The following is a 57,245-nucleotide window of genomic DNA, read 5'->3' as shown; positions in this document are numbered from 1 at the left end:
GCTAGTAAAGTCCTTAGTGAAATGACTGGTATTTTAACACTCCCTCTTCTTCAGGCCCAGTGGCATACTTGGTGGTAGATCATTATTATTATGTACTTTCTTTTGTAAGAAAAATATTTAGCCTTAAGAGAAATACTAAAGTAATAAAGGGACATTTTCTAAGATAGTGTTGCTTTTGCATGTTTATACTAAGCTATAGGAAATGAATGAATCCTCCAGATACTTACTGAACACGTGCCACGTTAATATTTTATAGGGCAAGTAAATTCAGTACATGGTCAGTAAACACCCCACAAGTCTTCCCTCACTCACGCTTTCTTCACAAAGTCAGATGAACTATGTGAAGTGAAGACCCACTGGCTGTTCAGTGGTTCCCACTGCTCTTTGGGAGGTGAAATGTGAGGTTCTTGGCAGGCTTTGCTGAAGCAGCTTCAGAGTAGGCGTAGCTCACCTGAAGCTCATTTTGTGACTTCTCCCCCCATACATACTGAGCTTCAGGTCACTTCCAGGAGCATAAGTCTCTGTCCAACTAATAAATTAATTAGTTACCTTGTCTCGTGGTTTTGACATCTTGACTATGGTATTATTCATGGAGAGCTTCATCACAGGGCATGGAAAGGTTCTTCACTGATCATGTTTATTCGCAGTTATAAAGTTATAAGTTTGTGAATTTATGTCCTGCTGTAATTCTATTGGCTACATGGATGATGCTCTTATTGTTTAACACAGTGCCAACTTCTTTTCACATGAAATATTTGATTAAGACTCTTGCTCTCTGGAAGGGACCAGCTAAGAGCAAACAGGGCCCTAAGATCAGTGGAGCAGTTGGGATGGAAATCTTCCTGGCTGCTATTTGTACCAGGGAGCCTGGAGACTCCACAGCCTTCTGTGCACAGCTGCCCAGGAGAGAGTGATCTCCCAGCAGGCTTTCACTTCTTAGCTCAGAGGTGAGATCTCCCACTTCTCTCTGGAGGGAATCTGCTAGGAGCACACAGGGCATAATATTAGTGGAGCAGCTGGGACAGAAATTTTCCCACTTCCATTGGCACCAGGAAGCAGGGAGACTCCAAAGCCTTCTGTGATCAGTGGAGCAGCTGGGAGGAAAGTCTTCCTGTCTCCATTTGCACCAAGGATCTGGGAAACTCCACAGCCTTCTGTGAACAGCCTGCCAGGAGAGAGAGAGATATCTTCCAACAGTGCTTTCACTTTTGAGCTCAGAGAAATAAGGACACAGGCTTACAGGCCTACAAGAGGAACAAACTCCAGCCAGAGACAACAATACCAACTAGCACCAGAGATAACCAGATGGCGAAAGGCAAGCAAAAGAACCCTACCAACAGAAACCAAGACCGCAAGGCAACATCAGAACCCAGTTCTCCCACCACAGCAAGTTCCAGATACCCCAACACACTGGAAAAGCAACAGTTGGATTTAAAATTGTATCTCATTGTGCTGATAGACGGCTTCAAGAAAGACTTAAATGAAATGACTCCCTTAAAGAAATACAGGAGAACATCAGTCAACAGGTAAAAGTCCTTAAAGAGGAAATACAAAAATCCCTTAAAGAAATACAGAAGATCATGGGTCAACAGGCAGAAACCCTTAAAGAAGAAACACAAAAATCCTTTAAAGAATTACAAGAAAACACAATCAAGTGAAGGAACTAAACAAAACCATCCAGGATCTAAAAGTGGAAGTAGAAACAATAAAGAAATCACAAAGTGAGACGTCTCTGGAGATAGAAAACCTTGGAAAGAATTCAGGAGTCATAGATGCAAGCATCAACAACAGAATACAAGAGATAGATGAAAGAAATTCAGGTGCTCAAGATACCATAGAAAACATTGACTCAACAGTCAAAGAAAATGCAAAATGCATAAAGCTGGTAAACCAAAACATGCAGGACCTCCAGGACACAATAAGAAGACCAAACCTAGGGATTATAGGTATAGAGGAGAGCGAGGATTTACATCTTGAAGGGCCAGTAAATATTTTCAATGAAATTGTAGAAGAAAACTTCCCTAACCTAGAGAAAGAGATACCCATGAACATACAAGAAGCCTTCAGAACTCCAAACAGACTGGACCAGAACAGAAAGTCATCCCAGCACATAATAATCAAAACACCAAATTCACTAAACAAAGAAAGAATATTAAAAGCAGTAAGGGAAAACAGGAAAGCAACTTATAAAGGCAGACCTATCAGAATCAGTTCGTTTCTTATATTTCCATTGTTATTTTTGGAGAATCTCAAAATTCTTGATGAGGTTTTTTTCTTGCTTTTGATTTTTTTTCCAAATTACCAATCACTTAACATGCTCTGGCTTAATTTTTTTTTTTACTTTTTTTATTAGATATTTTCTTTATTTACATTTCAAATGTTATTTCATTTCCATGTTTCCCTTCTGAAAACCCCCTATCCCCTGTCCCACTGTTCACTAACACTCCTGCTTCCATGCCCTGGCATCCCCCTACACTAGTGCAATGATCCTTCACAGGTCCAAGGACCTATCTTCTCAGTGATGTCCAACCAGGCCATCCTCTGTGACCCAGGCAGCTGGAGCCATGGATCACTCCATGTGTACTCTTTGGTTGGTGGTTACGACCGTGGATGCTCTGGGGGTACTGGTTGGTTCACATCATTTTTCCCCTATGGGGCTGCAAACCCCTTCAGCTCCTTGGGTCCTTTCTCTAGCTCCTCCATTTGGGACCTTGTGCTTAGTCCGCCTCTGAATTTGTCAGGCAATGGCAGAACCTCTCAGTAAAGAGCTATATCAGGGCCCTGTCAGCAAGCACTTGTTGGCATCCACAACAGTGTCTGGGTTTGGTATATGGGATGGATTCCCAGGTGGAGCAGTCTCTGCACGGCCTTTTTTTCAGTCTCTGCTCCACATTTTGTCTCTGTATCTCCTCCCATGTATGCTTAGTTCCCCCTTCTACGAAGGGCCTAAGTATCCACACTTGGGTCTTCCTTCTTCTTGAGCTTCCTGTGGTCTGTGAATTATAACTTGTTTATTTTGAGCTTTTGGGCTAATATCCACTTATCAGTGAATGCATACCATGTGAGTTCTTTTGTGTTTGGTTTACCTCACTCAGGATGATATTTCCTAGCTACATCCATTTTCCTACGAATTCCATGAATTCATTGTGTTTAATAACTGAGTTGTACTCCACTGTATAAATGTACCACATTTTCCGTATCCATTCCTCTGTTGAGGGACATCTGGATTCTTTCCAGCTTCTGGCTATTATAAATAAGGCTGCTATGAATATAGTGGCATGTGTGTCCTTATTACATGTTGGAACATCTTCTGAGTATATGCACAGGAGTATATGCACAGGTATAGTTGGGTCCTCAGATAGTACTATGCCCACTTTTCTGAGGAACCCACAAACTGACAAACTGATTTCCAGAGTTGTGTTACCAGGAAATCCCACAAGCAAGGGAGGAATGTTCCTATTTTTCTACATCCTCACCAGCATCCTCATCTGCTGTCACCTGAGTTTTTGATCTTAGCCATTCTGACTAGTGTGAGGTGGAATCTCAAGATTGTTTTCTCTGCTTAGTTATTTACCAGCATCTTGAACAGACTCCCTTCTTTTATCCTCACCGTTGAGTTCTCTCCATGATCACTGTCTCTTTAAAAAGTCATGGGTCCAAGCACTTGTCAGCATTGCTGTGACATCATCTTTTGATATCTCTGATATTTTAGGGTTAAAAAGTGGCTAGCTTCTGGGAGTACAATCAGAAATTTTTGTCTCCTAAGTGTTGTGTTTTGTTACATTTTCTGTTCACATGTTCTTTGGGGATGTACATGTTCTCCCTCTGGCTTTGCGTGTCTCTTCTACTTTCAATGAACCATCTTGCTATTTTGTCATTTGGATCTAGTTGCTAGTCCTGCTTATATGTGTGCTGTGAAACTGTTCCTGGGGAAGTATGACTAAGTGTCTACTCATCCCAGATAGAGAACTCATCATCTAGCCAAGTAAGGATACCATCAAAGCCTAATTTAGTGAACCAAAGATATTTATTCTGATTACTTAGAAAAATATAGGCGAGGGGTTACTTACAGAAGCAGAAATGACTAGAACATAGCTTCATCACCAAAGCCCACCAGAGACCATGAAAACTGAAAATTTGCAGTGAACTGCATAGGCTACAGGCAACCCAATGCAAATAATTATTTGACAGAGTTCCCAGAATTAACATACAGGAGAAGGCATTTGTATACTTTACCAGTGATTCCATTAAGGTTTAGAAAATGTTACAGGCATCTTAGAACAAAAGGAATGGCAAGTGATGAAATGAAAGGGAGTGAAATGTAGATGAAAAGAAAATATCTGAGTCATGAACTAAAGTGTGGAGTGGATGGTGAAAACACCACTGCAGCATCCAACTTAGAAAAGACAGAAGCCTAAACTCAAATTAAGAATTAAAGAACAGAACAAAAGAAAAGTATAGATGTATGTTAAAAATCAATAAAATGATGGCACATACTATAACCTGTAGTCAGTGTTTCTTCCCTGACTAGGTGTGGTGGTTTCTTTTCCTCCTGGATTGTCTTTTGTAGCAATCTCAGTACAGTTATGGAGGAAGCTGTTGTTCTCAGTAACTGAAGCATGTTAAGTCATTGTGTCCTTCTCGACAGAATTGTGTTAGAAGTCCTCTTGCTCCTAGAATTTCTGAACCTGAGCACCACCCTATGCCTACCAATTAAAGTTTTATCTTCTCTGTTTGTAGATTCTTTTTATAAATGAGTCTTTCTGTCATGGACACACAATATGGGTATGAAAGAGACAATGGTCAGGGCAGTGCCTCTTACTGTATTACATCCAGCACTCTTGTCTTAGTAACTTTTTTACTGCTATAATTGAACACCATGAGCAAAAGCCACTGGTGGAGAAGAAGGTTTAATTTATCCTTTTTTAAATGTTCTTTAATCTTTTTCTTTACCCTACCAATTTTTCACCCTTCTCAGACCACCCTCTGACTATTCCCCATCCCATACCTCCTCCCTACCTCTACAACCCCCTTCCCTGTCCCCGTGAGGATGTCCCCACCCTCCCATTCCCTAAGCCAACATACTTCCCCACTCCTTGGGGCTTTCAGGGTCTTGAGGGTTAGGTGCATCTTCTCTGACTAAACCCAAACCTGGCAGTCCTCTTCTTTATATGTGTTGAGGGCCTCTTATCAAATGATATATGCTGCCTGGTTGGTGGCCCAGTGTCTGAGAGATCTCAAGGTTCTAGGATAGTAGAGACGGCTGGTCCTCCTACAGGGGTCGCCCTCCTCCTGAGCTTCTTCCAGCCTTTCCCTAATTTCATGATAGAGGGCAGCAACTTCTGTCCATTGTTTGGGTGTAAATATCTGCATCTGACCCTTTTAGTTGTTTGTTGGGTCTTTCAGATGGTAGTCATGGTAGTGACTTTTTGTGAGTGCTCCATTGCCTCAGAGCAAGCAGCTTCCCTGTCACACACCCTTGTCGTGATGCTCGGCAACAATTCAAAAGCAGTGAGGTGGACTATGACGATTAAACCTGAAGAACTGCAGGCAGAACTGTGAGCAAATCAGCCTTTCTCCTGCGATGTCACTACTTTAGTACTCAGTTATAGTCACAGAGGCCTAACTAATCTGGGATAGAAGGGAGAGTATATCTTATTTCCACTCAGCTAGAAGCAGAAACTTCTTCTTTATTTTACCTTTAGATACCTCCTTTTTTCATTCATATGTATACATTGCCTAAAATTATAAGATGTTAAATAGGCACTCCAACTAAAGCTATGAAAAATCCCACTTTATAAATCCTTCAGTCACATCCGTTCAGCTGTGCTCATATGTTTTTTATTGGCATTGTTCTTCCTGCACCTCCAAATTCATATCAGGAATAATGTTACCTGAAAATAATTCTCAGCTAGATTCATTTTCTGTATTTCAGATAGAATTTGCTTCTGGTGGATTATATCTGATATTGTACATGTGTAAATGTGCATTTATTTTGCCCTTATTTTTACCATATACCTTTGATCGCATTAATTAAAAATAATGTAGAAAATACAATTCCATGGTCTAATGTAATATTCTCCTTGGTGAGAAATAACAGGACAGCAGCTCTGCTACCACTTTAAAGACTCGTCCCCATGCTACATTCTTCTTTTGCTGTTGCTGCACAATCAACTGCTGAGCTAACGACTGGTTCTTTGAGCTTCTCTGTGGTTACTCTAAGTGTTTTCTTCTCTTTGGTTTCATCAGTATTGCTGTCTTTCCTTTATCATGTTGTCTTTATAACTGGATTTCTACTGCTTCAAGGTTATAAAACTTCTTGAGTCTGAATCTGTCCCTCTGCATTTGACTCTGCTCCATGTCTCTGGTCCCTCTGGGACCCCAGCATGTGTAATGGATCACATCACTGATGCCAGTCTCATCCATCCCGTCTTACCTGTTTTTAACTGTTCTTTCCATGATTTACTCTGGAAAGTTTCTTCCACCCTAATCAACTCATCTTGTCTGCCCTTACCCATGTACTATTTGTTACAAAGATTGATTCACTTAGTTCTTGACATAGATCATTAGGTTCAGAAAATAGCCCCTTGCTGGGGTGAGCTTTGTTTGTTTGTTTGTTTGTTGTTTGGCTTTGTTTGTTTTAATTACCATGTATCTTCTCAAAATTGCTCCTCAACTCTTTAAACATGGATATTTGATGATTGTACATGATACTACCTAATTTTGTCTATAAAAAGATTTCAAAGGTATATTGACAATGAGGCAAAGATAAAATGCATGGACCTGGGTGCTTTTTATAGTTTTACCTATGTGAGTCAAGCAAATGAGACTTGCCCCAGTACCTTTTTTTTTTAAAGAAATCATAGAGATGTCAAATAAATAATTTGATGGTTAATATTAAGGTATTGGAAAATACATGAAAAATATCAAAATCAGTAGATGGAGAAAAATTATAAAGACAGGGGCAGAAATTAATAAAATAAAAATGAAAAAAAGACAAAAATTGAACTAAATGAAGAGTTAGTTTTTTGAAAATAAAATAAGATTAGTAAATCTTTGGTCGCAGATTTCTAATGTGTACCTCGGTCCAGTCCCTGTAGTGTCACAAGGTTTTGAGGGGAGATTTACTAGTTATCCTCACTCTCAAAGAGTATCTATGAATTTGCCTTTCATAATTTATTGGAGTGCTAAACAGTCTCAGAATGTATGCTTGAAAAATGCACTTAGCACTTTGGGTCCTCAACTGTGTATAATGTGAAGGAGTGTGGTGCTGCAGCCTTAGAGCCATTTTTATTCCTGTGAAGGACTCTGGCACACAGGATGCAATCCCCCAAGACCCATGAGCAATGCGCAGTTCCAGTCATTAAAGTTATGCAGTATGTGTGATCTTTTCCTACATTAAAAACTTATGAAGTAGAATTTTTAATTCTCAAATAGAAATTCTATAAGATAGTAAGATGTGTGAATGAAATCTAGAAATGAATTGTCATGAACTATTGCTGCTGCTTGTTCTTTTCCAAGCCATTCCAACAAGGAAGGATTTGGAATACTCTTAAAATGAGCTGTTCCCCATAAGAAGTGTCTGTCAGCTTAGACATTGATTGCACTTGCACCTAACATTGCCAAGCCAGGAAAACACCCCTTTGCTAGCCCCTCAGTGCCTATCTCTGTATTTGTGGTATGGAGAGAATTCCCAGGCTCAAAACATTGGATTTCTTTACTTACAACTAATATATCCTTTTGCTGTTCAAATAAATTTATGAGAAACTTAAAAAAAAACAAAAATAAATAAATTAATTAATTAACCAAAAGAAAGAGAAACAAAGATCCTTTAGGATTTTAATGCTTTGATCTGATTCCATGACCAAGGCAACTCTTTTTTTTTTCTTTTGCAGATTTTTATTAGATATATTCTTTATTTATGTTTCAAATGATTTCTCATTTTCTGTCCCCCCAAAGTCCATTAAGCCATCTCCCCTTCCCTGTTCCATAATCAACCCTCTCCCACCTTCCTGCCCTGGTATTCCCCTACACTGCTGCATCTAGCCTTTCTAGCACCAGGGGCCTCTCTTCTCTTTGATGTCCAACAAGGTCAACCTCTTCTGCCTATGTATCTGGAGCCATGGGTAACACCATGTATACTATCTGGTTAATTTTTCTGTCCCTGGGAGCTCTGGGATTACTGGGTGGATCATATCGTTGTTACTATTTAAAACAACAGCAACAACAAAACATTTAATTGGGGCTGGGGATGACTTACAGGTTCAGAGGTTGGGTGCAGTATCATCAAGGTAAGAACATGGCAGTGTTCTGGCAGACATAGTGCAGGAACTGAGAGGCCTACATCTTCATCTGAAGGCTGATAGGAGAAGACTGACTTTCAGGCAGCTAGGATGAGGGTCTTAAAGCCCATGCCTACAGTGACACACCTACTCCAACAGGGCCACACCTCCAAATAGTGCCACTCCTTGGGCCAAGTATATTCAAACCACCCAGGCACTAATTAATAAAATTAGATGTGAACAGAGACAATGCAATGCACACTGAGAAAATTCAAATAATCAGATGAGATACTTGAAAAATATATACTCAATTAAATTAAAAAATCTAAAAGAAATGAATGAAGCTAAGTCACATATGACGTACAAAATTTAAACTGAGATGAAGAAACAAATTAGTTAGGTTCTGTGGGTATTCTATACTTTTTGATTAATATTTATTTAACAGTGAGTTCATACCATGCATGTCCTTTTGGGTCTGGGTTACTCAGGATATTTTTTAGTTCCATCCATTTGCCTGCAAAATTCATGATGTCCTCATTTTTAATAGCTAAATAGTATTCTGTTGTGTAAGTGAACCACATTTTCTGTATTCTTCCTTCAGTTGAGGGACATCTGGGTTGCTTCCACTTTTTTGCCTATCATGAAGAAGGCTGATATGAACATAGTGAAGCACATATGCTTGTGATATGGTGGAGCATCTTTTGGGTACATGCCCAGGAATTGTATAGCTGAGACTTCAGGAAGGAATATTTCTAATTTTCTGAAGAACTGTCAGACTGATTTCCAGAGTGGGTGTACCAGTTTGAAATCCTACCTGCAATGGAGGAGTGTTCCTCTTTCTCCATATCCTTGTGAGCATGTGCTGTCACTTACGTGTTTGATCTAAGTCATTCTCATAGATGTAAGGTAGAATCTCAGGATCATTTTAATTTGTATTCTCCTGATGACTAAAGATGTTGAACAATTCTTTTAGGGCTTCTCAGTCATTCAAGATTCCTCTGTTAAGAGTTCTCTTTGGATAGGAGCCTGATATAGCTGTCTCCTGAGGGGACCTGCCAGTCCCTGACAAATACAGAGGGGATGCTCTCAGCCAACCATTGAACTAAGCACAGGGTCCCCAATGGGGGAGCTAGAGAAAGGACCCAAGGAGCTGAAGGGGTTTGCACTGCCATAGGAGGAACAACAATATGAACCACCCAGTACCCCCAGAGCTACCAGGGACTTAACCACCAACCAAAGAGTACACATGGAAGGACCCATAGCCCAAGCCTCATGGATCCAGAGGATGGCCTGGTCAGACATCAGTGAGAGGAGAGATCCTTAGACCTGTAAATGCTCATTGCCCCAGTGTAGGGAATACCAGGACAGGGAAGCAGGTGTGGGAGGGTTAGTGAGCAGGGGGGGGGGGATGATGGGATAGGGGGGGTTGTGGAAAGGAAACATGGAAAGAGGATAACATTTGAAATGTAAACAAAAAATATCTAATTAAAAAAAGAAAAAATAAGAGATGAAGAGGCAGATATTGAATGTTACTAAAACTATTAAGTGTTATTATTAATTTTAATAACAATTTCTTATTGTAAGTGTTCCTCTAACATTTATTTTCTTTGGCTAAGCAAAAGTATTATGAGCAATATGGAAAAATTTGATTCCCTAAGTGATAGCTGTTGGATTCATCCATGGTGCCCTGCCTCCACAGACAACTGTCAATCAAATTGGCTGACTAATCACCCATATGCAACATGTGTGTGTGTGTGTATGTGCGTGCGCGCACGTGTGTGTGTCTGTGTGTGTGTGTCTGTGTGTGTATCTGTGTGTATGTGTGTTTATGTGTATGTGTGTGTGTGTCTCTGTGTGTGTCTATGTATGTATATGTGCTTGTGTCTGTGTATCTGTGTGTGTCTGTGAGTTTGTGTCTGTCTGTGTGTGTCACTGTGTGTCTGTGTGTGTATCTCTGTGTGTGTCTGTGTGGTTATTTATGTGTATGTCTGTGTGTGTATCTCTGTGTGTGCCAGTGTTTCCATGTGTCTGTGTCTGTGTGTGTAAAGAGGGGGAGAGAAAGAGAGCGAGACACAGAAAGACATGGAGATGGAGATGGAGACAGAGACAGAGATGAGACAGAGCTAAAGAGACAAACATGTTTTCTGGAGTTTTCTGTACTTATAAAACAACAAAATTTAAAGAAAGTAGCAAAAACTGTTTATGTTTTTTATTACATTATACTCTTTCTGTGCTGTTCAAATACAAGTTATTGATTATGAAACATGTCACATATAAAATTTGAACACAAGCTGATTTCCCTCTTGGCCATATATATTAAAATAGTTTGGATGATTAAAAAGGGTTATGTTTAGCTCTGTACCCTATTTTTTGATTGGGTTATTTGGTTGGATAGAATCTAACTCCTTGAGTTGAGATTTCTTTATATATTTTAGATATTAGCCCTCAAATATATGTAGGATTAGTGAAGATCATTTCCCAAACTGTAGTTTGCAGTTTTGTCTTGACAGTGTCCTTTGCCTTACAGAAGTTTTTCAGTTTCTAGAGGTACCATTTATCAATTGGTGATCTTAGAGTCTGAGTCATTGGGGTTCTGTTCAGGAAATTTTCTTCTGCACCAATGCATTTAAGGTTATTTCCCACTTTCTCTTCTATTAGATTTAGTGTATCTGGTTTGATACTGAGGTCCTTGATCCACTTGGACTTGATATTTGTGCAGGGTCAAAAAAGGTATCAATTTGCATTTTTCTACATGTAGACAACCACCATTTATTGAAGATGCTTTTTTTTTTCTATGTATGGTTTTGGCTTCTTTGCCAAAGATCAAGTATCCATAGGTATATACTTACTCTGTTTATTTCCGAGTCTCTGGTTTAATTCCATTGATCAATGTGGCTATTTTTGTACCAATACCATAAGGTTTTTATCACTATTGCTCTTTAGTACCGTTTGAGGACAGAGACGGTGATTCATCCAGAAGTTCTTTTATTGTTGAGAATTCTTTTTGCTATCCTGAGTTTTTTGTTTTTCGATGTGAAGTTGAGAACTGCTCTTCCCATGTCTGTAAAGAATTTTGTGGGAATTTTAATTGGAAGTGTGTAGAATCTGTAGATTGTTTTTGGTAAGATGACTATTTTCATGGGAGCCAGAGAGAGGGAGGGATCGGGGTGGGCAAGGAGACTGGAGAGGAAAAGGTAGCAGGATCAGGTATGTGGGAGAGACAGGAGAGAAATTTAGTGGGCCAAAAGAGTAAATAGAAACAATCAACTGCCTGGGGTTCTGGATTGGTGCACCTCTAGAAAGTCCCAGAGACCTGGGATGGGGAGGCTCCCAGGAATTAATACACCTGGAATTGGCTGAAATACAATAAGTGTAGGTGCAAAGAGAGGACCTACAATAGTGGGACAGGGCACTCTAGTGGAAGAATGGGGACAGCACACCTTCAAACTTTCTGAACCGAAATTGTTCCTGTTTAAAAGAAATTCAGTTTTTAATCTTAGCCATTCTGACTGGTGTGAGGTGAAATCTCAGGGTTGTTTTGATTTGCATTTCCCTAATGACTAATGATGCTGAACATTTCTTTTTTTAATATTTTATTTTCTATATTCTTTATTTACATTCCAAATGATTTCCCCTTTCCCGGGTCCCCCCTCCCCATATGTCCCATAAACCTTCTTCTCTCCATCCATTCTCCAATCACCTCCCTCCTTTTACTCTGTCCTTATATTCCCTTCCACTGCTAGATCAATCTTTTCTAGGATCAGGACCCTCTCCATACTTCTTCATGGGAGTCATTTATTATGCGATTTGTGCCTTGGGTATTCAGGGCTTCTGGGCTAATTAATATCCACTTATCAGAGATTGCATTCCATATGTATTCTTTTGTGATTGGGTTACCTCACTTAGGATGATATTTTCCAGATCAAACCATTTGCCTAAAAATTTTGTGAATTCATTGTTTCTAATTGCTGAGTAGTATTCTATTGTGTAAATATACCACATTTTCTGTATCCATTCCTCCTTTGAGGGGCATCTGGGTTCTTTCCAGCTACTGGCTATTATAAATAAGGCTGCTATGAACAATTGGGAAAGGATATTCACCAACCCCACATCTGATAGAGGGCTAATATCCAATATATACAAAGAACTCAAGAAGTTAGACCCAAGGGAACCAAATAACCCTATTAAAAATGGGGTACAGATCTAAACAAAGAATTTTCACCTGAAGAAATTCAGATGGTCGAGAGGCACCTTAAGAAGTGCTCAACATCATTAGTCATTAGGGAAATGCAGATCAAAACAACCCTGAGATTTCACCTTACACCAGTCAGAATGGCTAAGGTCAAAAACTCAGGAGACAGCAGGTGTTGGCAAGGATGTGAAGAAAGAGGAACTCTCCTCCACTGCTGGTGGGGCTGTAAGATGGTACAACCACTGTGGAAATCAGTCTGGAGGTTCCTCAGAAAACTGGACATGAGACTTCCAGAGGACCCTACTATACCTCTCCTGGGCATATACCCAAAGGATACCCTGGCATGAACATTTCTTAAGGTGCTTCTCAGCCATTCGAATTTCTTCAGGTGAAATCTTTGTTTAGTTCTGTACACCATTTTTAATAGGGTTATTTGGTTCTCTGGAGTCTAACTTCTTGAGTTCTTTGTATATATTGGATATTAACCCTCTGTTAGATGTAGGGTTGCTGAAGATCTTCTCCCAATTTGTTGGTTGCTGTTTTGTCCTTTTGACAGTGTCCTTTGCCTTACAGAAATGTAATTTTATGAGGTCCCATTTGTCAATTCTTGATCTTAGAGAGTAAGCTATTGGTGTTCTTTTCAGGAACTTTTCCCCTGTGCCCATGAGCTCAAGCCTCTTCCCCAGTTTCTTTTCTATTAGTTTCAGTGTGTCTGGTTTTATGTGGAGGTCCTTGATCCACTTGGAGTTGAGCTTAGTACAAGGAGATAAGAATGGATCAATTTGCATTCTTCTACATGCTGACCTCCAGTTGAACCAGCGCCATTTGTTGAAAAGGCTATCTTTTTTCCACTGGATCCTTTTAGATCAAGTGACCATAGATGTGTGGGTTCATTTGTGGGTCTTCAATCCTATTCCATTGATCCGCCTGCCTGTAACTGTACCAATACCATGCAGTTATTAACACTATTGATCTGTAGTACTGCTTGAGGTCCAGGATACTGATTCCCCTAGAAGTTCTTTAACAGTTGAGAATAGTTTTAGCTATCCTGGGGTTTTTGTTATTCCTGATGAATTTGAGAATTGCTCTTTCTAACTCTATGAAGAACTGAGTTGTGATTTTGATTGGGATTGCATTGAATGTGTATATTGCTCTTGGCAAGATGGCTATTTTAATTATATTAATCCTGCCCATCCATGAGCATGGAAGATTTTACCATTTTTCTGAGGTCTTCTTTGACAGCAGGTGTTGGCAAAGATGTGGAGAAAGAGGAACACTCTTCCACTGCAGATGGGAATGCAAGTTGGTACAACCACTCTGGAAATCAGAAAACTGGTCAGGACACTTCCAGAGGACCTTGCTATACCACTACTAGGCATATACCCAGAGGATTCCCCAGCATGCAATAAGGACACATGCTCCACTATGTTCGTAGCAGCCTTATTTATAATAGCCAGAAGCTGGAAAGAACCCAGTTGTCACTCAATGAAGGAATGGATACAGAAAATGTGGTATATTTAAACAATGAACTACTACTCAGCAATTAAAAACAATGAAATCATGAAATTCTTAGGCAAATGGTTGGAACTGGAAAATATTATCCTAAGTGAGGTAACTCATTCACAAAAGAACGCATATGGAATGCAGTCACTGAGAAGTGGATATTAGCCCAGAAGATCTGAATATCCATGACACAACTCACATATCAAATGATTCTCAAGATGCAGGAAGGAGCGGGCCCTGGTTCTGGAAAGGCTTGCTGTAGCATTGTAGGGAATTACCAGGACAGAGAAGTGGGAGGGGGTTGATTAGGGAATGGACAGAGGGAAGGGGGCTTATGGGACTTATGGGGAGGGGAGAACAGGAAAAAGGAAAATCATTTGGAATGTAAACAAAGAAAATAGACAATAAAAAAAATAAATAATTTTTTTTAAAAATGAAATTCAGGATAAAAATGAAGTAGATGCTAAATAAATGACTTACCAGTGACCAGCCCAATTTGGGAACAATCACATGGGTACTTATCAAACCCTGATACCATTACTGATGTTATGTTTTCCTTACAGACAGGAGCCTAGAAAAGTGGTCCTCTGAGAGGACCTACCAGTAGCTGATTGATATAGATACAGATACTTACAGTCAAACATTAGACTGAGGACAGGGGCCCTTATGAATGATTTACAAGAATGATTGAGGGAACTTAAAGGGATGGCAACCCCATAGGAAGACTAACCTGGACCCCAGGGAGATCCCAGAGACTGAGCCACCAGCCAAAGTCCATACACTGGTCTGAAGCACCTAGCACATATATAGCAGAGGACTTTGGGCCACAGGTTCAGGTGTTATGAGGAGGGCCAACTACAATTAAGGAATACGGATGTTTGAAAAACCATATGAAACCTTCAGTTTTACAGCATCATATGTATATGTGGGTCAGGACTGGGATACCCTCTTCAAGTTGTTGATCAGGGAGGGAGTCTCAAAGAATCCTCAAACAAAACAAGATATAGCCATTTCTCTGGTTGCCCATCAGAATCCCAATTTACTGCTGAAGACAATGCACACTTCAATCACAGGAAGTTGAGGAATCAAGCTGGTACTGACTTAGAAGTTTTCTTTCTGCTGTCTACCTTTCAAAGAAATAGAAGGTGCTATGGACATTATTTGGGAGAAATGTCATCCCAATTCCTATCCAGCTTTGAACCATGTGCTCTAATACAAGCTAAGAGGATGAGTATCAAACTTCCTCCAAAGACTTATACCCTTGCACATAAATCAGTGCTTACCCAAGTCCTCTTTAGGGATGTTTCCCCTTCAGAGAATGACAATTGATAGAAAGATTCACAACTGGCCAATGTGCAGAGGATAAATCTCCACAGAATGCTTAGCCATAAATGGGGCTTGTGTAGTAACATCCCCTCTCCCCAAGGCCCAGGGAACATAATGGAAAAGGGGTAGAAATATTGTAATGGCCAGAAGTCAAAGAAGACTGCTACAAAATAGTGCTTTCTAAATATGACAGGTTCATTGTACTCATGAACTCATGGTGGTTGTGGTTGACTACACAAGACCAGTACAAGGAAAAGACAGTCAACAGTATAGCATGAATGGAGGAAGAGCACACGAGCCTTCATCCTAAGTGGATCTATTAGCTGGTGATGACGGCCAGCAGAGGGAAAGTCAGTTTTATGCAGAGGTATGGCTCCTGATAGATTAATAACGCCCCAGTGAATGGCTCCACACTCATGTGCATGTGGGTGGCATTACTGGATTCCGTGTGTCACAAGAAATGTAAAAGTACATGAAACTGGGGTGTGGATGTGCATGGATGCAGATCTGGGTGGAGTCAGAGGGGAGAGTGGGGTTGTATATGATCACAATACATTGCACACATATATGACACTTCTCAAGGAGTACACATTTTAAAAATTCAAGCTGAACAAAATCATGTGAGATTGCCTTTATTAAGCTTTGCATTCTAATTACAGGTAGGCACGTCAGTTGACAAGCAGTCACGGCATTCTAGAAAATAGTTCACAACACTCAGAGGAATAACTCCGAGGAAGAGAGCAGCTGGCTTTTCAGTTGTCCTGCATGGTGAGTAGTTGAAGGAATCAGTGAGGAAAAGGGGCTTAAATCACGACTGGCCCTCCTCACCAAATGAGTACTCTAGACAAGTAGCTGCACTGGAAAGCACCTGATCATGAGAGTTACAGAGAGCTTGAACCTACATGTATCCTTTTGATCTGGGATGTGAACTGGGTTCACAGATTGAAAGGTGAATGAATCTGTCAGATTAAGCTGCATCTTTTCCATGAGTAACAGTAATACAGATGAAGTAATCAACAGAAGAAATTATAGTAAAACACCACTCTGCTGCTGACTATAGAAGATGTGTAGCCGATCCTGAGAGTTTCTCTTCTCTGCTGGCTTCTTTAGGAGTTCTTCTGAGATATTTTCATTACAACTGTCTTGAGCTCAGTGTATTCATAAACACCATGTTCACCCCTAGAGAGGGAAGAAAATTGCCAATAAATATGATTGTGTAGTGCAGTGTAAGTCTGTAAGTCAATATGATCCCTGGTTATTTGATGCTAGGTTTTTCTTGCTTATCTGACTAGGGATGGTGTAAAATATTTACTGAATACACAGTAGTTCATATTGTTCCTAGCTGACCATTAGCATTATGACCAAGAAAAATATTATTAAACTTGTGTCTTATTTTAAATTATGAGGTACTTGTCTTATTTTCTTTTTTTCTTTCTTTTTTTATTGATATATTTTTTATTTACATTTCAAATGATTTCCCCTTTTCTGGGTCCCCACTCCCCGCAAGTCCGATAAGCCCTCTTTCCTCCGCCTGTTCCTCCATCTACCCCTTCCCACTTCCCTGTTCTGGAATTCCCCTATAATCTTGCACTGAGTCTTTCCAGAACCAGGGGCCACTCCTCCATTCTTTTTGGACATCATTTAAATTGTGGATTATGTCTTGGGTATTCAAAGTTTCTAGGTTAATACCCACTTATCAGTGAGTTCATACCATGATTGATCTTTTGAGACTGGGTTACCTCACTTAGTATGATGTTCTCCAGCTCCATCCATTTGTCTATATATACTACATTTTTTGTATCCATTCCTCCATTGAAGGACACCTAGGTTCTTTCCAGCTTCTGGCTACTACAAATAGGGCTGCTACGAACATAGTGGAGCATATGTCCTTATTGCATGCTGAAGAATCCTCTGGATATATGCCCAGGAGTGGTATAACAGGGTCCTCAGGAAGTGTCATGCCCAGTTTTCTGAGGAACTGCCAGACTGATTTCCAAAGTGGTTGCACCATCTTGCAACCCCACCAGCAGTGGAGGAGTGTTCCTCTTTCTCCACATCCTCACCAACACCTGCTGTCTCCTGAGTTTTGATCTTAGCCATTCTGACTGGTGTGAGGTGAAATCTCAGGGTTGTTTTGATTTGCATTTCCCTAATGATTAATGATGTTGAACATTTCTTAAGGTGTTTTTCAGCTCTCCGAAGTTCTTCATGTGAAAATTCTTTGTTTAGCTCCATACCCCACTTTTTAATGGGGTTATTTGGTTCTCTGGGTTCTACTTTCTTGAGTTCTTTGTATATATTAGATATTAGCCCTCTGTGGGATTTAGGGTTGGTGAAGATCCTTTTGTCCTTTTGACAGTGTCCTTTGCCTTACAGAAACTTTGTAGTTTTATGAGGTCCCATTTGTCAATTCTTGATCTTAGAGAAGATCAAGATATCTATTGTTTATACTAGTCTACTTGACTATGCATCTACGAGTACATAATGCAAACTGATCATATTTTATCAGACCAATAACTAAGGGAGGTGAAGTTCATCTTGCACTTTTTGGTCACTGAAGAGCAGCAGAATAAATCACAGGCTGCACTGGAGCCTGCATTTCCCCATCTGCCTGGTTTAGTGATGAGCAGGTAGAGAATGACCAAAATTCACTTTCATTCAAGGTGCTCTGTTCTTCTAATGCTGTAGTTTCAACAGTGTCTTCTGGACTGGAGAGATGACTCAGCAGTTAAGAGCACTGACTGCTCTTCTGAAGGGCCTGTGCTCAAATCCCAGCAGCCACATGGTGGCTCACAACCATCTGTAATGATATCTGATGCCCTCTTCTGGTGTGTCTGAAGACAGTGACAGTGTACTCATCAATAATAAATAAACAAGTTTTAAAAATTTTTTAAAAATATTATAAAAAAAAGTGTCTTCTAATTCTGGGAAACACAGACACTTAATCTTTGTTGGACTATTTTTTTTTCTTGTATTTCCCTTTAAGAAGGAATAAAACTGAAGATTGGCCTGATTCAGCCTTTTCAGATTTCAGGTCTCTATTACTAAACATTCCACAATACACTTATAAAATTTTCAAGCCAACTCCAGCTGAACAGAAACTGAGTCAAGTCTATCTTGACTTACCACAGTAACTTAGTAGGGCTTTACCTGAAACCAATTTTGGAAATATGATTTGTATCCCACCTGGTGGGTGATTTAGTTGGAAGGATTGCACTCAGTTATGTTTTACATTACTTAGAAATGAAGATTGAATTGCACGTATACAGGACTATTCTCAGGATCATAAAACCTATACATGCATAGTATTGCAAAGGAGCTTCATTGTGATTCTTCCCTGCCAACTTTTCTCCTGATTCAACCATATATATCAAATATGTCTTATTCTCCTGAGCAATTAGTAATTCATATATTGATTGTATTTTGTGTATAATTTAAACTTCTTAAAGTATCCCTTGAAAAATCTCAATAGCATGCTTTCAACCTAATTGAGGAGTTTGAACTAAAATGTAGTGTTTATTAAATAGTTTATGTCCAAGAGGCAGACAAATTAGCCTATAACTTTGACCAACTTGCTTTCCATTGTATTTAGGGTTATTAAGGCACTGGGCTTTCTCAGTAGACTTATAAGTGTATTGTCACATTGAGGCTGACCTGAGCCCTCTTCCTCAGAAGTACTGTACATTTACTATTTTAATGCAGACCACAGAAGCATCAATCTGCTTACATTTCTCCCAGGCTAAGGAAACTCTACATGCTACTAGCTCTGGCTTCGAAATCTTTTGTACACAAATCACCTGGGCTAGTCTTCAACTATTGATTGTAATTCAGTGTATCTAGATGAGATCAAAATTGCATTTCTAGTAAACCTGCACACAGCAGCTGAGCTTCTCATGACAGCCCACATGATGTGTGTGAGGCTAAGCTATGTCTGCTTCTGCTCAGTGCCAAGAAATAAGCCTTAATGAAGGTTCAGACAAAGGTTTGCTAAACTGATTTGACCAATATAGTCAAGAAAATAAAAATTCATCCGAGTTCACTATAGGAGGAAACCATGCTTCCATATGTTTTAATTCTGTTTGTCTGCCTTTCAGAATGAATCATCTTCGAACTCTTGGAAGGAGTCATTAGTGGTAATCATCTCAATAATTCTCTATATTTGCAGCAAATAACTTATTTAACAGATACATCATTGCTTTAGGTAGCTGTCACCAGAAGCATGTTGGTTTGAGGTCAGGCAACCCTCATTTATTTAGGATGTATATTTGAATACCTACATTGCTTCAATATTTAATTACATGCATCTCAAAATCATGTTTGCCCTTTTACCTCCTTTCTTAAAATGTTTCCCAAATAGCTTCTACTCACATATATCATAGGCCATTCTAAAAGCAGGCAGCAATTTAGTTATCAAGTAGGGGTATACTTAACGAAGTACACCCACAGCTCTTTATGGTTGTAGGAGCTTAATGAATTATATTGCTTTTCTGCACTTACAAAATTTAAAATAGTGTTGGGTACTAAATATGGATGGAATTTATCTAAGGTAGTGAAAATAGATCAGTTTCCTGGGAGTGGTACTCCTTTTCACAAACTTAGATATTTATTGTAATATAACATTTAACTTACAGTTCTCGCCCATTTCCAGACATCTTGAATCCACCGAATGGGCACTGGAGAGGGAGAGCCAAATAGCAGTTCACCCTGGAAAAGAAAAGGGAAACCTACTATAGAAAATAATTAACTAATGCTATAATTTCTAAACTGAAATTTTAAATATTCAGAGATCACCTTAAGAATTCCTTTGTTTCAACCTAATATGATGACTGAGATAAAAACGCAGTGCTATAATTTATAATGTGGAAAGCATCCGCATATTACCTAGAAATGAATAACTATAGGTATGAATAGTAACTTTTTAAAAAGTTAGTTTGAATCATCACAGAGGGAACAATCAATGCACCATGAATGGAAGTGTCTGAGGCCAGAATTGAATGATGTTCTTTAATGCCCTCCATGTAGGAAGCTTTGTGATGATCTTAAAGTTTATACACTTAGCAGTCTAAGATCGACTCTCTTTAACAGTTAAAATATTTGTCAATATTTATTTCATTTGTTTCATTCATTGATCCATAGATGGTTTATACAGAAGTAATGACAGGAATTGGAACTTATTATTATAAATATTTTTGAAGATATTTCTTCAGAAAAAAATAGTATAAAATGGGTATAGAATTAAAGAGAAGACTAAAAATAGACCAAGGTAATGTGGAGGAGTGGTGACAGGGTGCAATTTTGCAGGCCAGGACCAATTATTTTAATGCTAATGTAGAAAGGGTGATGTTTTATAATTTATAATACTCCTGTTGACCTCTGTCAGATGATTTATAAAAATACATTGTACACAGAGAGTTTTTAGTAAATGTACAATATGAATATGTGTGAGTTAGTCACACTGAATTAACTAGTACTTTTATCATAGGGGAAAATATCTGTTGATCATTAGTTATGCTAACTAAATGAGAATTTTATTTATTTCCTTTAAGAAACTTGAGAAGAAATGCCAGTATAAAAAAGAAAACAAGATTTTGAGCTATAGTGCCTAATGCTAATTGTATATTAACATTATACAGCAGTTTTGAAAAGTTTCATTGAATAAAAGACCTATGCAAGAGTAAATCACAGAGACATACTATGATTGAGATGTTTGAGTTACAACCTTGTCCCTCATTTGCTTGCTTATATAAATTTCATTTATTGTGTGTGTATGTGTATGTGTGTGTGTGCATGTTATGTGTATGTGTTATATATATATATATATATGTGTGTGGGGGGGTGGGTGGGTGGGTAGGTGTGTGTGTATGTGTGGATGTTGTATGTGTGTTATGTGTGTGTATGTTCATGCAATGCACATGCATACAAGAAACTAAAAAGAGGCTAGAGGTAAAGTGTTTGTTTTGTTTTAGCTTTTCACTGTCTCTCTATTTTACCTTTAGACTACATCTCCCACAGAGCCTGGAGCTCACCAATTTAGCTAAATTGCCTGACCAATAAACTCGAGGCATGCTTCTATCTGCAGCTATGGCCACAGTGACAGACTCAGAAGCACAGGCCAGCATGTCTGACTTTCCACGGAGAATGAAACTCATTTCTTACGCTTGCACACCAAGCACTTTCTTTGCTGAATCATCTTATGCTCAGCCCCACATTATATATGTTGAAGCTCTCAGATGAGTATTGCTTCTCTGAAATGCATGGGACCACAAGTGTTTCAGTTTGGGGAGTTTTTCAGACTATGAACTACTCACATAGATTTTACTGGTTGAAAATCAATATTTGAAAATACCAAATTTGAAATGATCCAAAACACAAGCATTTCAGTCCCATATTTCAGAGCATTTTAGATATAGCATTTTAATGCATGGTGGTTAAACTTATACATGGCAAACATTAAGAAGGATTTTCTAGAGTGCTGAAGGTCAGCCTCCCACCACTACTATTATTGTATGAACTTGATAAGTTACTTAATCTCAAAAGTCTCCTGGGTTTGTTTTTGGGGTTTTTTGTTTGTTTGTTTGTTTGTTTGTTTTGGTTTTTGGTTTTGGGGGTTTTTTGTTGTTTTTTTTTTTTTCAAAAAGTGCTTACTTTAATAAGAAATTTCTTCACATAAATTGTTTTGTTTTTATAACAGATAAAGTTTGGAATAGCCAATAGTGAGTTGTTAGGTAAGATAAAATGATGAATAAACACATTGCAACTGTGAACCAATAGTTGCTGAATGGTGACTCTCAGTTTGCTAGGAGGAAAAGATTCTTCAGGCTATCAAGAGGACCAAGAACTGCCTGGCTGTGTCCTTTAGAATGCTTTTCTGTGCCTGCTTTTCCTTAACTGGACTAGGTGGGAGAATGAAAATACCTTGTGCTGTAGCTAGGTCTGAGGGGAGGCTTGGTGAGACAGGGAAACTGAGGAGAGAGACCAGAAGTGGACCACAGCCTTTGACAGGCACAACCTGAGAATGTGTATTAAAGTTAAATTATAAAATTCAATTAACAAGTGCTGGAGAATTGGCTCAGTGGTTAAGAGCACTGGTTGCTCTTTCAGAGGTCCTGAATTTAATTCCCAGCAACCACTTGGTGGCTCACAACCATTTGGAATGTGATCTGATGCCCTCTTCTGGTGTTCATGATGATAGCTTAGTCATACTAATAAACATTAAATAAATAAATCTTAATTTTTAAAAAAAAATCAAAGAACAAACTAAGTCAAGAGTTAAAGAAAAGGGTGGAAAGATGACCTAGAGTTAACAGTACTTGCTGCTCTTTGAAGGGCTTGAGTCGGTTCCCAGTACCAATATTCTTGTGGCTTACAATGGTCTATGACCCCAATTCCAGCTGGTCTGATGTTTTTTTCTGACTACTGCATGCCCCAAGAACTCACATGGTATACAGAAACACATGCAAGCCAAACACCCATATACATAAATTCCTTTCTATAAAGAATAGCATCATACCTAGACCAGCTACTCAGGAGTTTGATGCAAAAGGGTAAGAAATCCAACACTAGAATGGGCCACATAGTGAATTCAAGGCCAGATTAAGCAACAGAGTGAGCTCCTGTCTCATATTAAAAAGCATAAAAGAGACCAGGATAGAGTATGCACTCCGATAATGTAACACCTTAGGCTTTATTTTAAGTATGGAAACTTGATAAAATAACTTTTATAAAGTACCAATATAAACTGCCTAATGTAAGGTTGACTATGACAGAATTTTTCTTTCATCTCGTATATTCATAGCAGAGTGCCAATTGCCCTGAAATTATCTAACAATGTGTGTATATATATATATATATATATATATATATATATATATATATATATTATAAATCAAACAGCCATGAAATGGTCAATGTTCTACATAAGTAATTTGAAAACCTGGATGATGATAATGTCTTTTGTTTTTACTTACAGAAACTACCATTATAACAGATCAGATAAGTTCTATGAAAGTTCAAGTCTAGAGGAATCCAAGTCAGTCTGCCTACATGGCTGATACATTAAGGACACACTTCAGTTGCACTTACCACACCATCCCAGCCTGCAGAGCAGAAGACATGGTGACGGCCCTATCCAGGTCTTTCGTGAAGACTCCTGCTGCTAGGCCATAGGGTGTATTGTTTGCTCTCTTGATCACATCATCTATAGATTTAAACTTCATGATTTGTTGTACTGGTCCAAATATCTACCAAAGAATGACAGAAAAATAGGTTATCAGTATAGAGACCACATATGATTTAAACACAGTATATGTGCTTGCCCAGAAACCATTCTACATTGGCCGAGGTGCTGTCTTTCATCTAAGACCTATGTGTGAGAATTAGAATAGGTGGCCATGGGCAGTGGACATAAAAAGAGGTTGTGACTGTGTGTGACATTCTATGTGTACCAGATACCAACTGTTACAACAGCATTTATTCTTACATCATGTGACAGAGCTGCCCAAAATGGAAGAACTGAACATCAACTCACTAACTGCATCATTTTCTTATAAACATCTTAAAACTTAACTCCAGTTTCCTTCATTGTTTAAGTTACTACACAAGATAACAAGACTAAGAAAGAAATGCTTTGCTTGAATAATAACAAATAAACAATGACTGAGAACAATGTTTATGTGCTCCTAGGAGTCCCTCATTTCCCTTAAAAAGACAGTCCACTCTGTCTCTCTGAGGTTAGGTTGACTTTTTTATATTCTTATAAGGGATATCAGTCAATACTTGTCCTTCTGTGCCTGGAAATATAACTTAATATGTGTATAGTTGTTCCTATTTTTACAAATGATAGCATCATTTCCCATTCCTTTAAGGCTGTGAATGAAGCACTTAGGGAGCTGATGTGACTTATTATACATTTGATAATTCATTGCAGGCCTACTGGATTCCTCTCTGTTCAATCTTGTTCACAATATTTTTAAGACTTTGTCAATCATTTCTGGAAAATGATATTCAAGAAGCTGAGCTTTCAGAGGGACACATAGCTTATACACAGAGAGAACATGGCAAACACAGCAACAGAACCATGTGGGAACATCACCTCCTCTTTGGCAATGCGCATCTCATCGGTCACATTGGAGAAAACTGTGGGCTGGACAAAGAAGCCTTTGTTCCCCCAGCGTCCTCCACCACACTCCAGTTTGGCTCCTTCTTTCTTCCCACTCTCAATGAGATCAAGTATTTTATTATGTTGTTCCTTGTCAATCTAGTTGAAAGAAATCACAGACAGAGGAACGATGATAAATATAACATGCTATGAATGAAGGCTTCAAAAATGCCAGGATATTTCTACTAAATCTGATCATTCGAAACATACATGAAGGTGACATACATTCATCTCATTTTACAGTATGTTTTCTTTCTAATCAATTTTCAGGAAAGAACACTAGAATGTATTTAATTTTAATTGCAGTTAGGAAAGAATAGAAATTAGCAACATGAGAATACACGAAACTTTCATACAACTGGCTTTTGTTCACATTGGAAGAAAAAATTTGCTAATGATTGAATACATTGGTTTGGGATCTTAGTCCTGAGTGGGAAAAAGATCTTTGACTCAGGTCCAATGGGTATGCCACTTGAGAAGCAGATACATTTGATGATCAGAGATCCATTTCCTTCAGAGATAGAGCCAGTGCACCCCTAAGCCATGCATGACCTAGCATCTCTAGGTACCATAATTTGGGATCATCTTTAGCAGGTTGCATTCCAACAGCTAACGTGTTCTATTTATCTTCTTTGTACTTCAACAGATGAACTATATCTAAACATATGGCTGTTACCATGAATGTGCAACATTTTTGTTGGATATATTTTTATTTACATTTCAAATGTTATCCCCTTTCCCTGTTTCCCCTCCAAAAACACCCTATCCTATACCACCTCCCCCTGCTTCTGTGAGGGTGCTCCCCCACCTACCCACCCATTCCCACTTCACTGCCCTAGCATTCCCCTACACTGGGGCATCAAACTTTCACAGGACCAAGGGTTTCCCCTCCCATCAATCCAATATTTTAACTAATATTTTACATAAGAAAGAATGAAAAGGAGGTCAGAGTTCTGATTTGATGGTATCAGAATAATCCCACTCTCCCCACACTGCATCGGAATATGAGATCTTCCCCTTACCTCAGCCCTCATGGAAGGGGTAAATGATTATCTCTTAGATATGACATTATTTGTGAAAACAGGCTATCTGAGGTAAGAGAGTGCAGGGAGGGAGTATGCAAAAAAAAAAAAAAAAAAAAAAAAAAAAAAAAAACAGAAACACTAAGAAGAGGGTGAGGTTTTTGCCTATTCAACTTGTCTCTTGTTCTGACTTGAAAATGGCATTCTTTGTATTTTTGGGCTCTGCAAATTTAAGCCCAAATCTAAGCCTTGCAAGGATCAGAAGAGATTCCATGCATGTTCTCTAGGAGCCAGGAAGCTTATAATAGCCATACTATTATCAAATGACAGGGAAGCATAATGTCTGCTGTGAGTGTCTTCTATATATGACTTGGAAGCTGTACCCATGAAATCTCCAAGTTGAGCTTAGCCAAACAAGACTCATGCAATGACAAAAATCATCTGACAAGCTGACATGGATGGAGAAAATCTCTCAAGAGCCTACACCACAGGAAATTAATAGCACATGTAAGAGGAAATCAGTTTTACCAAAGAAGGACTGTTGATAGGTTATCCAGTCCCAAGCAGTAAACTTTGAACACATACAAGCTACACCTAATGCACTCAGAGGCTATATACATAATATTTAGATATGTGCAGCAATAATTAAAGAAGATACCATTCAGGTGGAGTGAGGGAAGAGACAAGGGAAGAGATGGAGGGGAGAAAAGAGAAAATAGAAGAAATGCTTCACAGGAAAGTCTCAAATTCTTTAAATTTAAAAGATTGTTATTTTTAAAAATCCTTATTATATCTAAGATGTGAAGTTGATTGTTACCATGCTCAAAAGGATTTAGTTGTTATTTATTTAATAGGGATTTGTGAATATGTGCAAAATAAGCATATTGTTAGATGTATCAACATATGACCTTGTCACATTTCAGAATGTAATGAATCTTCAATGTTAATATTACTATTTCCTCATTATTGGCAAATAAACTGAGTAGGAAAAATGGTCAAATTACTTTTTCAAATGAAACTACTCATTCCATATATAAAGTATATGTGTGTGAATGAAGTCAAATAGAAAAATTTTTCAGTATCCATACCATCTTATATTCACAGCCAACAAGATATAGGCTGCAGAGACTCGTGCCCACACACACATGCTTCACTTTCCATTTTTAAAATGTCTATTAGTGCGATTTCACTAAAGGTGATCATGTTTTTTATTTACCTTTTTCCTGGTTGATAATGTTGAGCATCCTTTCATAGATTTTCTAGTCACCTTGTTAGAGAAGTATCTATTTAGATCATTTTAACATTTTGAAATGTGTATTTGATAATTTCACAGAAGATTATATTCACCCTGAAACTTCTCCAGCCTCGCCTTTAGCTATTTAATTGGTCTATGTCACATATCCTATGCTAAATCCTTATAAGACATATACTTAGAAAATGCTCTTTGTCTTCTCATATGGGAATTTTCATATGTTTAATAATACCCTTTGATGAAGTCTAACTTACCTACTTTTCTCCTTAGCTGCTCATGCTTCTTGGTGTCATAGCTAAGACTCAACTGCAAAATCAAAGATCATATGGTTTGTCCCTATTTTTCTCCCTAATTGTTTCATGGTGTTAACTCACATTTAGATTGTTGGTTCATTTTGAACGAATTTTTTTTATATGTTTTGAACAATAAACCAAGTTTTAGTCTTTTGCATATATAAATTCAGCAACATTTGCTGAGAAAACAATTCTCTCCCCTCAGTGGTTATAACATTCTTTTAAAAAAAAAAAATAGCCATTTCCCTGGAAAGATGGTTCAGCTGTTAGGAGCACAGATGCTCTTACAGAGGACTTACATTTGGTTCTCAGCACATGCATGGCAGCTCATAGCAGTCTGTAATTCCAGGTGATGGGGAGCAGTCACTATTGTCGAACTTTGGCAGGCTATGCACGCACATGGTATACAAACATACATGCAGGCCAAACATTCAAACACATAAACTAAAATAAAATCTTTTTTAAAAATTAAACTAGCCATACAGCACAGGAGTTTGTTTCTAGAGCCATGGTTTGATTCTACTGAAATACATATCCATCCTCATGCTAATGGCATGGTGGCTAGAGCTTTGAGTGAATTTTCAAAACTGGGAAATTAAGTCTTCCAAATTTCTTACTTTTCAAGGTTGCTTTGGCTACTCAGGGCTAATAGCAGGTCCATATGAATTTGAGTATCAGATTTTCCATGTTAGAATTTTGATAATATTAATCCCCAATCAACGAAAATATTCATTTGGGTGGATATATTCAATTTTGTTTTATAGAATTGTATAGTTTTAAATTTGCAAGCCCCCTATTTCCTTGTTAAAAGCATTGCTAAGTCTTTTACTCATTTAGGAGATTCTGTTCTTTCAAATTCAAAACGGATAAGGAAAACGATCTCTGTTTGAAGAAAGGATGGGGTATATAGAACATTGTAAAAATCTACAAGAAAGCTGCTATAGATCACAGGTGACCTCAGCAGTTACAAATTAAACTCACAGTGTCACTGATGATTCCATAAGTCACAAGGAAGTAATCAGAAAAAAAAATTTCATACATGGATAGATAGCTTAAATATCTCCACACCAATTTGGTTGTGACTCAGTATGAATTCCAAAACTCTGCTTTAGAAAGACTTGGTAACTCAGCCCACAGTAGATGAGATGCTAAGCAAGAGCTTGGTCAATGTGTGTTTCTTCCTATAAGCTCATTATTTTTTTTATAGGAGAGAGAGCAAGAAACATATAAGCATATATAAGCATTGTTAATCCTGGGACTTCCAAAACTGTGTGTTGGTCAAAGTCCCAGCATACCATCCATCTACTTTCTCTTCTGATATATAGATATCAGAACATATATCTAATGATAAAAGTATTTTAAATTTATGTAGACAGACCAATAGATAATTAGAACAAGAAATAGTAATGACATAAACACTCAGAATTATGCATTTTTCTGGACTATGAAACAAACAAATTTGAAAAAAATATCAAGTCTGATAAAAATCAGCAACTACTTCTATATAATCTCTAAACTCAATGGTAAAAAAAATGATAATGATACAAAACAATAATTGTTTCACTGACAGTTACCTTATTACTTTGAGTTTTCAATGCTTGCCAATTGTTTTGTCCTAAGATTTTCCTGTTTGGGTATTTGTGCTGAGTAGACAATTCTGAACCATTCTTCCAAATTAATTGCATCCAGAGAAAACAGTGACCAAGTCTCCTTTAAATTTTATGGTGTAGTCAGACTTCTCTCTCAAGGTATAGTTGGTATTAATGTGGTCCAAGTTTTTGTTAATTCAATTTAGGTTATACTTAGTTTAAAATTCAATGAAGTTTGTGTCAATAGTGAGACACACTGCAGCAGATTTAATGTGAAAGTGTTTTCACATTAAATACCAAAGTCAATATCCCATCCCCAGAGCACAGCTCTCAGCAGTGGTTCTACTGGTATTTAGGAAAATGAATTCTGTTGAATGGTTTCCTAGTCACTATGCTGTGCCTAGCAGCAACCCTTCCTCTGTTCATTAGATATGAGTAGACCCCCTCATCTTGTTAAAACAACTCAGTCTCCAGATAAGGTCAGTGTCCCCTGTGGGTGTGTGGAATACTGCCTCCAGTTGAGGATCACTGATTCAGGTCAGGATCCAGAGGCAGGAGTGAACTCAGAGCCACAGGTCCAAGAGCTTGAACCACAGACCAAGAACAAAAGGAAAAGGTGATTTTGAGTAAGAGAAACAAAGACATTCATATTTACAGTGGATCTAACTAAGAAGAAGAAACCTAGAGCCCTGGGAATTCCTGGCTTTTGACAACTAAAGAGAGAAGCCTCTCAGTAGCCCAGAAAACAAGAACGTCAAGAACCACTTATAATAATATCATTACATCATAGAAACTGAGGACCCTGCAGAAGATTCAGTAATGATCTAACGCTTAGACCTGTAGAATGGTGGCTGAGAGGAAAGACTGGTGATGAGAGTGAATTAGCAGCTATATAGACAATTTTCCAGATTAAGAATTGTCTGTAGGAATTAAGAGTTTTGCAAAATGAAGGAATTAATAACGTTTTAAATTTTTCCTTCTTTTTTGGCGTGAATATGGGAGTGTGGTATGTAAGCGTGTGTATTGGCATGTATGTGAGCACAAGTGGAAGCACATGCTGGTACATCTGTGTGGACCTGTATGTATAAAGTTATGCATACGTGTGTGTTTATGCCAAAGGTTGGCACTGGGTGTCTTCCTCAATGACTTTCAGTTTTACCTACTGGCAGGCTCCTGAACCCATAGGCCAGTATAACTACCTAGCTCACCCTCTTGAGTACTAGAATTTCAGATGTGCTCCTAGACACATCCAGCTTTTATGTGAGTGGTAGTTCAGAACTCAGGTCCTCAGGGATATATGAAAAATGTTTTAGGAATTGATCCATTTCCCCAACACTTCTTTTGATGCAAAATTCCCACATGGCTCCTAGAATGTTTCTAGATACTTAAAAAAAAAAAAAGCCAACACAAAACAAAATCATATCTTTGCTGTTGGAAGTTAGATTATTTAAATCACCAGATGAAGAGAATATCAGCTAACAATGAGCATAAATAAGAAGTTATACTTACTCAATCAAACTTAGCCTTAAAAAGATTGGTTTTCCATCTGAAATGCTGTCATTCTAATGTTTACTCACCTGAGGACCTTGATTTATTTCTGAGTTCAGAGGATTTCCTAGAACATATTTCTTAGCCCGCTCAACACTCCTCCTTACAAACTCATCATAAATTGACTCCTCAACGAAAATCCTGGATGCTGCAACGCACAACTGACCCTGGTGGAAGAACACTCCTTGGTGTGCAAACTCAACAGCACTATCCACTGCAAAGGAAACCGTCAAAAGAGAGAAGAAATATTTTCTAAAGAATACATGCATAATTATATTTCTCAGAAGCAATATGGTAATAGAGAAAAATGATAAATCATTTAATTAGACATACTCAATATATTCTACCAGTTAGAAGTTAGGTAATGAATTAAACTTTATTTACCATAAAAATAATAACAAAGAAATATGAAAACAGAGTGTCTGCTCTGGCTTCTGAAGAATGTAGATTTGATAAGACAAATATTGTTGCAAATAATTCATACTTATTCCATTTTTTAATACTTCAGGCAATCATTTTTCTTTTACATGTCAGGTTTTAACGAGTTGAGAATAGAAATCTGTATTAACTACTATGTTTTAATAATTTCATAATATTATTGAATATTTAGGTCAACAGAAAGTGCTATTTTTCTGAAAATGACACTCAAACAAAGAAACCTCACTACATTAGAATAAATTATCTGATCTAGAAAAAAAATCAAAATCTAACTCAAGCCTAAAACATAAAAGCATAAAAACTCTTCACTTAGTTTAGATAGTAAAACATTCCTACATTTTTATAATAGAATGTTGATGATTCTAAACAAAAAGAAGTGGTATTTCTTTATTTTATTTTATTTATTTATTTATTTATTTATTTATTTATTTATTTATTTATTTTTGGTTTTTCGAGACAGGATTTCTCTATGTAGCCCTGGCTATCCTGAAACTCACTCTGTAGACCAGGCTGGCCTCGAACTAAGAAATTCGCCTGCTTCTGCCTCCCAAGTGCTGGGATTACAGGCATGCGCCACCACGCCAGGCAGAAGTAGTATTTCTAATGTATGTGTCAATTTTATAAATGAGGAATACTCAGTTCATGGTTGTAGAAATTTGGTGTGAATCTGTGGGCTAAGAGTAGAAGTTGAAAGCATAGTGTGAATAGATAACAGAGTAAAAGTCTAGGAATCTTGCTAACCAAGCAGTACATTCTAATAATTCCAGTAAAGATCATGATAGTGACATCAATGAATTTCATGAATAGCAATTTCTGTGATGTGGAACTGCCAAAAACACATCATAGATCCTAGATGCAGTCCATTCATCCTATCTCTGATTGACAATGGGAAATAGGAATCTATTCCAACCCAGGAAAAAAAAATTGTATCTATGCTTAATTTATCTAAATTTTGGAACAATTCAAAAGCCAGCCGTCCAGAGTTACCACAGGTGCTAGTTAATCCCTTTCATTTTGAAGGAGAGTCATTTGTAAGACTCTAGTTGACAGTGTGACAGTACCAGGCATCAGGAGGAAGAAGGAGAGATGCTAACAAAGTATTTGTACTCACAGTCAGCATCTGCAAACACAATGCAAGGGCTCTTTCCCCCAAGCTCCAGGGTGACCCTCTTTAGATTGCTTTTTCCTGCAGCTTCCTTGATTAATTTGCCAACCTGAAATCAAACAGCACAAAGGAGGGTTCTTAGCATATTCCTGTGTAGAATATTTCATTTAATACTTTCAATTTATAGGACATTTCTGCTACCATTCAATTTCCTTTGGAAGAAGCATTAAATGATTTTGTTCAATATCTGGCATCTTCAGCTGTAAAAGCTTCCATCATCAAGTCTAAAAACACAAGATTAATCAGAAAGTGCTCATGGGAAGGAGAGTAGATCTCAACTGTGAGAGGTGATTTCATGTGTGGGCAGACATGAAGTATGTAAGTGCTGACTTCATGTATGGGCTGGCAAGGGATTATATGTCATTTTCTTCAGAACTTCTCTCTGTACTTGATAAGGAATACTCGGCAGCACCTCAGGTATTGACATCTCATCCCTCTAGTGACCTGTAGAGAACTCTGTCTATCCAAACTAGCATTCTTTCCAATCTGCCTCCACGTTGGGCCTTTATTTGGAATCAGCTCCTAGCACAGGTCTTTCTTAAGCCCTTTTCAAATGATTCTAGATGGACATGAATTTTTTCCTCTAGTCTCCTGAAGAAGCACTTAGAGAGGTACCTGAGTCAACCTCAAACGGCATCACGTATATCTGTATAAAAACCCCAGATACCTATTTGCCTATTTTCAAGAGTAGGCTCACAGCTAATTCTCCCTCCCTCCTTCCCCACACCTCTGGCTCATTATTCCTTCCTTCCTACTCTTCTCCTTCTCAAACACACAGTGATTTGCACAGAAGATGTAGAGAGAAAGAAAGAAAGAAAGAGAGAGAGAGGGAGAGAGAGAGAGAGAGAGAGAAAGAGAGAGAGAAAGAGAGAGAGAGACTGGCTCTGAGCTCTGTGTTTTACCCCTTTTAGCTTGAGTCTCAGGATTCTCATTTCTTCTTTAATTCTAATTTTTTTCAAGAAAATACATTTCTTTTGCTTTTTAAATTTTATATTGTTTTTAAGATCCTTTCCTGTCTAGAGTATTACCTATGATCGTTTTTGTTTCTGACTTCTGAATCGTGGTTTAATTATTATTAATTCTTCGTTTTATATATATATATATATATTGAGAGCACTATAGCCTAAAATGGTCTTTACATTGATTTTTAGAAGTAACCTTTTTTTTATTGTCTGGCTTTCTTTTCCTACTCCATATACTGAAATGTAATTAAAGGTTTCTATTTCATCAGAACAAGAAGATAATATTTAAGTTGATATGGAGATTGAACTTTTATTGTGTAATAGGCAACAGAGAATTAATTTGCTAAAATTTTCAGTCTCAAAGAACTTCAGGGACAAAAACAGAGAAGAGACTGAGGGAAAGTGATAGCTCAACTTCAGATCTATCTCAAGGGGAAGCTTCAAGGCCTGATAGTATTAGTGATGCTATGGTATACTTACAGATAGCAGGCTGTCCTTCAAGAGACCCAACAAGCAGCTGACTGAGACAGCAGCAGATACTGACACCCAACCATTGGATTGAAGTCAGGGAGCCCTGTGGTTGAATTAGGGAAAGACTAGAAGAAGCTGAGGAGGAGGGAGACCCCATAGGAAGACCAGCAGTCTCAACTAACCTGGACCCCTGAGATCTCTCAGACACTGAGCCATCAACCAGGACACACACAGCAGAGAACAGCCTTGTCTGGCCTCAGTGAGAGGAGCTGCAACTAACCCTCAAGAGACTTGAGGTCCCAAGGAGTGAAGAGGCCTTGCAGGGAAGGGGGGACATCCTCTTGGAGATGTGGGAGGAGGAATGGGATGAAGAACTGGGGGGAAGATTGTATCAGGAGGACACTAGAACTGTACAAAAATAAAAGTAATAATAAAAAAATATTCATGAATAAATTTAACTCTGAAATTGGATCAGCAAAAAAATGAATGAATAGTAGACATGTTTAGAGAAACCCTACCTGAAATTTATTTTAAACTTATACTCAATTATTTTTCCACAGTTTCTTCCTCCCCTTCTCTGTTTCCAAAGTCCTTCCTTCCTGCATGTTTCCCTTTCCTTTTCTTCTTCTTTTATCTTTTCTTTCATTTTCTGAGAGTATCTCCTTAGCAGCTTAATCTGGCCTTGAATTTAGGATTCTCTGACTTTCATCTCTCAACTTCTCAGACTCTTTCTAAATGCCATTATGTTCAACTGTTACAACATATCTCTGAATTCTATTTTCACTTAAGATGATAGAGAATTTTATATTTTCTAGATAACAAATTTCAGTATATCTTTTTCTCACTTATTTCTTAAATCTAAGTTTACTGTAGAAAGTAGGCTATCAAAGCTAGCTGACATTTTCTTGAGGAATGAAAAGTATTAGAGTCTTCCTAAAAACAACAGATGATAAGAGAACTAAAGAAGTGAAAACTGGTTAGAAACATGAGTGAGGAAAGGAGGCAGGGAAGAGGGGCTTATGCCCATAGACATGCCAAAGCCCCCAGTATAAAGGATAAAGGACTAATCAGGAACTGAGAGGGCACAGTGACACGCCTAAATTAACTTGAGAAAGTGAAAGAGTAGTAGAAGGAAGCAGAAACTGGGGATGCTTCACAAACACACAATGGGGCCATCTGAGAACTCTTGCCTTTACTGTGTGAAACCTTAAAAGGAAACAGTGCCTGTCCTTGTCAACTACAGGGCCTCATACTGGGAAAAACTCTTCTGTTTTCTAAGACATACCCCTCCATTTGAACCCAGAAGTTGCCTAGTCTTCTAATTCTGTTGATTCTTTTTCAGAAGATGAATGGGCATAGGGAAAGCATTATTGGAATGACAAAATGGCATAGACCATGCTCAAGAACCATCAGCCTCTGGCAGAGACAAACTGGATAAAGGCCCCTATGATCTGAGCTCAGAAGCCTCTTGAATTCCCATTGCAGATGCTGTAGGATTCCACCTACAAGGCTTCTTCTAGCCTGCCTCTTCCATCTGCTGTGATCTCAGCCTGCATCATGACTGCTAAAGATATCAGCATATGGCAACCCACAGTTTCTTTAGAGAAAATCAATATTCTGTGGTTGCTTTTGTCCTATCGCAATCAGAGATTTACATGATACACTATTTTTCTCTTGTCTATTAAAGACAAATACACAGAGAAACATAAGCACACACATTTGAATAGATAAAAAAGTCAATCAGGGTGATGGTGGTGCACCCCTTTAATCCCAGCACTTGGGAGGCAGAGGCAGGCAGATTTCTGAGTTTGAGGCAAGCGTGGTCTACAGAGTGAGTTCCAGGACAGCCAGGGCTATACAGAGAAACCCTGTCTCGAATAAAACAAAACAAAACAAAACAAAAGAAAAAGAAAAAAAAGTCAATGTCTTCTGAAATCCGTTCTCTGTGAAGTTTTAAAATAATGTTGATGTGGCTAATTGCAATTATAAGGAAATTAATAAATCGCTATTTAGAATGTTTTCTCTTCAAGCCTAAAGTTATTAAAACCAAAATTATTCCTTAAAAACCTTAAATAAGTTCTATGTTTGAATGAGTTTACATTCTTTTGATCCCATGAATAGAACTTTTTAAGTATCTATTCACCTTCTCCATTCAACTTGTTTCTTGTGACAGTGGCTTAATAAGCTCTATCTACTTTCTCTTTTCATGCTATGCCAATGACTCACCTAGCACAGCTTTACTTAAAACAGCATAATATCTACATACACTTTTGTTCATAACAGAAACTCATGCAATTCCAAGAATTGCATGTGAAAAAAAACATGATTGCTTCAAATTGCACAGTATCTACATATTCTTTTCTTTGTAACTCATGCAATCCCCAGGATTATATATTCCACAACACTTCCTCTAGTCTTGTTATAGCTTGTTATGGTTGTGGCTGGTTCCTGATTTTCTACTTTGTATCTCTCTACAGTGGAGACAGACACAACTGAGAACTGAGGCTCTCCCAGCAGAAATGTGGAAGGAAACAGAGTATACACGGTAGACAGAGTCACAAACAAGAATCTAAGGACTGTACCATTTAATTTTCTTAATCCAGAGACAGTAATTCATACAAGTCACTGTGGCCCAATAAGTAATTTCTACCATACAGTTCATTAATCATCTGGCATCCTCAGAGGCTATTTCTCCTAAGAGATGGCAGTGATTACACTAAAAAGTTGTTTACTATAATCTTTCCAAATTAGTAACAAATATTTTCTTTTATCCAAAATTTATCCACTTATGTTTCATAAACATATTTGGAGTCTAGAATAAGGAACAAACCACTAAGCAACTTTTTTAAAGAACATGTTGACTGAGAAACAGATGCAGAGAGCAGGCATCTGCTTGTTAGACATGAGATGTTCTGAAAAATGGCCCTACCTCTGTTGATCCCGTGAAGGCCACTTTGTCGATGTCCATGTGAGAGGAGATGGCTGCCCCTGCAGTTGGCCCATAACCGGGGACAATGTTCACCACACCAGGAGGAAACCCTGCCTACAAATTAAGAAATAAGCAAATTACAGATCAAGAATTTAATTCACAAAAGACCTAAGTGACACATCATATTGTTTCATATGTCCACCTTGGGAGTTCTATCAAGAAAATTCATCTAGATGTATCTGTAGTTCTTCATTACTGTTTTTAATTTCTCATCCATATGAACATACCTCCAAAGGTCATGATCCTGAGGGACACTATGTTTTAAAGGTAAGACTGTCATAACTTATATCAGTTGTTCCATGTTCGCTGTGATAAAACATTGACTAAAACAAACTTGGGAAGGAAAGGGTTTGTTCAGTTGATAGGTCATAGTCCATCATTAACGGAAGCCAAGGCAGGAACATGGAGCCAGGAACTAAAGCACAGACCATGGCGGAATGCTACAAACTACCTTACTTTTTCTGGCTCACTCAGTAACTTTTCTTATACAGCCCAGGCCCACCTGCCTAGGGATAGCACTAATCAGGATGAGCTGGGCCTTACTACATCAATAAGCAATCAAAATTGTCCCACAGACATGGTCACAGGCCAATCTGATCACAAATTCTCAAATAAGGTACTCTCTTCTTAGATGTGTCATGCTGGCCAAAACATTGTGACAACTGAAGATCACTTTAACTGTGTCAAAGCCTATAAAAGGAACTCAATTGGAATGATATAGGAATGTATATTAAATTAAGTATACAGAAAGGTAGAATTTATTGTCTCCACCAACAAAACTAGAAACATATTGGCATAGTAACCTACAACCTTTAGAGAATTTAAAACTAATATAACCTTTAAATAGTTTATGGAAGCAACCAAGCCAGCTATAACCTAAGTGAAGATACAGATTAACATTTCAGCATTTGAAAATAAGGTGGTAATCCCTTGTGAACTTAAGTTCATGAAGTTTAAGAAACATGCATCACTGTTTACATGGTGACTGACTATAAAACTCTGATTTGTGTGGAGAGACATTTGTGGTGACTGACAGACACCCCATTGTGCTGCTTTTATCTGCATGACTGAGCAGGAGCTGTGTGTGAACAGTGAAACTCATGGTATGTGTGAACGACATCTGTAAGGTAAACCGAGACCCAGAATCTGCCCACATGTTGAGACTCAGGAAACTCACCTCTTTTATTAAAGATGCCATGTGAAGAGCTGTGAGAGGAGTTTGCTCTGCTGGCTTGACAATCACGGTGTTCCCACAGCTAAGGGCAGGGCCTATCTTCCAAGTGAACATAACCAAGGGACCATTCCACTGAAAATCAAAATTGAACAATGGATTCCTTTCATTACTCAAAACCATCTTTGTTGTTAATGATTGCCACACTGATAAAAGTTGAATAATACTTCAGAAGTTGTGTGTAATTATGTAGATTATTTTATATAACTTCATAAAAGAAAGAGTAAATGATAAAAAGCTTCAAACCATCCACAGAGGAGAAAGGAACAGGAAGAACTACAGAATTTAATCAAGTCCTGTTATTTTGAATTCTTAAGAAAAATACAAAAAAACCATTTACTGCATGCTTTCAAATATAGTTAAGTATATTGTAAGTTACTTGTGTATTACATGTGTAAAATCCTCTTCCTATTTCTTCCTAGAAGACCCAGTATGTTTTATCCAATATTAAAATTTAGAAAAATTCATATCCAGATTTTGTGTATATGTAGGCTAGATAGTGGTTCCAGAGCTTTAAACATATTGAACATGCTCTTGAAATTAGAAACCTCGATGCATAACAGGAGAGACAGCACTGTTGAAGACACAGAGGTGTCACATCCAGAGGGTGAGTGCTTGAGTTTGGATCCTTGCAAACCAATTGGCTGGTTGTAAAAAGTCAGATACATGGCTCCTTCTCTATTTAATTCCTTCATCACCCATGAGAAAAAGAAATATTTCTTTCTACTTTAGAGGGATGTCCTCAGGAGTAATCCAGAAAGTTAGATCTGGGGCATACTACAAGCCCTGGCTAACACATATGAAGCTCAGGGTAAGATTTCCCAAAACAAAAGAATAAATCGGGAGACGCTAATGTCTAGACTTATCCAATGTTACTGACTGGTAGGGTGATGTAGATGTATTTGAGTGTTTTTAAGCTTTTGAAATGATTAGCATTTCCATTAAATACATTGATATTTAATGGAAATATTCAGTCTTATTAAACGAAAGTAGCTCTCACTCCAAAAAACATTAGAACACTACACTCTATCTTAATTTAGCCTTTTAAATTATGTCAGCTATATCTAGCCAGTGTCCTCTATGTTAGACTTAGAGGAAAATCTGTTTTCATCCAGAATATAATTTTCTGCCAGAATTTTGAGTACCCAATCCTGCCCCCTAAAGGTACAGTACAGGCCATACATTTTTTCAGGTGTCATCGAGGTTCTTACTCTATTTTTTTTTTTTAAAAAAAATATTTTTCCAAGATTTGAACAATCTTGCTGCAGTTACTATCAATGATGAGAAGTCTCAATGCAGAGACAGAGTGCTGGGAGTGATGGGTCCTGCTGTATCCTACTAAAGTTGAGTCCCAGCACAAAAGAACAATGATCTTTTTTTTTCCATATGCTTACAAAGCACAGCTCATGAAGCCTGAACATTAACAATTTCCAAAGCAACCCATGCAGGCAACACAGAGGGCTCATGTGATAACAGTGAAATGCCCTCCAAGGACACAGCAGTACATAAAAGGGTTTCTGGACCAGCTAACTCGTATCTAAGAAGCTCAGTTATAGGACAATAAGCTTCAGGCAGTCATGCTTGTTGAATTTCTTCACACATAACCATTGCATAATCTTCATTTGTGTGGGAATGAGCTTCATCACCAGATCAATGGAATTAGACCTTTCTTTCCTGTGTTGGGAATCACCAAAGAAAACTTACAGGGATGATTTGGCCACAGACCCCAATCGGCTCACGTCTTGTATATGTGAAAAGGTCTCCATCTGAAAAATAAAGCACACACACCACGTTAAAGGTGAATGGCTTTGTAGGCACACCATGAAGATATGAGAGTGAGATGAATAGCAAAAGGAAAACAAAATATCCTATTTACAAAGCTAACAACATAAACAATGGAGCCCTCAAAGAGTAATTTGAATCTAATGACTGAAATCCATGAATCTAAGAGACAAGATGGGAAAATATATGACAGACTGTTAACACCATTCCTGTTGTACCAATAAGGCTGCCTTCAGCATCATCCTCATACACAAAGTGATACAGAAATGAGCTAGGAGTGATATCCTTTCCAAGTAAGGGCTGAGTCACATGTGAATGTTTCCAACACCTCAAGTATTCCAGGAGTATGAACTTTTAAAATAAAAATGATTTAAAATAGTAAAAATGTAAGCAGTCTTCTTACTAACTTGGAATTGCTGGTTTTGTGTCTTTTGCCTACTGAACACAAATGCAGTGTCTTTGAATCTATGGAAAAAAATAAAAACAAAAACAAAGATAAAACATGGCTTAAGTGAGACATGGTTCTACCTCACCTGGATTTGGCCAAGTCCTGTGCCTTATTCCCATGTGGTTACCCTGGGAAATTTGTTGTTCTGTTTTGTTCTGACTTCCACAGGAGCTTACTGCTACCACAGCAAGTACTTTTCATATCAGAAACCACAGGTGCTTTAATCAGTTGCTTCTATGTTTCCTAAGAGTGGAGTAAGAACCACGAAACAGCCCCCTTCATGGTATCTCTGTGTCCTTCTCCTCATCTCCTAACTTCCTGGTGACCACCTTCCATACTGAATCCTCCAGTTAGATTGGCAGTGCCCATCAGGGACAGAATTGGAAGTGGATTACTTGAGTTCCTAAAGTCATTACAATTCAGATATGAAATGAACCTTACTCCATCCCAAACTGCCTCTTTGTTCACATGGATTATTTGTCACACCTGTGCTACTACTTGCCTACCTTACTAAGAACTACTTACATAATATCTCCATGGAAGGACTGTTAACTAGAAATCATAGTCTCATCTTGCTTTGAAGCTTTTGAAACATATTAGTGTAAACTGGGTTGTTGAATAACAATGGACTAAGTACACCAAGTTTGAACAAGCACAGATATGTCTTTATGAGAATGAAGCTCAAATAAATAATTTCAGCAGCCATCTTTGAAAAGTTTCAACCCTGAAACCTGTCACTCAAATTAGTAGTTGAATCTATGATACTGTTCTTACTTTAATACTGTCTAAACTATGCACATGTTGACTCCTAACAGAACTTCCATCATCATACCTGTGTTGGAGCAAAATGAAGAGAAAAGTAATTATTTACTTAATTGATTGACACTTCTATCAGGGAGAATTTGCAGGTACTCAACTCTGCAACAGTGGCTTCTCCTCTACTACCATGCCGGTAGTTTCCCAAATGTACTTACCACTTGGTATCGTTTGGCCATGGATCTTGTCGGCCCAGCCTGCAAAGTACTTCAATGTTTTTATGCTCATCTCTACATCCAACAGGTATGCATGAGCAAAGACTTTACCAGCATTCATTGATTCCATTGTCTGGAAAAAAATGAATATCAAAGTCTAAAAACTCAACTTTCAACAGTAAAAATTATATCAAGATTATACAGTGAATGTTTTTAGTATTTATGTACTATAGAACATTAGAAATGTAAGAAATCTGAAATCTAGTGCTTTACTATAAAACAATTTGAGAAAGAATCAAACAACTTATTTGTAGTCACATAGCCAGATTCTGGTGGGAGAGACTGTAAGATTCTGACTGTCTGATTCTGGTCCCTTTTCTGTCAGGTTCTAAATGGATCCTGGTTAAGCAGTGTCTAAGGACTGGTCACATAAGTACTCAGCTGTGAAAATGACTGTTAGTCTCTTTGATCTATCAGAGTTCCAATTAGATTCTACATGATATCTGACTGTGGCAACAGTTTGGTGTTTGCAACTATTCACAGTGCCACAATCCTTTTCATATTCTCATGCAAGTAGTCAGTTCACACAATTGTAACATGCATTTATGTCTATTAACACAATTGTAACACTGGCATCTTTTGTTAGGGATTTACGATAGTCAACTATTATTTCAGAAATAGTGTCATTGTTATTTCAAAAATACCTCCCCTCAGAAACCAGGGAATCATGCAGTAGAGAAGACAGAAATAATGCAAGAGCCAGAGGAAATGAGGACACCTCCTAAATCACCTAAGTAAGCTGCATATAAACTCACAGACACTGAAGCAGCAAGCCCAGTGGCTTGATTGGTATGCATCAGGTCCTTGGCATAAGTGACAGCTTTTTACTTTGTATTTTCATGAGATTCCTGTGAGAACAAATGGGTCTCTGACTCCTGCCCTTCAGGCTTGTTTCTTCCTGTTGGGTTGCCATGATCAACTTTGATATGATATTTTCTGTCTCATTAGTTATATTTTATCATGTTTGGTTGTTATCTCTTAGAAGCCTGTTATTTTCAATGAGAGACAGAAAGGGGGTAGATCCACAGCGGAGGAGGAAGGAACTGGGAGGAATCAAGGGAAGACAAACTATTATCAGCATCCGTAGTATGAGAAAAGAACCTATTTTCAAAAGAAAGGGGGGAGATTGTGAAGTTGCACATTTTCTTATCTAGCAGTATCTTCTTTTCCTCTGCCATTTTGTGCAGACTATATAGGATGCTTTGAAATCATACATTTCAGTGGGTGCTCACAAGCAAGATGCACAGGTTTGATACTGCCCACTACTATCCTAAAATTAAATCAAATGTGACTTTCTTTATATACCTCTTCTGCTCTCCCAGAGCCTCTCCTGCTGACAGAGGAAGTATCACCTTTCACTCCACAATTAAGACAAAAGGAAAAAGCTAAGCTTTAAGAAATGCTCATTTCTTCTGATAGAATATTGCAGTTAGTATGCATTTATTACAGAGGTATGGAATCTATTTTACATGTTTTGAGCAATGCAAGATGCTTAAGGAATAAATGATTATTAATAATTGGTGAATTGCTGATATTTTCTAATAAAATTAAGGTGGGAATCTCATTGTTACTTAAGAGTCTAAAGCTAATGAAATTCATTCAGAATTGTAACCTGGGTACCACTTCAGTTTCAATTGGCTTTACTAAAATTCAAAGTTGAAAAGACTAGTAAATGCATCCTCCATCCATGTTCTATAATGATTTCTGTAACTACTAAAATGAAAATATATAGTCTCTGAGAGCATACAAAAGGTTTGATAAATATAGTGAAACTGGATTCTGGATTCTGAGTAGTTCTAGAGAAAAGCAGGAAGGTTGTCTTCATATTCTTTAAACCAGACTGGCTGGTCAGTTGAAACACCGAGTGCCCTCGGGAGCTCTCCCATGTTTCCCATTGACCTAGATGGATTCTCACCGCCAGCAGCAGCCGATCTCTCTCCATTAAGTCAGCCAGCTTGTTCAGCAGGCGGCCTCTCTCTGAAGCATCCATGGTGCGCCATGGGGAGCCAATCTGGAAAGCTTGTCTTGCAGCCTTCACAGCTTTGTCAACATCTGCCTGGAAATCACAGATCAATACATTCAGAATATTCAAAATACTAGATGAGCAAATATAACATCACAACCTTATAAAATACGACACAGTCCTCACCAACAACAGCTCAGTCTCCATACCTCACCATAAGATTTTGAGATGGTTTCTCTTGAAGTAGTTAGAATATGTTCCAGTTGGCTAACAAACAGTTAAACTTTTAAAATAGAGATTGTATGTTTTAATAGTTGTAACTTTATTCTGTACTAGGATGCTTTATTTTATTTGAAATAATGTCCTATTTAATTTACACATTAGGCCATTTGTTATGGAAAATGCAATGAGGCAAATTTATTCCTCCTTTTACAAATGGAGAAAAAGAAGCAAAAGGAGACAGGAGATCTCAGGGCTAATAGATTGGTGGTAAACCACATGGTGCTACATCTGTAGCTTAGAACTTCAAGTCTACAATGTTTCACAGCCTTTCCTAAGAGTTACACAAAGTCTTAGGAGCTTTGTGTTGGATGTTTCACATTCAAATCTAAGCACTGTGTACATGATAAGTACCTTATTTCCCAACTGTGTACAAAGTCATCCACTCTACGCACCCTAGGCACTGAATAAGTAGAGAAGACAGTTTCCTTTATTAATCATATACTGTTTAATTGAATAAAGTCCCACCTGTACTGCTTAGCTTCCTTGATTTTGCTCACATACTTTTATGACCACTGAATTTCTCCTTTTGGTTTCCTGAACTACCTACCTACTAAGCATTTCCATGGTCCTTCCATCCCTTGGTAGATCCCTTATTCAGACAACCTCCCAGAGTCATTTCCAGTATACTGATAGCATCTATGCTCCTTCTGTTACTGTTTCATGTGTTTTTTTCCTTCATCAAATCAATGGCGAATAGCATGTACAGAGAGACTATTGTTCAACTTTGTGTCTATGGGACCCACTGGTTCATGGAACCCCCATACATCCACATGATCAAGGGGGCAGTGGGCTTCATGTTTCTGTGACATTTTGAGAATAATATTACTATGGATTTTAAAACCACACAGTTTAAACTAGTGGGGCACAAGCTGTGCATGGATCCTTTTGGTTAGTGTTTTGTCTTTGGCTTTTTCTTAAGAAGGGCTCTCTTGAGCCTCCTGGTCTCTCCAAGAGCTGGAGAGAAGAATGGCTTTGAGACAAGTAACCTCACATGTAGAAAACCAAAGACCAGACCAAATGAGGCAAACAAACAAACAAACAAACAAACAATCCTGCTATAAAAAAATCTGCTATAAATAAATCCATTCTTGCAGTTTCTTCATTGGGGCCATGACTCCCTTTCTTTAAACAAGATGTTTATTCTTGCAATGATAGTAAATATTTAATTTAAAAAATGGGTTCTTATTCATTCTTTTTAGTTTTGATGTATCTGAATATACATCCACTGCATGGCACTCTATCAGTTGGCTAAGGATAGGACAATGAGGGCAGGACATTCAACTGAGCATCCCACTACCCAATTATAAACACAGGCCTCCCTTAGTAGTCTAGAAGAACATTTCCCCAAGTCACTGAAAAAACAACCCGAAATCATAATTGCTAAATATATGTGGTACTTACAAATAACCCACAGACACCCTTTGCATAACTGTCCTTATAATGCTGAGTATAAAGGCTAGGCAAGAAGTTGGTAAATGGTACTGTTTTGATAATAATGGCCAAACTAGTCTGTGCACTCAGTGTGCACACATCTGAGATAGGCCTCTTGACACCCTCTATGCCAGCAGCTACATATTTCAGATCCCAGGGTTGAACTCACCAGAGTGGAATCTGTGAATGCAGCAGATGCTCCACTCTATTCTAAACTAAAATATATTGTGCCACAACTAATTTGTGGCATTTTTTCTTATCTTTAAACTCACAGAAAGCTGTCTCTGTCTCATCTTCTATGTGGCAGACATGCCAAATGCTCACAAGGTAGAGTTAACTGTGATCGTAGACTACCCAGTATGAAAATGGCTACAGCATCCTAGTCCATTGTAGCACATCCTTTTAGCTTTTCTATCCTGGACTACTTAGATCTTTACTGCTGTACATTGTAAACAGCCTCTTATTCATTCTCTTCTCTTCCCACTATCTCCATAAGGCTGCCAGGCTTAATCTTCATGTCATTTATCTTATCATGTTCCTTTGTGCACTCACAACTGCTGGCTTCATCCACAGTCTTAAGGGCAAAGCTCTCTGTTTGGTTTTCAAGGTCCAACATTTACTGACTCAAATTTTCTTGTGCAGACCTCCTGCTTCCATTTCTCTTGTTATCTCTCTCTTTCTCAGCCATTCCTTCTCACCTTGCTCCTGAAATTCTCTTTGAATAGACAATGTTTAACCAGCATGTCCATTTAATTTCAAAGTCTTTTCCCAAAGCCTGGCTCAGGGTAACAGTCAACTTCAACAATCACCAGAAACCTACCTCAATGGCAGATGATAATCATGAACCATCTAAACACCCAGAAGAGAGACAAGTTCTCTTTGATACAAGGTACTATTATACTTAGGTATCGTGTGCCCTGTTTTAACTTAAAAGGAACAAAACTTATGCTAGCAAAACAGAGCAGAATTTGAGCTGAATTCTATGCTACATCTGACCTACACATTCAATTATGTTGGCAAGGATGGTCAATAGGGCTGCTTTGCTAAATAGTCATTGCTATTGACTTGCTCCATATTATATACAACAGTGGTTTTTCAGCCTGTGCTTTGGTCTGTAGAAGTATGTTTTATTAGGAGCTTTTGACTCCATTTTGAGGAAGAAGGATGACTGTAGTCCTTAGGCAGATCCAGAAACTCCACCATCTACCACCTATCCACCAGATAATTGAGCTGGCAAACTGATAAATTCTTTATTCCTGGCAATAGAATGTGAACCATCCTATAAGTGTACCAGGGAGAATTAAAATTATGTGGGCAAGTGGACATAACAAAATTAAATAATAGAAAGTATGCTCAAGAACTTATCAGCTATACAGGATAGAATGAACTCCCTTGCTTGGACCCCACAAAGTGATGGACACTTAATACTGAAACGGCATGGCCTCTGAATGAGCTACCATCTGATTTTTGGGATCTGTGTCAAGGATCAAGGACTATTTGACTCAGCTGGGTCTCTGCTGTTGATGCAGCCTCCTGGACTGCCAATTCATGCACACATTTACCTCTCTCAAATGACATTTCCTGCTCTAGACCCAATTTACTAAGTTTTGCAGCTTCCCTCTCACACCTGACTCTAGCTATTCCCCTAGAAGTTCTCCCAGGCACTGATATGGTCACTTATCTTTACAGATTCTTTTTCGCCTACTTCAGAACCTCTTGAACTATACTGACATCTTTCTAACTTGTATTCACTAGCAACTCATATATTCATATACAGAAAAACAAAGATGTTTGCTGTGTGATATATGATATGAAAATTATGTTAGTAATTAATACTGGAATAAAAAAATTGGCATTCCCCTCTTGCAGGCTGCTAAGGTGGTTGGCTTTGATACCAAATTCCTATAATTTAAATGGCTAAATCTTGTGAGTTTATTGCTATTCAGTATAGTTTGGCAGAGTGGAAAGACACAAATGTTTATTTATATTTTGGATATGACACATCACCTCATATGACTTGCTCCTATTGATATGTATAAAAACAATCATACCTTGGAAATGGAAGCTATTGTTCTCCATTATGTGACAACAATTTTGCGTTATCCAAACTACTAGTCTCAAATGTTTTTTAGTGTTTTTAGTATTTTATTTGAACTTCAACATGCACAATTTCTAGATTTTTGTTCAGGGGCTAGCATTTTAAAAATATTTTGGAATTAAAAAGAAAACAGTGTATAGGTTAACTTTGATTTGTTAGCATCAAATTATGTGGACTGATGAAAACAAAATATTCCGGTTTTGAGGTCAGAGCCCATAGGCTGAATGGATAAAGGCACTTAGAATGAAAGTGGGAAGTCAAGAGACTCTTAACTTAGTTAGGGAGGGTCTGAGTGCTTCCATCTCTCCTGGAATGTATACCCCCATATTAACTTCACTGAGAGATGGAGAAACTAGTAATCCGATCAGTTTCCTTTCACACCTGTCTGCAGCACTTACTTTAATGGACACTTAGTATTATCCCTCCAATTATCTATTAGCTCAAGCCTAAGACTTAGTCAGTTTTTCCTAAAGGAGAAACTGAAGTGAAAAGAACTCTTCCAGGCACACAGGCACACTTCACTTTCTAACTTGCATTTGTTCTGGCCCCAGCCCCACCCTTGTTTACCACAAAAAAAAGAAAGAAAGAAAGAAAGAAAGAAAGAAAGAAAGAAGAGAGAGAGAGAGAGAGAGAGAGAGAGAGAGGAAGGAAGGAAGGAAGGAAGGAAGGAAGGAAGGAAGGAAGAAAGAAAGAAAGAAAGAAAGAAAGAAAGAAAGAAAGAAAGAAAGAAAGAAAGAAAGAAAGAAAGAAAGAAAGAAAGAAAGAAAGCAGGATATGGCCTGCTGGCAGTCTCATCCTGCTGTGAATGGATTTTTCCAAAACCAGTGCCTGTGACCTAATGAGTCTGTCCAGCATATCAGGTTTCTTGTGATTGTGTACGTTACCAGGTTAGGACCTTCCTCTAAGCCATGCTAGACACTCTTCATTACATTCCTCACAAATTGTTTCAGCATCAACTATTCTAAAAATGCAAGTTGTTAAATAGTTCCAAAAACAGGATACAGATACAGGAATGTGGTAGTGCAACAAACTCTTGCTTTTGGCAGACTGTATCACTAACAATTTCTTTAGAGGAACCATTTGCCCAGCCAACCAGACTGGCACTGTGACATGACTTGCACCTTGGCTGGGTATGGATTTGTCTCTTTGATCTCTTCTATGGGAGGGGCAGTTGTCCCTAAGCACAGAGCAGATCAGTGCTCACCGGAAAGGTTGCTGAGATGGTCACCAGCTTTCCTTTCTGCACTTTAGGCAGAAGGTAGACCTCACTGACTGCCTCAGCAAAGTCTCAAAGTTTCTACGGAACCCAGGCAGAGAATTTTGTGTTCCTGGTTTGATCAATCCCACTGCCAAAACAAGATATCTCCTAGGAGCTAAGTATTCAAGGTTTCTACATTAAAGCATCAAGAATATGACTTTCTGTTAACTGGCATCATAGAGTAATCAGACCCATGTTCTTTCACACCTGTCTGAAACACTTACTTTAATAGATATTTAGGATTATTTTTCCTTCTAATTATCAATTAGCTCATTCATAGTCTTCCTGAGAATCATTTTATATCTACACAGAGAAAGAATGAATACCTGAAAGACTTAGTCTATACACAATAAGTATATTATTATTTTAAAACTCATGCCCCATATCAAATATTAATGCTAAGCCTTAAGAAAAGAGATAAGTTATTTAGTAGTTATGCTTCACTGTGTTACTTCAGCCTCAGACCATTGGTGTTTTGGATGCTATGACCCTCTTCTCATTTCCCAGGTTACATTAGAAAGGCTAACATTAAGTCTATAGCCTGAGGTTTGTTTGTTTTTTATTCATTTATAATAATTTTAATTTTATTATAAAATAAAATTACATTCCTCTTATTTTTCTCAATTTTAGCTTCTTAAGTTCTGTGTATTAAGGATATTTACTCTCTACCAGGTGTATAGGTGGCAAATTTTCTTATGACAAGGACAAATGAAAATGTACCCAATTGCCTGAGCAATTACTTTCTCATGTCTTTCATTGAACTTTCAGCTGCTTTGAGTTCAAAGTTTGAGAAACAAAGGCTCTTGATGCAAAGTGGAGCTGTGGGTGCTGGGCACCTTACCTTGTCCCCTTCTTCCACTTGGCAGATGACCTCCTCAGTTGCAGGGTTAAGGACGGGAAATTTCTTACCACTCACTGAACTGTGCCATTCATTGTTTATGAAGATCTGTAGAGATGCAGCAAAGACATAAAAAGCATTTAAATACATTGTAGGTTTGAGAGTTCTCCTACAGATTAAAGTTGAGGTATTAAATGTTACCTAAATGCTGTTATCTCAAAGTTCATGTTGTGTCATTTAACATCTCTAGAAACACAGAGGTTAGACACTTGTGAACTGTCTTACTATTGTGTCACAGAATCGTAACATCTATGAGAGATTCCCTTAGATCATTTGGAAAAGCCTTAATTTCAATATCTTCACCTTGATCCTCAGGTTCATTAAGAACTATTTTTATATGCATTTAACTCCACTCCATCTGTATATAGGAAGGCTTAGATCTGTAATAGGGCCACTGTGAGAACATGAAAGAAACACGTAGTTTATTTCCTGTGTGCACAAAATTGTTATTTGCCAATGAAACATTTTTGTGCACAAAATGGATTATCACTGGATGAGTTAAATTCTTTAAAAGTACCTGCATTTTTATTTATTTATAAGTGTATGCTTGTGTGCATTTTGTGTACCACATGCATTGTAGGTAGGCCAGAGAGGCTTGACTGCCCTGCCACTGGGATTACAGACAGCTCCTAGTCAACAAATAATTGAGAAGTGTGCAATGAGAAAAGGAAGTCAAGGAACCAAATCTAAGGGGACAAAAGTCTTCGCCCCTGAATTCCTTGGAAAAAACTCAGAACTTCTCTCTGATGAAGTCTTTGTCAGATAGAACATGTCTGCGCAAGATAGAATGACAGAAAATTAGGAAAAAATAAGAAGAGAATGACATAGTGTGATACAAATTTGGAAAAATCAGGGAAGAAGAGTCTAGAAGTTGGAAAGTATGCAGAAAAATAAATTGGCCTAAGAGGCTAATATTAGTCATTCCTCTCGAACCAAACCGTGACTCAAATGCTTCTTACCCATTGTGGTTTGAATATTCTTCGCCCAGGGAGTGTCACTATTGGGAGATATGGCCTTGTTGAAGAAGTATGTCCCTGTAGGGGTGAGCTTTGTGAGCTTCCTTCTAGTCTTCTCCTCTTTGCTTTTAGAACAACATGTAGAACTCTCAGTTCCTCCAGTGCCATACCTCTCTGGATGCTGCCATGTTTCCTGCTTTGATGATAATGCACTGAACCTCTGAATCTATTCACTAGCCCCAATTAAATGTTGTCCTTTATAAAAGTTGCCCTGGTCCTGGTGTCTCTTCAAAGCAATGAAAATCCTAACTAAGACACCAGTTAAATATGGAGACCGTTTATACCTTCTCAGGAAATGGGACTCTTCATTATTCTGTATCAGCTGTAAGGGGGCAGAGGCAGGTGGTGGTAATAGTTGACAAGGGGTCCTGTAACTTCCAAAGGAGGTGCTCGTGCAAAAGCTTGGGAGCAGTGAAGAAGGACTCCTATAGTGTTTACTCACAACCCCTAAGGGGAAGGACAGGGATATGCCAGGTACACTTGGATTTAGGTAGTTATAGAGGCTTCAAATACAAAAGCATTTCTATTTTATGTAAAAAAAAAAAATAATTCTTAAACTCCATTTCATCTACCACATCAAAGAGGAACTGGAACTGAAAATGAACCCTGAAAAGATGATTGCTTCAATGGCTTGCTTTGCTTGGAGACAAAACACCCTTAAAGATAAGATTATACAACTCTCTAACTACAGGTGTTTTTCTTTTACTTTTTGATATTAATCGGCTTGTCCGTTCCTTTCCCAGTACACCAAACACTGTTAGAGTAGGAAAACAAAAAACAAAAAACTTCTAGTCAAGAGAATATACTCCCTACCCTGGATGAAGACTTAATATTACAGTAGAACTGGTTCAATCACTTTGGACAAGGGACCACCTCTAGGAAACTGGGCTCATCTCAAGCCAAACTACAGAAATAAGTGGAATAAATAGTCCTTTAATGAAATGCTGTACTTTCCCTCTCCCCAAATTCCCACCCCTAATACAGAAGTTTGGACCACATTTGTAGGGTGCTAAGTCTGATTACTTTTTGAGTTATTAAAAAAAAAAAAGAGTAACTTTCTTTTCCCCCTTCTCTCTTTTTTTCTGAACATGCTTTTCTGTTTGTTCTTGTTTTTTTGTTTTGTTTTGTTTTGTTTTTTGTTTTTCCTCCCAACATTTTGGACTTTGTAATTCCTTCCCTGAAAAGGTCCCTGCCTGTCACATGGCTCCTTGTTGGCCATGCAGTCCACCACCATGCCAGCTTGAAAAGCATGGGTGCTCCCCTCCCTTCTTTCCCCTCCCCCCCTTCCCCTGGGCAGCTGCTGAGGTTCTAAAGCTGGCATGCCCTGGGGTTTTCCATTTAAATGCCAGAATAAATTACATTAGATATTATTCTTAAAGTATTCCACTAAAGAGACTAAGACCCACCCACCCCAGGAGATGACCCTAAATTTTTCGAGCATGGAGACCAATTTGGTTCTTTCCATAATAAAGAAAAGGGGTAAAACAGTAGGAAAAATAATTCAGAAATTGAGATACAATTTCACAAGTACTTCTTCTAACCCTTGCCTTTCATGCTTTGCAACCAGGAGCTGAGTTAAATTATTGTTTCCAGTCTTCTTAGGAGTGGAAATATAATACAGGTCTCCAGTAGAACATGGTAAAGGGAACATGCATAGGCATACAGAAAGCCCGATTGAGATTTAATTGCATACACAACTGGTGTACTACAAAGTGTAAAAATGCTGTAACCAGCACATCAAGCAAATACTTACTGAATAGACCAGATTTACATAAAATATACATAGAGAAGATACACAGAAAATAAAAACTCACTGAGTGGTATTGTTTATTATTGACTAGGGAAGTACTTTAACATCAATCAAAGGTATAGTTGGGTCTTAAATACTTAGGTTTGTCATCCTCCCTATGATGTCCTTATGCAATGTTTTGAAGTAAAGAGGTTTCCATCTGGAAACTCTGTGTTAAGGAGTTTCTAGTCCTGTGCTTATACATGGAACATTAAGGAATACCTCATTTTTCTACTAATTTGATCTTGATCTTAATTAATAATAACTAAATGAAGCAATTTGGAGAAAAGATAGTTCACTTTAAAACTTCATTGAGATACACACACACACACACACACACACAATCTTAGCAAAATTAAAAAATGATAAGCTAAATAAAGGGGGAGGGGTATCCTGACACAAAAATACTTTTCCAGTTGGAACCATGCAAACCAAACTCTTTTACTGATTACAACACAACAATATAAGCTGGGTTGACAATTCTGACTTTCTTAAAACAGTTTGAATGTGTATATTTTGATGGGAATATCTTCTATGTGAGAAAGACAGAGGGCATGAAACTGGCATCTGTGGTGTGTACAAACCTTTGACAACTGTGAGCTGTTGGAGACTGGACAAACCACAGTTTGTGTGTTCTCATTTGTCAGTATCTAAATTGAAAAGCATGTTTCTATCCAGTGGAACCTGGTGAAATCATGACTAAGGGAACTTTTAGCCACTTTCTAGCCATGACCAATATTCACTCCTAGTAAGGAATAAATTTAAGCAATAATGTAAGGAATAAATGTAAGCAATATAAAAGAAATCACAAATGTAACCCAGCCCAGAGTGAGTGAGTGAGTGTGAAATGTGATAATGTAATGGCCCTGACTTAGTGAAAACCTCAATTTTAATTGACTGAAAAGATACCAAGAAGACCAAGTCTGGAGTCCGTGTGTGTGTGTGTGTGTGTGTGTGTGTGTGTGTGTGTGTGTGTGTTTGTGTGTGTCTGTGTCTGTGTCTGTGTGTGTCTTCGTGTGTCTGTGTGTGTGTCTTTGTGTGTCTGTGTGTGTTTCTGTGTGTGTGTTTCTGTGTGTGTGTGTTTCTGTGTGTGTGTGTGTTTCTGTGTGTGTGTGTGTATGGGGTTGGGGGGCAATGATAAATCCTAGTGTTAAAGTGGTGCTGAGGACCTTAGCTGAAAGAGACTTAAAAACCCTGGTCTGACAGCTAAGGTTTGGTTTATTCCCAAGAGCTCCAAAGAAGACTCTTCCTGTTGAGACTGACTTATTCTTGGAGCCAGTCTACCAATTCCAGATACGCCGACTCTGAACTGAGGCTCCAGCAGGGATCCAAAGCACAGTGAGGAAATGCCTTGCCTGCACTTCCATAGGAACTAGGCTACAACACTTAGTATACCAGAGGTAAGAGTGTGTGTGTGTGTGTGAATGAATGTGATCCCTTTTCTCTTTATATTTGTTCATTGTTGCTTATGAATAAATATATTTTTGTTTTGTTTTTTATTTTCTATATTCTTTATTTACATTACAAATGATATTCCCTTTCCGGTTCCCCCTTCCCCATAAGTCCCATAAGCCCTCTTCCCTCTGCCTGTTCCCCAACCAACCCCTTCTCACTCCTCTGTCCTGGTAATCCCCTACAATGCTGCATCAAGCCTTTTCAGGACCAGAGCCCTCTCCTTCCTTCTTCTTCTTGGGAATGATTTGATATGTGAGTTGTGTCCTGGGTATTCAGAGCTTCTGGGCTAACATCCACTTATCAGTGACTGCATTCCATGTGTGTTATTTTGTGAATGAGTCACCTCACTTAGGATAATATTTTCCAGTTCCAACCATTTGCCTAAGAATTTCATGAATTCATTGTTTTTCATTGCTGGGTAGTATTCCATTGTGTAAATATACCACATTTTCTATATCCATTCCTCTATTGAGGGACATCTGGGTTCTTTCGAGCTTCTGGCTATTATAAATAAGGCTGCTATGAACATAATGGAGCGTGTGTCCTTATTGCATGCTGGGGAATCCTCTGGGTATATGCCCAGGAGTGGTAGTGCAGGGTCCACCAGATTTGTCAGGAACAGGAATTCTGAGGAACAGCTAGAGTGATTTCCAGAGTGGTTGTACCAGCTTGCATCCATGTAACTTGATTCAGTCATTGGTACTTTCTTTCTCACTCTCAGCTCCATCCCTAAACCTGACTCTTGGCCACTCCTCTATGTAGACTTGGTCCTAAGGAAAGAGCCCATAAGCCAGGAAGCTCCCTCAATTTGGGTGCTTTGGAAAATGCATAAAGCTTCAATGTTTCAAGGCCACCTCCATTTGCTCAAAGGAAAAAGAAATAACTGAGAGAGATCATCAGGCTCTCCTCATTAACTTTAACACACTCTGGTTTTATTGTTTAGTTCAGAAGTCAAAATGACTGTCACCAGAGTTGAACAATTAGTCTCTCACTTTATAATCTTCATACCATAACATTGGCTGATTTTAAGTGACTGTCCTAATAACATGCATGGAGGTTTGTGTGATATTGATTTCTTAATTTTGGAATCCTAGGATCTGTGACAAAAGTAGGCATTTATCTATTCAGTAGACTAAATTAAGATAGCCCCTCAGGACCACCCAGCTTGACTATTTGCTGGGTGCAGATTTAAAAGCTGGGGTCAGGCTTCTGCTCTGTGGCTCTAAATTTTTATCAGTTAACAATGACATGTGAACTCCAACAATAGCATAATTGCCTGAAGAAATAAACAAGTACAGTTTATATCTCATAAAAGGAAAAATAACTCAAGTCTGTTTGAGAATTTTAGCAACAGCTTCCAAGTCACTGTGCCCTCAAATGTATGGTCGTATTATCCTGCTGAAGCATGTTTGTGTGTGTGTGTGTGTGTGTGGGGTGGGTGAGTGGGTGTGTGTGGTGTCAGAGAGAGAGAGAGAGAGAGAGAGAGAGAGAGAGGGAGGGAGGGAGGACCTTCCCAGATTGCCTGGCTCCTTCTAGCAAGTTCTCTTGTTTGTCTGTCTCACCATTAAGTGCCCACTGCAGAGTTGACAGAACACACTGGTTCACTGCAACTCTGGCTCAAGAACCTTTAAATACAGAAGAAAATCCTTCCCTTGGGATATGTTAAGAGATAAACTTATGAGGCAGTTCTCTGTTATGGTTTAAAATTCACTACTTAATCATGCCACTAACTTTTCAAGCCTTTTGTCTTCCAGTTTGAAAAGGGCTCTTACAGAGGCTTCAACCAACTGTGGTTTAACAAGCACCCCCCCCCTCCCCCAGGAAAAGCCTAGCTCATAGTGACTTACCTTGGTGTGTTGAATCTTCAAGTCAGCCAGTGGGGCAGGGACTGCAGGTTGTGCAGGGAAGACATTGCTGGTTTAGCCCCTGGAACACAGGGTGACAGGCTCTGCAAACTGGTTCTGAAAGAGCACTTGGTCCTGTTTATCTACATTCACTTAGGGTCATTTGCATATCGGGATATGATTGGATGGGCAGATCAGGGCGGGGCAGAAAGGGCAACCCCCTCCATCTGGAGGCTGTTGGCAGAGGATTAATCTACCAGCCAAATCTGTGTTAAGGGTGTGGATGCAACTGCTGTGGACACTCAAAGCCAGTTATAATTTTCTGGACTTTTTAAGACATTTTATATTACTGCATAACTTTCCCTTCTCTGTGATAGACTGACTGGGAAACAGGAAATTTGTGAAATGAAAAAGAAAAGACTTTTCCTCAGAAGGAGCTAGGGTGAAGGACAATGACTCTTTAGGTCAAAGCTGCCAGAATATACAATAAACCCAGGTCAGGATGCTCCTGGAGAGAAAGGACCTCTCTCTAGGCTCTGCTTTTGGCCACCTTTAAATTTTTCAGCCAATCAGGTCTATTTTCTGTCTGGCTAAGCAGACTTAGTGTGAAATTGAATCCTCAAATTGTCTTTGTCTTTTTGGTGGAACAGAAAACTGTGCATGACTTTTCAATCAGAGTTCACTGTTACTCACAAACCCTCAAAGATCATTATGCCAAGGTCATTTGTGGAGATTCTTTTAGAGGGAAAGTAATGTCAGATTTTGGGAAGGTCTCTACCTGTGAATTCTTACAGTAGGGCAGCATTTCTCAACCTGTGGGTCATGACCACCTTGGGGGTTGCATATCTGATATCCTGGACAACAAATAGTTATATTACAGTTCACAACAGTACCAAACACTACAGTTATGATGTAACCATGAATTGATTTTATGGCTGGAGATCACCACAACATGAGGAACTGTACTGAAGGGTCTCAGCATTAAGAAGGTTGTGAACCACTGAGCTATACTAGAGTTTAGGACCTAGAGCCTAGACAGTGTACAAAGAAAGACTGTAAATAGCACTCCCTAAAAGTTTGAACTCTGAATGTTCTGGGAACTTGGTAAAGGGCAACTTTTAACTCAAGTGGTTTCATTTTTAATACAATGCTTCTCTGTATTGAAGCTTCAGCACAAGATATGGAAGGAACTCGATACCATTTTTAGGATGCTCTGGTTAATAAGAATGGGTGATAACTTCTTCACAGTGAAGTCCCACCTCCCCCACTCCTGGCCCACATGGATACAGGAACAGGGGTTTGGGGAACCTGTTTCTCTTTCTGCTTTGGTCCTAGCTCCTTATTTTTTAAACACAGAGAATAATACATCTTATGATCACTACCTTGCAGTAGAAGACTGAAATCTTACTTCAGACAAAGCATCCCCTACATGTCATTCCTCTTTTCCAGCTCTATCTTGGTATCTATAAGATGATCCCCACATAGGCACAGGTTCATTAGAGGGTCTCCCAGTGGGTAGCCACGCCCATGGAAATTATGGTTAACCTTTTGTTCATCCTATCAGGGAATGGCAAATTTTTTCGAGTGAAACAGGAAATGTTTTCATCTTTCTGGAACATATCAATTCTGTTGTAACTTAATCTATGCTGATTAAATGGAACAATTGACAAAAAAACAATGAGTGGTAATATTTTTAAAATATTATGTTTGGCAAAAATAGGAAGCTGGTCAGGTCCGGAATACAGCTCATTCCTCTAGATTCTCAAACACTACCTTTTAGATATCCTCGAGCACCCTGTACCTCTGATTTGAATTATTGGGCTAGAAACTTCTGTTCTTCCTATCTAAATCTTATCTATCAATCTGTCAATCTATTATCCCATCTATCTATCTATCTATCTATCACCGATCTCTATCTCTCCTTATCACTTTGAAAACTTTTTTTTTTTCCTTTACAAAGGCCTTTTGAAGTGAATACACTATTGCTCAACAGCTATTATATAACATGCAAAGTAATGCTCTGGCTAATACCCAAACATTTAGTTATTTGTAGATTCAAAGCTTGATGCCCTGGAGGTAAAAAAAAAAAAGGAAAAAGAAAGAAAGAAAGAAAGAAAGAAAGAAAGAAAGAAGAAAGAAAGAAAGAAAGAAAGAAAGAAAGAAAGAAAGAAAGGAAGGAAGGAAGGAAGGAAGGAAGGAAGGAAGGAAGGAAGGAAGGAAGGAAGAAAGAAAGAAAAGAACAGGTTACAAAAACATTCCTGGCATCTTATTCTCTGAATAGACACATAATTCATCACCTTTCAATGGATAATTATGTAATTAGGCAGTTCTTAAAGCAAACATCACTGTATGGAGCTAAAGGAAAGTTTAGAATCAATTACCATGCCTGTCTATTACTTTTCAACAAGTATTTACCAAGCATGTTTGTGCCAGTCATTCCTGAACTTTTGCTTCCTTTGCCCAGCTGCTTTTTTTTCTGCTTAAACCTGCCAAGCTATGACAGGTATTTCTGAGTTAACTGTTACCAAAC

General features: G+C 38.3%; 1 protein-coding gene across 1 annotated transcript; it reads right to left on the bottom strand.

The window, feature by feature from the left end:
* Positions 1-15,919: 15,919 nt before the first annotated feature.
* LOC127689163 (aldehyde dehydrogenase, cytosolic 1-like) lies at positions 15,920-54,810 on the bottom strand. The gene is given in 14 exon segments (XM_052188506.1): positions 15,920-16,482; positions 19,933-20,007; positions 23,386-23,543; positions 24,395-24,559; positions 30,194-30,378; positions 31,714-31,816; positions 36,130-36,243; positions 37,367-37,495; positions 39,125-39,186; positions 40,625-40,754; positions 42,597-42,737; positions 48,555-48,659; positions 54,719-54,777; positions 54,780-54,810. Coding segments are annotated over 14 exon segments (1,503 nt in total). The 5' UTR covers positions 54,784-54,810; the 3' UTR covers positions 15,920-16,409.
* Between the last annotated feature and the right edge of the window lie 2,435 nt (positions 54,811-57,245).

The sequence above is a fragment of the Apodemus sylvaticus genome, chromosome 1 (assembly GCF_947179515.1).
Source record: "Apodemus sylvaticus chromosome 1, mApoSyl1.1, whole genome shotgun sequence".
NCBI lineage: Eukaryota > Metazoa > Chordata > Mammalia > Rodentia > Muridae > Apodemus > Apodemus sylvaticus.
This window is presented reverse-complemented; position numbering and strand designations above follow the sequence as displayed.